Here is a 72,089-nt window from a genome sequence, read left to right on the forward strand (position 1 = left end):
ATTCGACTTCATCGAGGTCATCCTCCATGATGACTCTGAGTGAAGGGACATTGACTTCAATTGGTAAGATAGTCTTCATCCCATATACCAGCGAGTATGGAGTTTCCCCAGCGGATGTGCGAACCGAGGTTCTGTAACCGTGCAGAGCAAAGGGCAATATCCCATGTCAGTCCTTGTATGTCTTGACCATTTTCTGGACGATTCTCTTGATATTCTTATTAGCTGCTTCCACGATGTCGTTCATCTTTGGCCGGTATGGTGAAGAGTTGTGGTGCTCGATCTTAAGTTCTTCGCGCAACTCCTTCATCATGTTGTTGTTGAGATTACTAGAATTGTCAGTGATGATCTTGCTAGGTATCCCATAGCGGTAAGTTATCTCTTTCTTGATGAACCAGGTAACCACTTGTCAAGTGACATTGGCATACGAAGCAACTTTGACCCATTTTGTGAAGTAGTCGATGGCGACCAGGATGAATCGATGTCCGTTGGAAGCTTTAGGTTCTATCATCCCAATCATATAAATACCCCACATAGAAAAAGGCCATGGAGAAGTCAAAACACTCAGTGGAGACAGTGGCACAAAGATCTTGTCACCATATATCTGACATTTGTGACATCTTTTAACAAAGTTGTAACAGTCAACCTCCATTGTCGTCCAGTAGTATCCAACCCCGAAGGATCTTCTTAGCCATAGTAGGACCCTTTGAATGTACACCCTCGCAGCCTTCATGTATGGATTTTATGATCGTATTAGCTTCGTGTCTATCCACACATTTGAGCAGTACAGAATCATAATTTCACTTGTATAACACATCACCGTTTAGGAAGAACTTGGAAGAGAGTCTCCTCAGAGCCTTCTTATCAGTAATGGATATACCCTTGGGATATTGTCGTTTCTCCAGAAATGTCTTTATATCATAGAACCAGGGCTTATCATCAAGATCAGCCTCGATTGCTAGACAATGTGCCAGTTCATCTAAGTGGTCAATATGGATAGTTGGTGCTTCATTCTTCCATTTGACTTTGAACATAGATGCCAACGTAGTTAGAGCATCTGCTAACTGATTTTCTTCCCTAGGAATATGATGAAAAGAGATTTCATCAAAGTAGGGTACCAGCTTTCTGATATAGTCCTTGTAAGATATCAACTTGCTATCCCGAGTCTCCTAATCACCTTTTACTTGACTTATCACCAGAGCCGAATCACCGTATACTTCAAGAATCTTGATCCTTAAGTCGATGGCCGCCTCCAAACCGTAGATGCATGCTTCATATTCTGCCATATTGTTGGTGCAGTCAAAGCATAATCTAGCAGTAAATGGAAGGTGGAAACCGGTTGGAGAAGTGATAACAACACCTATGCCATGGCCACGAGCATTGGAAGCACCATCGAACACGAGCGTCCATCACAATCCTGGTTCGGGGCCTTCCTGAAAGCTTATCTCGGAGCCTGGCATAGTGAAGTCTCTAATAAACATAATGTCTTCCTCTGGAAAGTCAAACCTCAACGAATGATAACCTTCAACAAGTAGGCGAACAAGGTAGTCAGACATAACATTCCCCTTTATCGCTTTCTGGGTCACATACTGAATATCATACTCGGTCAACAACATTTACCACCGGGCAATTCTACCGGTAACAACAGGCTTTTCGAAGATATACTTTATCAGATCCATTTTGGATATCAATAAAGTAGTATGGAAAATCATATATTGTCTCAGGCGTCGAGCAACCCAAGTCAAAGCACAATAAGTCTTCTCTAAAAGTGAGTATCTGGTCTGGCATTCAGGTAATTTCTTGCTGAGATAGTAAATAGCATGTTCCTTCTTGCTTGTGTCATCATGTTGACCCAAAACGCAACCCATGGATTCATCGAGTACAGTGAGGTACATAATGAGAGGCCTACCAGGAACCAGTGGTATTAGGATTGGTGGTTCTTGCAAGTACTTTTTTATTTTATCGAATGTCGTTGGCAATCATCGTTCCACAAAATCGATTAATTCTTTCTCAATAGTTTGAATATTGGTTTGCAGGTAGCCGTTAAGTGTGATATGAATCTGGAGATGTAGTTGAGTCGACCAAGGAAACCTCAAACTTCTTTTTATATTCGGGGAGATGACATTTCTTGGATGGCTCGAACTTTGTCGGGATCCACCTCAATACCTTCCTGACTGACTATGAAACCTAAGAGCTTACCGGATCGAATCCCAAAAGTGCACTTAGCTGGATTCAGGCGTAATTTAAACTTTCAGAGTCTGACAAACAATTTCCTCAGGTTCACCAAGTGATCTTCTTCAGTTCTGGATTTGGCAATCATGTTGTCCACGTAAACCTCAATCTCTTCATGAATCATATCATGAAAGAGGGTTACCATGGCACGCTGATATGTTGCCCCTGCGTTCTTCAAGCTGAATGGCATTACTTTGTAGTAGTAAGTTCCCCAAGGTCTGATGAAAGTTGTCTTCTCCATATCTTCTGGTGACATCTTTATCTGATTGTACCCGGAGAATCCATTCATGAAAGAAAAGACAGAAAATTGAGTTATATTATCAACCAAAAGGTCAATATGAGGCAAAGGGAAGTCATCCTTTGGACTCGCTCTATTGAGATCTCGGTAATCTACACACATTCTGACTTTACCATCTTTCTTAGGAACTTGGACGATGTTAGAAACCCACTGTGGATACTCGGAAATGGCCAAAAAGCCAGCTTCAAACTGCTTCTTAACCTCTTCATTGATCTTGAGTGCCATGTCGGGTCGGGTCCTTCTGAGCTTTTGCTTGACGGAAGGACATTCAGGCTTGAGTGGCAAGTGATGTTCATCGATGATGGTGTCTAACCCTGACATATCTTGATACGACCAAGCGAAGACGTCAACATACTCGTGCAATAATTCTACCAACTCGGTGTGTACATGCTTGGCAAGATATGCCCCAACTTTCACTTCTTTTTTATCAGTTTTAGAACCCAAATTAATGACATCCATTGGTTCTTTATATGACTAAATCTCTTTTTCTTCGTGCTCAAGGAGCCGTGCTAGTTCAGTTGGTAATTCACAATCTTCCTCACTGTCATCTTCAGCTTGGTTGATTGGAAATCCAGATTTACAGTTGATTTTTTCCATGTTGTAATCAATAGTTTTGTTTGCTCTACATATGATGAGCTTATTTTACTATGCTTTTTGAGAAAGTGGAAAACGAAGAAAGAAATCTTTTGCCATTTCTTTATTTTAGTGGAAAAGTAAAAATAAATGAAAGAAAAGGGAACACAAGTTTTGCATGCAAAAAGTACTTTTTATTTATTCACATAATACTTTTAAATATGGAGGCCCTTATAAGCTATCCTCTCATCTCGGGCGGGGACGAGGGATTGAGAAAACAAAATGCATTACATTTTTTCCGAGTATACTATGGGAATCACGGTAGCCCCAATTGGGGAGCTTGAACCCTGGAGGACATCTGTGTATGAGGCTAGGCGTCTCTGGCTTGCTTCCACTAGATTCTCCAATGACTACCATAATAGGATCGTTTTGAAAGTCGGCGATGTTGAATTTGACCAGGTTGGACTGCTTCTTCTTTGGGATTGCCTTGTATATTGTTGGGTGATAACCGATACCAAATCTGTCGCGCTTTTCTACCACGTCAACAACTTTTCCCCAACCATGAAGCGGGCCTTTCTCCAACGTCTGCTTGGCACTTCTTACTGAAGATAAAATGGTGGCCGATGACTGGTCATGATTGGCGATAGCATAACTGACTTCCTTAAATTCTAAACAGTGGAGCGGAATCTCAACAATTCCTTCATTTATCTCAACATATCTGAATGACGAGAGTTCGCTAACCAATATATCCTCTTCACCACACACAATTACCAGTTTATCATTAATCAAGAACTTCAGCCTTTGGTGCAACATAGAGGTGACTGCCCCAACGACATGAATCCACGACCTGCCCAACAAACTACTGTAAGCTGGGTTGATATCCATGACTTGGAAGGTAATGCTGAATTGGTGAGGTCCAACACAGATGGGCAAATCGACTTCCCCAATAACCTGCCTTCGGGAACCATCAAAAGCTCGGAAAATCAATGCGTTAGTCCTCATCTCGGGCTCTTTAAACTATAATTGGCTTAATGTAGATTTTAGCAATACATTAAGAGAATAACCAGTGTCAACGAGGATTCAAGATAGAAGAGAGTCTGTGCACATGACCGAAATGTGTAGTGCTTTATTATGGGCATTTTCCTCATGAGGTAGTTCTGCTTCATTAAACCATAAATACCTACTGGCAGTGATATTAGCAACCACATCGTCAAACTGATCGACAGTGATATCTTGCATCACATGAGCGACATTCAGAACCTTCAGCAATGCTTTGCGGTGAGCCTAGGAACTCAACAGCAAAGACATAATGGATATTTTGGAAGGAGTCTGGTTCAACTAGTCAACGATCTTGAAGTCACTCTTCTTGATCAATTTGAGGAATTCTTGGATTTCCTCAAAAGTGATGCTCTTCTTATGATCTTCAACTTGCTCGTTCTCAATCATCGGCCCTTTACCTTTAGACATTTCAGATTTTGCAGCTTTGTTGTCAATAACATTCGTCGACGCTGGAATAGTTGTCATGTTCGGAGTGGCACGTACAGTTGCCCCTGCCTGCAGATTAGGAGTAGGAATGACCTTCTCATTATGCGGGATAACTGTGGGTGATGGAGACACCCTAGGAGTGTATTTTGGAGCGAATACACGGCCACTGCGAGTCATGCCTCCTGATCCAGCGATATTGACGATCTCAATGTCAGGAATACGAATTCTTTTCCTCCCAAATACACTATTGTCTCATAATTCCAAGGTACTGCCTTGGTGTTCTGATACGGAAACAGTCTGGGAACACGGAAATGAATTGGTTGAATCCTCTTGGGATGAGCTTCGACCTTCTTCTTCCTATATATGATAGTTATTAGTTCAATTACTGCAACTTATTCTACTGCCTTGGGCTTTGAGAACTGTATCAAACCCTGATCCATCAGCTCCTGTACACAACCCCTTAACTCGTCGCAATTTTCTGGATCATACTCACATACTGCACAATCATCATGTATACCTTCTAGAAACACAAACTTCTCAAGTCTTTTCAATACAACTGACAACGGGGTCTTTACATCGTCGGGTTTTAGTACGGATTTAGTTGCTTCCTCTTCGACTACGGCGTTAACTGCTGAACCACCATGATTTGGCAGGGAATTCATCTTCACATTGGGGTTTTCCTCAGAGAAGGACAATATTTCTTGATCGATTAACTCTTGAATCCTCTTCTGGAGAGCTCAACAGTCGTCTATGGAGTGTCCTATATACCCTGCGTGGAAGGCGCATGAGGCATTAGGATTATGATTACGATGAAATGGAGGAGAGACTGCTGGGAGTTCCCTTGGTACAATAGGCCCTATGTGGATCAAATATGGCACCAGTTCTGCGTACGGTACCGAGATCTTGTCAATTTGGGGACGACTACCAAAATTGTTCCTATTATTCTGACCTCGACCTTGTCTTTTGTTGTCACGGTTATACTGCTGGTTCTGATTTTTCTGAGCAGGTGCTGATTGTTGATTACCTTTCTACGGTTGATACTGACATGGAGATTGTTGATACTAAGTTGCAGCGACATACAGATACAGATAGTACGACATATGGGCCATCGGAAACTGATATTGGGGTGGGCACTTGCCGTCACAACATTTTCTTCCCCCTCCTTCTTCTTCGTGAAGCCCCCATGCGGCCTCTTGTTTGTTGTCTGCGGAGCGGTTGTATCTGTGATCTTCCCTGATTTTAGTCCATTCTCTATACGTTCACTGATAGTTACCATATCTGCAAAGTTTAGACGAACTTCCAATCATCTTCTCATAATACAGCCCTTGGAGCGTACCCATGAAGATATCTACCAGTTCATTATCAGACAGTGTTGGTCGGACCCTGGACGACATTTCGTGCCAATGCTGAGTATACTCTTTAAATGTTTCATTGGATCTCTGCGTTTGATTCTGTAACTGAATCCTTGTCGGAGCCATGTCAAGATTATATTTATACTGTTTCAGAAAAACCTCACACAGGTCCCTCCATGACCGAATCTTAGTACGTTCCAAGCTCATATACCAGTCTAGAGAAGCCCCAGACAGGCTATCTTTAAAGCAATGGATCAGCAAGTCATCATTGTCGATATACGACGCCATCTTTCTGCATTACATGGTGATATGACTATGAGGACATCTTAGACCTTTGTATTTCGGGAGGTTTGACACCTTGAACTTTTACGGAGTCACCACATTCGGGACCAAGCAAAGATCTCGAGCATCGATACCAAAGGCCGAGAAACCCTCAATAACCCTTATCCTGTCGTCCAACAGCTGATAATCCGCATGTCTGGCCGGATCAACAGTGGGGAGAGAGACCTGACTGGCTGGTCAAGAGGTTTTAGGAGTTATCACCTGAGAGGGCACATTCTGCGAGGCGAACAACATCTGTAGTGGGTACGAGAAACCATGAGGCACTGTTTGAGCGGCATGCACCATGTGAGAATACTGCTCTCCAGCCTAAGCATTAGGAGCCTGAGGTGCCCCTGTCTACACATACTGGAGTGCAGGATTGGTGGGTGTATAAGTCAACACGGATACAGAAGTTGCCTCGGGGTAACTGAATGGAGCAACTTGATTGGTGCTCGCAAGTTGAGCATGAATCTGAAAATGGTGGCGCGGGCCTCGGTATTCACCTTCAGTGTCAGGAGTTTCATTGGGAACCTGACCTTGGTTGTCCTCGGGGTTGGCAACATCAATCAGAGGAGTTTGGACAGTAGGTACACCCCAAGGGAAAATGGGGTTTCCAGTAGCAGCAGGGGCAGTGAGAGTCAGGTGAGGGAAGAAAGCACCCCCATTGGCAAAATAAGCATCAAAGTTTAGGGGCATTCCCCACGGGTAAGCAACAACAAGCCTATTCATGTCAGTATGGACCAATTGGTGGTTCCCATCAGTTGGTACAACAGTCTCCACTGGAGTTTCGCCGGTAGCACCGACAGCAGTAGCAGGATTGGTCACCCCAGTAGCACGGGCAACATTGTCATCAGCAGGATTAGCAGAGGCAGGGGTTCTCTGAGTCTGGAAGAGTTCTAAGATGGCATTCATGTTCCCGTGAAATAGGTCAATTCTGCCCTGGACTTGGGCGAGAAATTCACGGACAACAACGTTGTCAGCTTCAAAATCAGCCATGATCTTGGATTTGTTTGCTCGGGTGAAATAGTGATGATAAGTCATCATTTTTACTCTGAAAAGATAAAGGTGGTAAGCATTTTATTTTCTGGAAGCTCATTACAGATAAACGCGTGGATGCATGCATGTATGCAAAAAAAACATTGATATGTGCATATTTATTTATGTTATATTCATTTTTGTAAAGGAAGAAATTTCCAAGGAATCCTTGAGTTTGTTTATCAACATAAGCAAATACAAAGCAGAGAGAGAGAGAGAGAGAGAGAGAGAGAGAGAGAGAGAGAGAGAGAGAGAGAGAGAGAGAGAGAGAGAGAGAGAGAGAGAGAGTTTATGAAGTCAATAGCCAAGAAACTCTTTTATTCATATATCAAGAAAGTGGAATACAAGTACACATCAATAAGTTGCCCATTGGGCTACAATAGTCTCAATGTCAACCCTATCACATATCAACCTAGGAACGAGAGTGAAATACAGATCAACCCCAAAGGGAATTATTCAGAAACATCTCGACAACAGCTTCTTGTAACAAATCTGAGAAGTTTATGTGGCTTGTTCAGCGAACGGGGTCAAGCAAGCACTCCTTTCTCCCAATACCATGTTTTCTTTGGGGAAGTCAGGTGGTAGATCGTGATCAGGTTTACCTGAAATGCTTCTCACAAATGCTTCCTTCTGGTTGAGGAGTTCTTCAAGATGTCCATTGTGTTTCTTCAGACGATCATTCTCTTGTTCAAGTAGGTTGGTGCCTTCCAGGTCCTTGTGTGATTGCTCTTTTAACTCGCGAATCTCCTCAAGCCTTTGGTTTAGCTCATACTGATTATGACGAAGAGTGACCTCTAACTGCTTGATACGGCTTTGCTCATCTTTCAGTCCTTTCTTGCAAGCTTCCAACTGGTCTCGGAGCTTCTTGGTTTGTTCTCTGTAATTAAGCTCTGCTTTGCAAGCCTGGTATTGAGTCTCGGCTAATTTTTTCTTCTTTGCTGTCAAACTAGCATAAGTTCCTTTGAGCGTATCACCCACCTTTATTCTTTTGAATACCTCGGTTTGCACTTTGTCATTTGCTTGACACACCCTGTCTCTTTTCTGATTCAAGTTGAACTTCAAAGTTTCTTTCTCCAAGGAGTCATAACTATCTGAGGTCGTGCAATAAAAAATTATGTAGGGTCAAATTTAGCTCTATGTTAAGCAATCGTAATTGAACTTATGTAGAAGTCATAACTACCTAAGGTCGGGCAATAAAAAATTAGGTGCTAATGCATGTTAGAGATTTGGTATAATGAACCAAATTCCTAAAACATACCACACACTAAAATAAAGGATCAAAAGGATGGACATATCTCATCCATACTTGTATTGGTTCATCTAACACAAGGTTATTGATGAACCAATTAGCCTTAGGTTATTGAGATTTCATTGGTCAATGAAAGGGATGGGAAAGAATGGGAATAAGATGAAGAGGGAGAGGAAATGAGAGAAACACAAATTGTTCATGGGAGGAATTTTATCAAATTAAAATCATTCATTCATTTTGGGGGATGAAATGTACATTTCATCAATCGCCTAAATTCAATGATTTTAATCTAACAAAAGTTAAATCCACCTTGACCAAGGCCCAAACAAATAGTCAAACATCACAAGACCATAAAAATGGCTCAACATATTTTTTACACAATTAATCAATTAAAAATTAAATTAAAAATACATAAATATTCAATTTAATTTGGTCAAAACCTAAAATCTCTTCAAAACACTAAATAAATGGCCAAGAGATTTATCCTAGGTCAAACAAGGTCAAAGGACCTTAGACAAAAAAAATCATGATTTTTGAAAGGTCATAAGTATTTTTAAACAATTAAAAATATGCACAAAAACATTTAATTCATGAAAAATATCAAAGTTAATCCAAAAATAATTTTAATTCAGAAAATGAAAGAGAAAAATATTTAAGGATTTCTGGTGAAAGTCTCATATTTGTTGGATTAAAAATGAAATTATTATGAATTAAATAAAATAAAGCAATTAAATGAAAAATCAGAAAATACAAAAAAAAAGGCCATCAGATCTTCCTCATTAATTGAGGTGGAAGATCTAATGGCCACACGCGTTATCCATGGTGGACTCAAGTCAAAGCACCACACGCGTGGTAATCAAAATCAATGGCCAAGATTAGAAGCTATGGACCAGATGAGATGGTTGGAACCTTGCCAACACACCACCGGAGCCCTAACTCTGGTCATCTTCTTCGGTGAGGACCATCAGACTGGTCCAACCAAAATTTCATGAAAAATGGAAAATGAGTACACTAATTTGAAGAAAAAATACTCAGGAGCATGAATCTGACCTCCATTTCTTCCAATTCCAAGTATATTAAAAGATACATGGATTTGAAAATTGTGGTTCATGATCTGAGTTGCTTCGATTTGACCTCAAAGCAACTCAATCTTGTTGCCTACATTGGTAGGACTTCAGCAAACCAAATATCACAAAGAATGATAAAGAATTAAGAGAGAATCGAAGAGATGAAGTTTCTGAATTTTCACCTTCGAGTTGCTTCAAATTCACTTGATCTTGATCTGGATTTGCTTGCTTCATCTTCCTTTTTCTTGCAGTGATCAATTGAGATGAAAAGGGCAATGAATTCTTGGAGTTTGAATTTCAAAACAGAAGGTGAAATTAAAACTTGATTTCAATTGAAATCTTCAAGAACTCTATGAAGTGGAGGGTTTGGATTGTTCTGGCAAAGCTTGGGCAAGGTGTTGATGAAGTTCTGAGCTCATTGCACTTGTATTTATAGGGTTATCACATGTTTTCCACACACTTCCATTTGAAATCCAAAATTAGAAACTTTACACCATAAGCTTGCATGGGCGTGTACAAAGCCCAAAGAATGATTTGAAAAGGTCCAAAATCGTGCACAAGTCATGCGGAAAGCAATGCATTAAGCCATGCAATGTTGAAATGAGTTTGATCATGAGAATCTTCCAAATGGTATCATGCATTACACCCATGCACAAGTCCTTTAATATTGATCCAAATGAGATGATCTTGGACTTTTTGGAAATTTGGGATCAAGGGGAACAACTTTCATGTTGAACACTTTTCCATTTGAAGCTTGTATCATTATGAATTTTGAGGTCGAAGTTCAGAAAATCAAACATAAATGAAAATGTTCTAAGTACCAAGTCAAATATTCACTTCTTCCACCTTGAATAAATTTTGTTATGGACTTCAAATGGAAAACGTTACTTCATCAAAGTTGTAACTCTTTCAAATCTATTCAATTTGGTCATAAATTTGACCTCATTTGGATTTGGCATGAAGAAGTTATGCATTTTAGAATTTGAGGAAAATCACTTGTTCAATGGTAATGACCCAAAATGACCTATAATTTTTCCTCTTGGGACATGCATTTAAATGTTGAATTTTAACTTCCTCCAAACATGAAAGTTGAATTAGACATCTTGAATTTGATCATGGAATTTGAATGGCTTTCATATCATAAAAAATGAGCAAGTTATGGTCTTGGGAAGTTGACCTCTTAACTAGGGTTTAGACAAAATGACATGTAATCTTTCATCATAAAAAATGACTTTCCAAGCAAAACTAGCTCTAGAATTCAACATAAAAGTTGTTTGTAAGGTTATTATAAGTAACTTTTATCTTGTAATCATTTTCATATGACAAATATTTTAGGAGATAGGGTCTAGGGAACCCCAGTTTTGACTAGTTACTTTCTCTGGTCAACCACCATGAACCATCTTGCTAGCTTGACATTCTCTTGATTTTTGGGACTCGTGGAGGATCATATATGTGTAAGATGGTGTAATATGAAGTATCCCTTGACATATTTTATCAAATGTTGAAGAAAGTTGTTGAAGAAGTCATACAAGATACCCAGATGAATTAGGGTTTCCAAGGCAAACAAGCTTCAAACTCTTGATGATTTCTTGATCAAAATGATATGTGAAGACCACGGGGATCCATATATGATGGTTAGAGTCAATGTAAACCATCTCTTGATTGGTCTCCTTGCATTGAGGGTCTTAACCCATATATATGAGCTTGATGGAGCATAGGTGAACTCACACACTACCTACAAAAGCAACAAACTATACATGGACATATTTTTGGTATTTTGGTTAGTAAATAATGAAAAACAAAGTATGATACAATCAAATATGCTTGGTGATCTCACCCAATGCAAACCCAATGAATGGGGGGAATGAGGATGCCAAGGTGTGATCCTAATGCTAATGCATATGATGAGATAGCATGAGGGATCTTAGGGTCAAAATTGGGGTCTTACAGTTGCCCATATTTAAGGAAATTCTAACTGAGGATGTGAAAGTTAAAATCTTTGTATCGACTCAGTAGAATGGACTTAAATAACAACATATAGAAACAAATTTTGGTCCCTAAGAGACCCTATGATGCATATGATATGAAAATGCTAAAAATAATCTTTGTGCGGAAAATATTGCCACAAAGGAAAAGAACACGGAGAGACTGAAAGTCCACATGAGCATAATGCATTCCGTAAGGAAAACTCACTAGGGAGACAAAGACTCTAGGGAATAAAAGTTGTGCGTATGCCAGGCTACGACTTAAAAACTACTGGAGACACGAGGAGAATTTCCATGAAAATAAATCAATGGAAGGACTCGGTTGGGGAACCAGGAAAAGTCTGCAGGGGAAATTGGTAAATCAAAACAAAGCTGGAATACCTGAACCAAATAGGGGATTGGCGATTTCATTGAGGAAATACGCACTCAAACTCAACTGGGGAAGAATAAACTTCAACACAGGAGTACCATAAGTACATTATCTGTTACTAGTTACTGGGTAGGAAGATAATATATTCTGACAAAGAGGCATTTGTTACCTATTAGGGTAAACATATCAAGGATGACTCGCTGAGGAAAAAGGAAGTGTATTCGTTACCAGTTATTGGGTAAGAATAACCCACTGGGGAAATATCAAATAGGATTTACAACTACCGGTTACTGGGCAGAAGACCAAAGAGAGAGAATATATGTCACTGGTTAAAGTGAACATATCAAGGATAGACTCAAAGGAAGAATATCTGTCATCGGTCAGGATGAACATATCAAGGATAAACCACCTGGGTAAATGGGAAGAATATCTGTTACCGGTTAGGTTAAACATATCAAGGATAGACTGCTTGACAAAGTAGGAATTATATCTATCAGATACTAGATAAAATACCAAAGAGAGAGAAATTCGTCATCGATTAGGATGAACATATCAAGGATAAACCTAAGGGGGGAAATAGGATTTATATCTACCAGTTACTAGATAGAATACCCAAAAGGAGAAAAATACATCATCGGTTAGGATGAACATGTCAAGGATTAATTCTCTGGGGAATGACAATAGGGATTACAACTACATTTTTTACTGGGTAGAAAACCAAAAAGGGAGAATACCTGTCACCGATTAGGATGAACATATCAAGGATACACTGCCCAGGGAAATGTAAAATGAATCCGCTGGAGAAAATATAGGAAGTAGATTACTATTACCGGATATTGGGTAAAAGTAAAGTACTCACAAATCGAAAAGAATATTACCAGTTACTGGGTAATAGACTCTCGGGGACCAAAAATATCCATCTAGGTAAGAGCTAGAAATAAATGGTCAAACAAAGACTCAACCCGATGAGGATGTAACTCAAGGGGAGTGGTTCCATCCAGATAATTAACTGGGGAGGGAACTGAAATAATAATCATCCACGAGGAAATAACTCAGTGGGGAATGAGAAAGGTTAAATTATTTTTGCTTAAGGGGCTGAGACTCTACATTTGAAAGAGGACAGATGCACCAAATCTGCATGGAGAAATAATGTCACCATAGCAGGAGATCAGAAATAAGGAATCAAATGCAATAGCAAATGCAAAATGTAATATTTGATGTTGTGCTTTATGTATGTATATGATTGATGATTATGCTGACAAAACTATCGTAAAGGATACATATTCCACAGATTTGAATCATCGCTACAACGCTCGGCTAATCTCGACAAGATGGATAAACATGTTGGGGATGGATGCAAATCAACTAGCTCTGAATATCTCAACCCTGGCTGGAGAAAGAGAGAAGATCTGTCGAGGATCTGAACTGTCAACTCTGTGAGGAATTTTAGGTCAACATCATATTAGATGAGACAACCTCGTATGGGACCAAATGAAATATTACTCAATACTGCTGGAAATCAAAGATCTTCGATATCTGAAGATGGACTCAGCGGGGGAACACAGGAGTCAAAACTCTGCACGGGGTCTAAGCAAATTGTTGAGGATGTGAGCCTACAGCTCAGCTGGGGAAGTGATTACAAACTCATATGGGGAAATTGACTTGTTGTTGATATTCCTTACTGAAATCGATTTGCCTTTAAAGTAACTGCTTTTATTATTTAAGAAAAGTGACTTTTACTTATTAGTTCAATTTTAAAATTATCATCATAAAATTCAATTCTATTTAGCTGAAAAGTAAATCAGAGTAGGAACAATTAGATAAAAAGCTCAACTTTATTTAATATAATGGTAGTCTGTAAATGACAAGACTCCATAGATCTTTTACAAAAGTTGAAAATGGTCATTTACATGGAAAAAGGCTACATTGAACACAATGATCACTAATCCTTCCACCAACTTCAATATCCGATACGCTCTTGGCTTCGGTTGAGAATGATGAATCAGAACTGACTGACTTGCTCAAAACTGCTCCCATGACCAGGGATCAACCGAATGTAGTTACTTGCCATAATCCCTAATTTTTGCATAGATTTCCCTAGGGTGGGGTACTCAATCTATCGGGATGAATTTTCTATTTTATGTCTCTAACTTTTTCCTGGACCGCCCTTTCGGGTTTTCAATCCACCAAGACGCTCATTTTTGCCTAAGCCGCCCTTTCGGGTTTTCAACTTAGCGAGTTGTTCTTTTCTTTTTAGGCGAAGTATTTCTTGACAGCATCGGCATTCATAGGACGAGTGAACTCTTAACCATCCATAGTTGTAAGAATCAAAGCACCGCCTGAAAAGGCTCTCTTCACAACATATGGGCCTTCATAATTAGGAGTCCATTTGCCTCTAGCATCGGGTTTGAAAGATAGAATCTTCTTGAGCACAAGGTCACCTTCTCTGAACACGCGAGGCTTGACCTTCTTATCAAAAGCTTTCTTCATTCTCTGCTGATATAACTGACCATGACACATGGCAGTCAAACTCCTCTCTTCAATTAAATTCAGCTTGTCATATCTAGTCTGGCACCATTCAGCTTTTGTCAACTTGGCTTCCATCAGCACACGCAGTGACGGGATCTCAACCTCCACGGGGAGCACAACTTCCATACCATAAACAAGTGAGAAAGGGGTTTCCCTTATTGAAGTGCTAATGGATGTACGGTATCCATGCAAATCAAATGGGAGCATTTCATCCAATCTTTGTACGTCCCAACCATTTTCTGAATGATCTTCTTGATGTTCTTGTTTGCAGCTTCAATAGCCACATTCATCTTAGGTCTGTAGGGAAAAGAATTATGATATGCAATCTTGAAGTCTTTGCAAAGAGCTTCCACCATACTGTTATTCAAGTTTGATCCATTGTTAGTGATGATCTTACTTGGCACACCATAACGACATATAATCTGATTCTTGATAAACCTCACAATAACTTGCTTGGTTACATTCGCATAGGATGTCGCTTCAACCCATTTTGGGAAGTAGTCAATGGCCACCAAAATGAAACGATGTCCATTCAAAGCTTTAGGCTCAATCATGCCAATCATATCAATTCCCCACATGGAGAAGGGCCATTTAGAGGAAATGACATTCAACAGTGTCGGAGGAACATGAATTTTATCTCCATAAATTTGACACTTGTGGCATTTCTTCACAAACTTTCAAGAATCAGATCCCATTGTCAGTCAATAGTAACCTACTTTCAACATCTTCTTAGCCATAACATGTCCATTGGAATTAGTACCAAAGGAACCTTCATGGACTTCAGTCATCAACAAGTGTGCTTTGTGTCTATCCATGTATTTGAGCAGAACCATATCGAAGTTTCTCTTGTAAAGCACATCACCATTCAGGTAGAAATTATTAGCTAATCTTCTCAAAGTCTTCTTATCTTTCAAAGATGCCCCAGGCGGGTAAATCCGACTTTAGAGAAAACACTTGATATCAAAATACCACGACTTTTCATCTTTGACCTTTTCAACAACAAACACATGAGCTGGCCTATCAAGACACATCACAGTCAGATTGGGAACTTCATTCCAAAATTTTACCATAATCATTGAAGCCAACGTTGCAAGAGCATCTGCCATTAGGTTTTCATCTCGAGGGATATGATGAAACTCAACCTTTTGTAAAGAAAATTGAAATCCTCCTCGCATAATCTTTATATGGTATCAAACCGGGTTGATTCGTCTCCCATTCACCTTTGATTTGATTCACAACCAAAGTCGAATCTCCATAGACGTCCAAATATTTGATTCTGAGATCAATGGCTTCTTCAAGCCCCATAATGCAAGCTTCATACTTAGCCATATTGTTCGTACATTTGAAAGTTAATCTAGCTGTAAATGGAAAATGAGTGTCTTGAGGAGTAATAATCACTGTCTCAATGTCATTCCTATACTGATTAACAGCTCCATCAAATACCATGCCCAAATGGGAACCAGGTTCTGGCCCTTCTTCAAGCAATGGTTCATCACAATCTTTCATTTTCAAGTACAAGATCTCTTCATTAGGAAAATCATATTGTATTGACTGATAATCTTCAATCAGTTGTTGAGCCAAATGGTCAACCAAGATACTACCTTTAATCGCTTTTTGAGATCGGTATTCAATATCATACTCGGATAACAACATCTGCCAACGGGCAATCCTCCCAGTTAAAGCAGGCTTCTCGAAAATATACTTGATTGGATCCATTTTAGATATCAACCAAGGAGTATGATTCAACATATATTGGCGCAGACGCTTAGCAGCCCAAGCCAATGCGCAACAGGTCTTTTCAAGCATAGAATACTGAGTCTCATAGTCGATGAACTTCTTACTGAGGTAATAGATTGCATATTCTCTCTTTCCATATTCGTCTTGCTGACCAAGAACACAACACATACTTTTGTCAAGCACAGTCAAATACATGATCAAAGGTCTTCCTTCAACAGGTGGAGACAAAACCGGAGGCTCAAGCATATACTCTTTGATATTGTTAAAAGCTTCCTAGCAATCCTTGGTCCAATCACAAGACTGATCTTTCCGAAGAAGCTTGAATATAGGCGCACACGTGGCAGTCATATGCGATATGAATCTTGAGATATAATTCAAGCGGCCGAAGAAACCTCTGACTTGCTTCTCATTTTTGGGCGCAGGCATTTCTTGTATTTCTTTAACCTTGGCAGGATCAACTTCAATACCCTTCTCACTGATAATGAAGCCCAACAACTTACCAGAACGAACACCAAAAGTACACTTATTGGGATTCAAGTGGAGTTTGTACTTCCTTAAACGTTGGAATGATTTCAACAAATGCTCAACATGTTCTTCTTCATTACTTGACTTAGCGATCATGTCATCAACATAGACTTCAATCTTTTTATGCATCATATCATGAAAAAGAGTGGTCATAGCTCTCTAGTATGTTGCGCCAGCATTATTTAAACCGAAAGGCATAAATCTATAACAGAATGTTCCCCGGGGTGTAATGAATATGGTCTTCTCCATATCTTCGAGTGCCATCTTGATCTATTTATAACCGGAAAATTCGTCCATAAACGAAAAGACTTCGAATTTATTTGTATTGTCTACCAACATATCAATGTGTGGTAGGGGAAAATCATCTTTCGAACTGACCTTTTCCATCCTTTTTTGAAATAGGCACAATATTGGCCACCCACTACAGATATTCAGAGGTAACAAGAAAACCAACATCAATCTGCTTCTACACTTCCTCTTTGATCTTCACTGCCATATCAGGATGAGTTCTACTCAACTTCTGCTTGACCGACGGGCATTCTGGCTTCAACAACAATCTATGCTCCATAATCTCAGAATCTAAACCAGGAATGTCTTGATAGGACCAACCAAACAAATCTGAATACCTTTGAAGAAGATCAATCAACCCTTTCTTAGCTTATGGACACAATTGAGACCCAATCTTGACTTCCTTCACATCATCTTCGGAACCCAAGTTGACTAGCTCGATCTGCTCTTCGAACGGCTGAATGGCCTTTTCCTCATGCTCAAGTAGACAAGATAATTCATCAGATACTTCTTCATCATCAGTCTCTTCCTCGGCCTCAAACATAGGGAAATCAAAATTTGGAGAAGGAGTAGGATCATTGTATTCAATGGGTTTGAGAACCAACCTGCATAATGATTTGATATTTTGATTTTAGAGAAGTGAATTGTGACCTAATATTATGTAGATGGGAGATTATTATTTATTTATTTATGTTTTTTGTGATTACCACTTTCAGAAAAGCAAAAAGTAAAAGTAAAACATCATAGACGTGGATGAATAAAATTGTATTTCAATGATGATAATTGAAATGCCTAACAATGTTCACTTCTCCCTTAGGCATAGGAGAAGGATTTTTCTTTAAAAATGAAAACAAATTACTTAGAGTGGTGAACAACAATAAGAATATCAACGACAACCCAATTGTTGCAAGTCTGGCCATACGTCACAAAGTTGCGTATGCTTTATCTTCATTGTCATCATCCTCGATCACTGTAGCTGAGTGTTTATCATTCCCATGAATGAACCCTCCACTGCGGAAACTTGGTTGTACATCTTCAGCTTTGACGTTGAATGGCCCTAGTTGAAATCCCAATCCGGCCTTATTCTTGTTCTCAGTAATTTCTATCATGCGACCCCATTGATCAGTGCTGCCAGTTTCAATAGCTTTCTGAGCATCCTTCAAAGAAGACATGGGCGCCCCAATTTTCTTCACTTCAGCAGTAGACAAGGCTTGGAACGGAGTTCCAACCTCCTTCTCAGCTTCAACATAAGAAAAGGATGACATATGGCTCACTAAAAGCGCCTTCTCTCCACCAACAACGACAAGCTTGTCGTTCTTCACAAATTTAAGCTTATGGTGTAGAGTAGATGTCACAGCTCCTGCTTCATGAATCCATGGCCTTCCCAATAAACAATTATAGGTCGGGTGGATATATATTACCTGGAAAGTAATCTGGAATTCACTCGGACCTATCTTAACCAGAAGGTCCACTTCACCGATGACAATTTTTTGAGAACCGTCAAACGTTTTGACAATCACACCACTGTATTTCATTGGGGCGCCTTGATAAGAAAGTCTGGAAAGAGTTGATTTCGGGAGTACATTCAGAGATAAACCTGTATCGACCAACACATTGAACAATGCATCCTCCTTGCAATTCATAGAAATATGTAGTGCCAGATTGTGATTTCTGCCTTCCTCAGGAAGCTCTTCATCACAAAAACTCAAATTATTGCAAGAAGTGATGTTGGCAACAATGTGGTCAAATTGATCCACAGTAACGTCGTGCTCAACATTGTTGGTGTAAGCCCTAGAGGCCAATACATTTTGGTACTTGTATCGAATAATAAAAGGCATTCTCTTTATTATGGTTGATTAATAAAGTCCCTGGAATAGATAGTCCATTTAATGTATTAAGTGTGACTTAATCATGAGAACACATTAAGCATAAGGACACTATTCCTAAAGTATCCGTAGTCGAGCTTTAGTGTGAAGTGGGATAACATTAAAGCATTAAGACTATTATGTTTGTAGACTGATGATCACATCTCATGGATCATGGATAAAGAGTTATCAAGTCTTAAACATAGGTATGAATATTAGGAGTAATATTTATACCGGATTGACCCGCTATGAGAATACTATATAGAAAGTTATGCAAGGTGTAATAAGTTATTCTCATGGTGATAATAGTGTATTCCACTCTTCGACCTGAAACCACTATGGATCCTAGATGTAGAGTCGAGTGCTTTATTGCTGATCCAACATTGTCCGTAACTGGATAACCATAAAGACAGTTGATGGGTACTCCACAAAGCATGCTGAGGGACATGAGTGACCTAGATGGAATTTGCCCATCCTGCATAACAGGATAAATGTCTATGGGCCCAATATTGAACTGGACAAGGATGACACGGTCTATGCCTTGTGTTCAATATAGACATAAGGGCAAAAGGGTAATTATACACATAAGTATTATCACAGAAGGAATTGTCAGATCACATGACATTTTCGTGTCTTGGGTAGCAGTGATGTGTTTCTAGATACCGCTCACTATTTATTATGTTAAATGCGTGATTTAATATAATTGCCAACGTCACGAAAACCTACAGGGTCACACACAAAGGACGGATTGATGAGAGATAGAGTAACTAAGGAATACCGTAAGGTACGGTGCCCTTAAGTGAGTTATAGAGCATCGTAAGGTACGATGTACTTGAGTAGAATACGAAATATGGTAAGATACCATGAGCTTAAGTGATTTTGGGCATATTATAAGATATGGGCCAAAATACACTTAAGTGGGCTTTTAGCTTGAAGCCCACACAAGTGGTTCTATAAATAGAACCCTTGTGCAGAAGCAAAAATTTGCGGTTGCATTATTTTCGTTTTCTCTCACTCTCTCTCTCTCACTCAAAGCCTTCATTCGTACCAGCTAGCACTGAGATTGAAGGAACCCGTTCGTGTGGACTGAGTAGAGACGTTGTCATCGTTCAACGTTCGTGATCGCTTCGTGGATCTGCATCAAAGGTTTTGATCGTCATAAGAGATCTGCACCAAAGGTTTCAATCGTCATAAGAGGTAAATATTCTATCACTGATCATGACCATTCGTAAGGATCTCTAAAGGAGAAAATTTTAATTTCCGCTGCGTTTTGGACCGCAATTCTCCTTCAAACATATGATTGCTATAGTCCTTTCTGCAATGCCTCTCTATGTGCCTCAGAATTCATCAACAAGGACATCACTGAGATCTTTGACGGGGTTTGGAGCAGCTGCTCCACGACATTAAACTCACTCCTCTTTATCAACTTCAAAACTTCATCATCATCATTAGTCTTCAGCTTACCGGATTCACCAGACTGACATACTGAAGCACTAACTGGATTTACCACTGGCATATCCACCTTCTTACTGATTGAAACATCCTCTACCTCCTTCAGAAAGACCGGACAAAAGACACAACCACTACGGGTCACCTTTGTGATATCAGCTATATTCACCACAGAATCTGCTACGGCTAACAGAATTTCTTGACCATTCTCCACCATTGTGGCATTATACTGATAAGGCACAACTTTATCGGATGCATATGGGACAGGGCCCGCTAACCGTATTACTAACGAAGATACCGATTTATTAACGTTGTTGTTGCTGCTACTATCAAACTGAATTACTACCCGCTCAGGGGTCTTGAATACATGAACAATCACATTCACATCATCTATCTCCCTTGACTGACAAATTTGGATAAGCCCTTCATCCATCAACCTCTGAATATCCCTCTTGACAATAACACATCCTCGAGGGTTCACACTATATATTGCACAACCATCATGGTCATGCTCACAATCACTGACCAAACAGATATCTTTATGAATTGCCACCAAAGATTGCTTGATATGGCGAGCATCATAAACCTTATACTCTCTAGGACAACCATCTACCATATTGACAGAAGCATTACCATGGGCGGGCAATGGATTGGCTTTCATATTAGGCGCACGGTCCTCAAAGGACATTATCCCACTCTTCACAAGCTTTTGTACTTCGTACTTCAATGGGTAGTAATTCTCACTGTCATGGACAGGGGCTTCCCAGTGAGAGGCATATCGAAGTTCAGGTTTGAACCACCATGGAAGTGGTTCGGGGATTTGAGGTGGATTTCTGGGTTGAAGTAGGTTCTTGAGAACCAAAGATGGATATAATTTGGCGTAAGACATAGGAATAGGGTCAAAAAATATCTTCTTCCTCTTGAAACTTTGTTGTTGATTATTGTTGTTGTTGTAGTTGGTTCTTTGTTGCGGTTGTTGTTGACGTTGTTGTTGTTGTTGAATCGGAACAAATTGATTGTTGGAATTGTTAGAAAACACGGGAATCACTGAAGAAACTTTATGTTGATGCTGACGCGATTGAGAAATCCTTCTGACATGAGGCCTCCTCTGCCTCGCCACAGATACTGAATTAGTGTCCCCCTCCTTCCTCTTGGAGAAACTACCACCATATTTCTTACTGGATGATGCTTCTTCCTTAGACAGATGTCCTTCACGGACTCTTTCCTCTAACCTCATCCCCATGTTTACCATTTCGGTAAAGTCACTAGGGGCACTGGCAATCATACGTTCGTAATAAAACGAACTCATGGTCTTAAGGAAAATCTTCATTATCTCTTTCTCTTCCAATGGAGGATTAATCTGGGCAGCAAGTTCCCTCCATCTTTGGGCATACTCTTCAAACGTATCCTTCTCTTCTTGAGACATAGACCTCAGCTGGTCTCTAACAGACGTCATATCAATGTTGTATTTGTACTGCTTAACAAAGGCTTCACCCAAATCATTGAACGTACAGACACTTGCACTGTCCAACCCCATATACCATCTTAGAGAGGCATCAATCAAACTGTCTTGAAAGTAGTGAATCACCAACTGATCATTATCAATTTGAGTTGACATCTTCCTGGAATACATAACAAGGTGGCTTAGTGGATAAGTATTTCCCTTACATCTTCCTGGCATACATAACAAGGTGGCTTAGTGAACTTTATAGGGATATTGACATTCGGCACTAGGCAGGGCTCAGTAGCACTCTTACGAAACTGGTTATTTCCTCTCAAGGTTTTCAACTCCTTTCACAGCTCAAGGAATTGATCCTTCATTTCATCCATCTTTTCATATACGTATGGGCCCTCAGATGGCTCAGAACGGTAGATGGTGTCCTCAACACGAGGCAAAGTATGAATAACTGGAGAAGGCACAGACATGATCGGGCTAGATGTCGGCATAGAGACAAAGGTGGGTGCAAACCCTTCATGCATGAAATTTTCTAGCATTCCCCATGGGAATCCAGCATGCATAGACGGGCCAGATTGGCTGGCAGCAACGGGAACAGTTGAGGCAACAACCTCAGAAATGACAGTCCTCTGGGGAGGAGTTGTAGGAGTTGGTGAAGACTAATTATGCGCAACAACATCAGACTCCAGCATGGCAGTCAACCGTGCAATCTCATCCTTTAGCTCTCTATTCTCTTGTTCCAAATGCTCCATGATCTTGGTTTTATTGGCGCAAGTGTTGTATCAGTGAGTCAACTTAGCTGAAGTGCAGAAGAATAACCGATAAGACATCTGGTAGAAGAAAACCTGTTATGCAAGTGATGCATGTGTTGGTGTAAGCCCTAGAGGCCAATACTTTTGGTACTTGTATCGAATTATTTATTAATAATAAAAGGCTTTTTCTTTATTATGTTTGTTTAATAAATTCCCTAGAATAGATAGTCCGTTTAATGTATCAAGTGTGACTTAATCATGAGATCCCATTAAACATAAGGACATTATTCTTAAAGTATCTGTAGTCGAGCTTTGTTGTGAAGTAGGATAACATTAAATCATTAAGACTATTATGTATATAGACCGATGATCACATGGATCATGGATAAGGAGTTATCAAGTCTTACACATAGGTATGAGTCTTAGGAGTAATATTTATACTGGATTGACCCACTATGAGAATACCATATAGAATGTTATGCAAAGTATCATAAGTTATTCTCATGGTGATAGTGGTGTATACCACCTTTCGACCTGAAACCACTACGGACCCTAGATGTAGAGTCAAGTGCTTTATTGCTGATCAAACATTGTCCGTAACTGAATGACCATAAAGACAGTTGATGGGTACTCCACGAAGCATGATGAAGGACATGAGTGACCTAGATGGAATTTGCCCATCCTGCATAACAGGATAAATACCTACATGCCCAATATTGAAATGAACAAGATGACACGGTCTAGGCCTTGTATTCAATATAGACATAGAGGCAAAAGGGTAATTGTACACATAAGTATTATCACAAAAGACTTTTTCAGATCACATGACATTTTCGTGTCTTGGGTAACAATGATGTGTTGCTAGATACCGCTCACTGTTTATTATGTTAAATATGTGATTTGATATAATTGCTAATGTCGCGAAAACCTACAGGGTCACACACAAAAGGATAGATTTATGAGAGGTAGAGTAAATAAGGAACGCCGTAAGGTACGATGTGTAAGACCCCAATTTTGACCCTAAGATCCCTCATGCATTCCATCATAAGCATTAGCATTGGGATCATATCTTGGCATTCTCCTTACCCCCTTTGGCATTGGGTTTGCTTTGGGAGAGATCACCAAGCACTTTGTAATTATATCATGCTTGTATTTCATCATTTCACTAACCAAAATACCAAAAATATGTCTTTGTAGTTGTCTAACTCTTTTGTAGGTGAGGGACATGATTTCCTTGATTCATTGATCACATCTAGGGTTTGAGACCCTCATGAACAAAGAGCACAATCAAGAATTGATTCAAGAATGGTTATAAGCATCATGTACGAGTCCCAATTGTTTCTACATGTTATATTGATCAAGTTTTCTTCAAGAGTTTGAGGATGATTTGCCTTGGAAACCCTAGTTTGACTGGGTATCTTAAGTAACTTCTCCAACAAGCTATCTCACCAATTGATCAAATCTATCAAGGGACACTTAAAAAATTCATCATCTCATGCATATATGATCTACCATGAGCCAATAAAGTCAAGAGAATTAGAAATTGGCAAGTTGGTTGATGGTGGTTGGCCAGATGAATTCATTTGATCGAAACAGGGTCTCCCTAGACCCTATCTCCTACAATTTTCACCATATTGTAACACCTCAAAATTTGCCCTCCTCTCTTGGGACTAGCATTAACATATTGCATACATTTTTAGGTCATTAGGCATTGCATATTGCATATCATGTGGTTACATTGTGCAAGCTATCTTCCCAAGTCTTGATCAGAAGATGAGGAAGTCAAAAGTGCAGGCCTAGGGTTTATTGACTGATCATGGGCCATCTGAGGATCGGACTGTGAATTAGGGTTACATGATTCTCAATGGATGTTGGTCTTCATCTTGATTTAATTGATACATCATCATCATCATGGTTGGATGTCATCAGAAGATTGAGGCTGATTCCTTGAGATTAGGGTTTTGACCACTGGTCAACCCTAATCAGTTGCATTGGGCCAATCAGGGCTGGATCAGGAGATGAGGTTCATGTTGGCTATGAGGATCATGTTGTGATTAAATGGTGATTATTGAGGCTAGGGTATCACCCTTGAGCCATTTCAGTTGAAGACTGGGGTTCAAATTGATCTGTGCATTGCCAAATTCATCTGTCAGATGAAAAGTCAACTGTGGTCAACTGTACATGATCTGATGGATTTGGAGGTGAAAACAAGTTGGATACACTTCATTCATGTTGGAACAAGTGTTGAATGACATCTCAAAGCTTAAGAAGGAAGAAAATCAAGTCAGGACAAAAACTGCCAAAAATGGAAAGTGACTTGTAGCTGAAGTTTCCAAAAATGGAAAGTTTTTGACCTCAAAAACAGAAGTCCAAGGAAGCTTCAAATGAAAAATTGTTCAACATGACAGATGTAGATCTTGTTCTCACCTTTCCAAAAAGTCCAAGAACTTGAAAATCCAATGTGTGGTTTGCAAGATATGGCTCAGTGAATTTCAGAAAAGACCCGTAATCAGGAGGCCATAACTACCACATACTTTGTCCAAATTGCAAGTTCTTTATATGCACAAACTCCATTTGACATGTACTTTGAGGGTGCATCATTGGATTTTCCCAAAAATGGCCAAGGCAAAAAGTCACTTTTCAACTGGACAGCTGAATTGGACCAGGGGCAAAATCGTCCAAATGTCAAAATAATTGGAATTTTTGAATGGGACTTTTTCCAACACCTCAGGAATGGCATTTGGAGTGTGTTTGAATATTCATTTCATGCATAGGCCTTTTAAATTGAGATTTGGCTTGAAAAGTGAAATGGTGAAAATTGGTCATTTTGCATACACATAGTGAATTTGAGAATGGAGCAACCAATCAGCATGGGACAAGTTCCTACAGCTCATACATGATATTTAGGGGTTGTGTGAGGTGTCAAAACAGGTGTCAATGAGCTGGCTATGGAATTGACAATTTTGCCCTTATTTGCACAATTACCATTTTCACTTAACATGCCATTTAACTAATCAAGTGGATTAAGCATGGATTAGGCTCACATATATAATCAAAATCACTTGCTAATCATAACAGAATGCACAATTACCAAGTTCAGATCTCAAAACTCTCCAAATTCTCAAGATTGCTCAAGAACACCAACACCTTCAAATCCAAGTTTCTTCACCAAACCTTGACCAATTTACACGATTCCTTTTGCATTCATCTTCTCTAATCATTATCTTGGACTGTTTTGGAAAGTTGGAGCATGAAGTGCATCGAATCGCAGCTGTCCAATATCACTCCATCCATGGTGAAATCGAAGTTTGAGCAATAGGAGCGAAATTGAAGGGAGCTGAGCTTCGCATCACCTTGCCACGAGCCTGCACTGCCACTGTTTCACCAAATTGCGCCTTGATTCCATCGGATTCGCTGCTGCCATAGCAGGTTGGTCAAAATTCGACCTCGAGCTTTCATTTAACTATTGTGTGCGTGTGGTAGAGTGTATCACGTAGATCATCATGCTGGTTTCGGAATTGAAAATGATCAATCGTAGGCGGAGAAATCTTAACTCGAAGTTTAGATCTAGAACCCTAAGTTCAACGATTCGCACGATTTAGGAAGTTTTAGTTTGATTAGAGTTGAGATTCATGTTCTACGTGTTGTAACGGTTCCAACGACTATAAGTTTGTTAGTTTTGGTTAGGATTCGTGAATTTGGTGTTCTTGAGCTCCATTGAAATTTCTGGAAATGTTGTGTGATGAAGACGATGAACAAGGCTGTTTGATCCAAATTTCCATTTGAAAATTCAAAAATGCTGTTTCCCTCCCGCGCTCAAAATAATTACAGTTATGCCACTGTGCAGTTTTAATTAATTCATTTAATTTCTAAAAAAATATTTAACACTTTAAAAAATTCATAAAAAATAGTAAAAAATTCCTAAAAATATGGAGATTTTTTCCTTGACTTTGTTGACTTGTGTAGGATTTTTTTGACCTATTGGTCAAAGTTGTGCTTGGCAAATATTTTATTTGACTTAGACTTGTTTCACATGTGTCCATTTTTGATACATTTTGGCAATTTGATCATGAAATACTCATATCATAAAATAAATGGCTGAAAATTTTTGTGGTGGTTCTTGACTCATTGAGGATTATTTATATGTAAATTTCATGAATTTTTGATACCTGGTTAGAGAGCAGCAAATTCTGGAACTTAGGTGTGACAATGTGTGTCACACCTCTTGATGTCAACTTGTTGAATTTAATTGGATGACCTATACATGTTGGAATTGGCTGAAATTTTGCATGATGACTTGTTGACATGTTAGGATGCTTGATGAATTTTTGTAGAATTTTTCACTGCCTTTTCAATTTAATCTTGATTTTTCATTTCTGGTGATTGAAATTGCAAGCTCATGTGATACATGTTGGTAGATTGATTGGGAAATCCTCATATTGTATTGTATGGCCATGAAATTTGATATGCATGAACTAGACACATTGTGTGACCTCCCTGTTTTGGTCTCATCCATTTCTTTGTTGTTTTCAATGAGATATGAATTTTTGAATTGGATGTATGCATTGATGGTGTGAATTGAAGCATGAAATTGTGTCTGTTTTTGTTGATTTTCATTGACATGGTTCCAGTTGCCCAATTAAGCTCAAATTTGACATGGTAGACCTTGATTGACCCCTGTTTAGGTGTAATTAATTTGAGAATTTTTGGATGTGTTTTGGTGTGGATTTGAATGCAATAGTTCTGTTTGCATGTTTGGTGCTTCATTTGAACTAGTTTGCCTTATTTTGTGCATAGCATGAGCATAATGAATGATATAGACATGAGACCAATGATGTTTGCTCTTGTTTGACTTTAATTTGATTTTGGTTTGTAAATGCCTTGCTGTTTAAGGATTTTTTCTTGTTTTGGACCCTAGGCTTGGCCTAGTGGTCTAGTTGCTAATGTTTGATTGATTTTTCAGGAGCAAAGGTATAATGCACATGGAGAATGATCCAAATCAATTTTGATTGATGTTGTTGATGTTTGTATACTAACATAGCATTGTTTTGTAGGTTGTGAAGCATAGGCTTGAGCTTTGGCTTGCTTTGTTTGTGCATAACTTGTATAGTTTGATTGATTGAACTTGCTGTTTAGTTTTGTCTGTATGAGTACTAACTGTGTTGGATTGTTTCCAGGTACTTTAGTTGCTCAGTTCCTTGTGAACTTTTGCTTTGCGTTGCTTAAGCAACTTGCATTGAGGTAAGTCCTCTTGACTTCATGTAGTCTGGAGACCCGGCTGTTACCGGGCCGGGCAAATAAATGTCTGAAGTCCTCCTTAAGAGGCAATGATTGTGTTTGTTTATTTTTAAGCCCAAGCAGGTGAAAGTCCTTTAAATAAGGCAATTGGTGGAAGGTAGGGGTATGCAGTCTACCCCCCACTATTCAGTTGAGTCTTCTCCTTGCTCCCATTACATGGTTGTAGCATTGAGATCAAAAGCCCAAGATCTGTGCAGTGCACATTGAGTCAGAGTCATCGAGTATAAAAGGGTTCCCCTATTCTGGACCCATGCTCATTTGTCAGCTCTCCCTGGTTAGGGATAAGAGCTGTGAGGTCTGATCCTCACTTCATCCTTTCATCTGCTTCACCTTAGCCTCGTAATGGCAAGGTTAAGAGCAAACACAGCCTGTACAGACGATTGCTTAGGCAGTCAAACCTGATTGATTGAGCCCCTTGTTTGGCTATAGCGCGTGTTATGTGATTATTTGATTGACATGTTTGTTTGAGATGCCTGTTCTCATTTGATGATATATGATTGTATGCTTGTGTGCTAGCTTCTTTCCTGGTTAGGATAGTTTGCTTATGCAAGTAGGATAGAAAACCGAACTTAGGTGAACGATGCATGACAACATTAGGCTCGAGTCTCAGCTCCCTAGTTGTGTATTTTTCCCCGGTTTCTGGTTAGCAATTTAGTCCCTTTCAGGGGAACTACATCGCCCTGATCCTCGTTCCAGACGAGGTATGTAGGCAGGTGGTCGTGCGAGACCACTCCGGGCAACCTTTTTCTTTTTGCGTGTGTTTACTTGTTATCTGACTGTGTGTTTTGGCTCGGATGCCGACGTAAGTCCAATAATTGGCTGTCGGGCTCCACGTTTGCCGTTTTGTGCGTGTTTTGGTTCGGATGCCGACGTAATTCCATCAATTGGTTGTCGGGCTCCATGTTTGCCACCCTTTCTTGTTTGTATGTTTTGTGTTGTTTGGCGTGCGTAAGCCGAACTACAGTGGCTCTGATTCTTGTTCCAGACAAGATATGTAGGCATAAGGTGCGATACCTTATCGAGCCCGTTTCTCCTAACCCCACCTGCGTTCCCTGTGTGTGTGTGTGATGTATGTTTAGCAACCTTTTCTTTTCTTAGAACGTGGATCCCGTCGAGTACGACGGACGTGAGGGGTGCTAATACCTTCCCCTTTGCGTAACCGACTCCCTTACCCTTTCTCTCTGGTCGTGAGACCATGTTCTTTCCAGGTTTCTCTGAGCGTTTCCTTTCCCTATCTTGGGATAAATAACGTTTAGTGGCGGCTCTGTGTGTTTTTATTTTGAGTCTCGCCGGTTGATTTTTCGCAGGATGCGACAGCTGGCGACTCTGCTGGGGAAATAGCGATGTAGACCTATGCTGGTCCATCATCCCTAAGCGAGTCCTTCCTAGCGTTTTAGGATTAGTTTAGGTTGCTTGTTGTGTTCTATTTATTGCATTTATTATTCTAACCTGTGTATATATTTGCATTAATGTCTGCATGCATCATACTATCATATTGTTGCCGTCCTCTGTACAGGTGGTTCCTCTGTTTTGGGGTGGGAGTCAGTTGAGGTAAAAGGCCCAATACCCAGGCTATGAGTGAAATCTAGGAAACCTAGGAATAGAGTGATTCATGGGAAGCGGGTGGTATGGCGCCACTTAGCGGAACATTGATATCACGAGCAGTTCAGACCCTGGTGGGATATTATCGTTACATACTTCGGGTGTGTATATGATGGTATTCTGCGAAAGGTTATTTATGCTGCGTTTCTTTCGACTTTACCCTGGCCTAGATGACACCCGTGAGTGGGGAGGGAATGATCATTTTAACAGGTACAGATGGTGACTGTTGGTGATTGATGGTGACTCAGATGGTGACTAATGGTTCCGTGGATCCGAGTCATATTTATAAGTCGGATTTATGGCCGTTTATTTTTGAGACGCCGGAGTGCTGTCCGTGGCATTTATCAGTGGGAATCCGTTTATTTCGGATTCCCCGCGCCGAGATATTTTATCAGTGGGGATCCGTTTATTTCGGATTCCCTGGGCCGATTCAGATGGTGATGGTGTGTCTGATCAGAGACCAGTGGTGATGATGATGTATCTGTCTTCCGTTTATTTCGGAACCCGTGGGTCAGAATTGTGATTGTGCACTCCTCAGATGGTTATGATCTGTTCAGAGACCAGATTCAGTGCAAATGATCAGATGGCTTGGAGGATGGCAACGCATTGCATTCATTCATCAGCATCATTACATCTTGCATTAATTGCATCTAACACATGTTTATCCATATGCAGGGACACTTTTGATCGAGATTCTGGTTGAGAGACTTTCTGTTTAGAGATGAGGACCGGCCTGAAATACAACATTGCCTACAGTTTCTTCGATCCAGAGATTGGTGTGCTGAAGGAGATGATAGCATTGATCACTCCCGACCATGTGGGGACGTTTAGAGAGGCATATGGCGGTATCCTGAAGATGGTTTTCAGGCTCACTGACAGTGACAGAAGCGCCATCCATACCCTTCTCCAGTTTTATGACCCGGGGCTGAGATGCTTTGTATTTCCAGATTATCTGTTGGGACCTCTGATGGAGGACTATGCTGGCATCCTGAGTATTCAGATCCGTGATCAGATTCCGTTCCATGTCACCAGAGCAGAGCCTGATGTCCTTGGAATTTCACGTGCTCTTTATTTGAGTCCGGAAATGGTCAAGGAAGGATTGAAGGAAAAGGGGAAGTTACCCGGTTTTCATTTGAGTTTCTTGGAGGCTAATACCAAGGAACATGCTGCTATGGGTAACTGGAAGACGGTGTGCGCATTGATTGCTGTGAGCATTTATGGGATTGTTTTGTTTCCTAATCAGAAGAATTTTGTGGACTATAATGCTATCAGATTGTTCATGCAGAAAAACCCTATTCCTACTCTGGTCGGGGATGTTTACTATTCAGTGCATAACAGGAATGAGAAGAGGCGTGGTGGCTTGATCAGATGTTGTTCCCAGTTGCTCTTCAAATGGTTCATGGGGTATTTGCCTTCTCGAGGTGCCTTCGTTCAGATGGATCCTAGTGTCAAGTGGTCCTTCAGGTTGATGGGTCTGCGGGCTGATGATATTTCTTGGACTCATAATGGTTTGGCTGGCCGGGATCTTATATGCAGTTGTGGGAGTTTACCTAATGTGCCTTTGGTAGGAGTTCAGGGTTGCATTAATTACAACCCAATGCTTCTCAGGAGACAGATGGGGTTTGCTATAGAGGGTCCTCCTCTCGGGCAAGAGATTCAGGAGTCCTTCTATTTCCCGATTGATGGTAACCAGACTAAGCTGAGGCAGGTATTGGATGAGTGGCGTGACATTCAGAGGAAGGGTAAGGTTCCTTATGGGGAAGTTAACTGTCGGTATTTTCCACTATTCAAAGATTGGTTGCGAAAGAGGATTGAAGCTACATTTCTACCATTTCCTGGAGGTGATCCTGCGTGTCCTATGATTGAGGGTCCAAGTTCTTCTGTCAGCATGGAAGAATTCCTTGAGATGAAGAGGGCCAGAGACCAGTTACTTGCAGAGAAAGTTGAGTTGGAGAGAAGTGTTGCTCGTTTTCAGGCAGTTAATCAGGAGATCAAGGTAAAGATGGAAGAACAAGACAAGCGACATGCTTTGGAGGCCAAACGCTTCGAAATGGATACAGCCTACTATGGGGAGATCAACCAAGCTTTAGCATCATCCAACCGGGAGCACGACATCACGAGGGAGAAGCTGTTCAGAGCATCGAAGGTCATTGAGGATGAGAAGAGGAGGCAAATCCTTGCCAGGGATCAGAGAGAGGAGAGAGTCAGAAGCCTCATTGCTGAGTGGGAGACCAAGCTGAAGGTCAAGGAAGCAGAGAATCTGAAGATCAGGGCTGAGAGAGATCATTATGTTGCTGAGAGAGACCATTACTTCAGACAGATGAAGATTCATCAGAAGGAAGTTGGGAGATTGCAGCAGGAGAACACCGAGCTCAGGTTCGCCGCAGAGTTCGCGAGGATGGAAGATGAGATAGGGCCATCTATGGGACCCTCATCCAGTTAGATCTTTCATTTGTGTTGGATTACCGTCAGGCTTGTTGACGGAATTCACTTGTCTGTATTTCTTTCCTATTCTGGAGGATTGTATTTGATTTTATCTGGTTGATGTATGACTATGACACTGTTTGTGCACTCTTTGGTTATGTGATGGTTATTTTCAGTCAGTGATTAATCTTCAAGCTTTATTTGCTTTGCCGTATGCACTCACACAGGCACACACATGGTTGGGGGTATCCTGCTAAATCACATATCTCCGATCTGCACGATAAAATCAAACGCTGAATATCAGAATATTGATGCCGGATTATTATTTGTCTCAGTGATGCCAGGATCGAGAGACAAAGTGTCCTTCCTATGAATAGACACTGCATCCATGCATTGATCATAATGACTGTGCTTTATTTTGCAGGTGACTATTACTAACGTGTTTGTTTGTAACCAGGAATCATTGCTCGCGCTCGAAGAGTAGTACCCCTGCACTCAACTCGCCCTCACAGATATTACACAAGAAGAAACACTCCCAGACTCATGGAGCTTCCCAGTGCTGATATGCTGGAATTGAAGGAGAAAATGACCGAACTGATCAATATAATGCAAGGTTTTGCCATTGGTCAGAAGGCTCTCGCAGATAAGGTTGAGAAACTCGAGCGGGTTTCTGCTCAGAACAGTGGGGTCAACCTGGATGGAGTCTCCAACCAGGGGCAGGGATCTCGTGATGGTGGAAAGAGGACAACAGTTGGTCTGGTGAATAATGCTGGTGCTGCTGGTCAACCTGGGCCTAGTCAGAATATGAAAGACAACTTTGTGCCTCCGTTTTATGGGTTTGACGAAGATCAGGAGGAAGATAGAGAGGCTGACCAGTTCTCTATGCGAAATGAGCCTTTTGTGCCTTACGACATTCCTCCTCAGAATAAGGAAATCCAGCTGCTGGCTGAGAAAATCAAAGTGCTGGAGAGCTATGCCACGCCTGGGGTGGTAAATATGTCCAACATGGGGCTGGTGGAGGGGATTGTAATCCCTCAGAAATTCAAGGCGCCCGCATTCGACAAATACAATGGCAGTTCTTGCCCGGAAACTCATCTCCAGGCATTTGTCCGTAAAATCTCAGCATACACCGCGGATCAAAAACTGTGGATGTACTTTTTCCAGGACAGCCTGTCTGGAGGCTCCTTGGAATGGTACACCAAGTTGAGATCGTCCGATATCAAAAGCTGGCAAGATTTGGGAGATGCTTTCTTTAAGCAGTACCAGTTTAATGCAGATATGGCTCCGAGTCGTACCCAGCTGCAGGGTATGTCTCAGAAACATAATGAGGGCTTTAAAGAGTATGCGCAAAGGTGGAGAGAGTTGGCTGCCAGAGTTCAACCTCCGTTGGTAGATCGGGAGATGTCTGATTTGTTTATGGGGACCCTGCAGGGGCCATTTGCTGAGAGGATGGTAGGTTGTCCTGTCACCAACTTCTCCGACATTGTGGTGGCGGGGGAAAGGATAGAGAGTTGGTTAAAGCTGGGCAAAATTCAGGGTGCGTCTTCTTCTTCTTCTGGTACGAAGAAACCATTCGGCAATAATGGTGGGCAGAGAAAGAAGGAAGGAGACACCAGCGCAGTGTACACGCAGCGCGGACCCGGTAGGGAACGTTACTTCCAGCATACCGCTGCGGTAACAATTCCTGCTGAGTCTCATTCAGCACAACCGCAACAGCAACAGCAACAGAGACAACAACCCTTTCAACAGAGACCACAAAGGGCTGGTTATCAAGTCCGGGGCAGAGCGCAGGACAGACAATTCGATAGGCCCCCGGTGACCTATGCCTTTTTGTTCAAAAAGTTGATGGATTTGGGCCTTGTGCAAACTAGAACTCTGGCACCTTTGAGACCTGATCAGAGGCCAGCCAGTTATGATGAGACTGCGAAATGTGAATTCCACTCAGGTGCGCCTGGGCATAATATTGAGAACTGTAAAGCTTTTAAGCACACAGTTCAGGATTTAGTGGATTCCAAGGCTATTAATTTTGCTCCATCCCCCAATGTCAATGCAAATCCCATGCCTGCGCATGGTCAGAGGGGGGTGAATGCCATCTTTGAGGAGAGCAGAGTGGGGCTGTTTGAGGTTGGTCAGCTGAAGACGCCTTTGATTGAGGTCAAAAGGCAGTTGTTGAGGAATGGGGTCTATCCGGGCTGCGGATCTGATTGTGCTGAGTGCACTATTTCTGCAAATGGTTGTGAGCTTCTGAGGAAGCATGTCCAGGGTCTGATGGACGCAGGGAATATTGTGATTGAGAAGGCTGAAGGAAAGAGTGAAGAGGTCTCCACCATAACTATATACTATGATCCGGTGGATTTGCCAAATCTGGTGGAGGAGGCCCCAGTTACCATCACGGTACCTGGGCCAATTCCATATGACAAAGATGATGCCGTACCTTGGCATTATGGTGGGGAGGTATATTGTAATGGTGAGAGGTTGGAGGAACAATCCGCTAGTGAAACCACCGTGCTAAAGGTGGATAATGCCGGTCCCAGCGGTTTCACTCGTAGCGGTAGGTTGTTTGCTCCCGACGCATTGAGGAGGGGGGAGGAAGAAAAAGAGAAAAAAGAAAAGGCCGAGGCTTTAGCCAGGGCAAAGGGAAAGGCTGTGGTGGATAATGGTAGTACTCCTGTGATGACACCGGCGCCTGCGGGGTCGGATGATAAATTTGATGATGAAGCTGAGGAATTTCTGAGGATCATCAAGAAGTCAGAGTACAAGTTGGTTGATCACTTGCAGCAGACTCCTTCAAAAATCTCAATTCTGTCACTGCTGTTGAGTTCTGAGGGTCATAGGGAGGCTTTGTTGAAAATATTGAAGAAAGCTTATGTTCCTCAGGAGATCACAATCAACCAATTGGAGACGGTCGTATCCAACGTGCATGCTAGCCATGGGCTGGGCTTTACGGATATGGACCTGACAGTGGACGGCAGGAATCATAACCGGGCTCTACACATTGCAATGGAATGCAAAGGAGCCGTGCTTTCGCATGTGCTGGTTGATACCGGTTCCTCTTTGAATGTGTTGCCTAAGAAGGCCCTGGCAAAGCTTAATTGTGATGGGCTGATTTTGACCCCGACTGATTTAATTGTGCGGGCTTTTGATGGGTCAAAGCGAGCCGTATTCGGGGAGGTGGAGTTACCAGTAAAGATTGGCCCGGAGGTGTTTAAGTCAACCTTCTATGTTATGGACATCCAACCAGCTTACAGTTGCTTGTTGGGTCGCCCATGGATTCATGCTGCGGGAGCAGTTACGTCGACTTTGCACCAAAAGCTGAAATATGTTTGGGGAGGCCAGGTCGTTACTGTTTGCGGAGAGGAGGACATCTTTGTCAGCCACCTGTCTTCTTTCAAATATGTTGAGATGGACGGCGAAATATGGGAGACGCCTAGCCAGTCATTTGAAACTGTTAAGGTGGAGAATGCCCTGTTCGCCAAGCAAGAGGAAGAGAAACCGTCCATCGCTTCTTATAAGCAGGCTGCTGAGGTAGTCAAAAGCGGAGAGGCTCCAGGCTGGGGCAGAATAATGGAGGTCCCTGAGAAAAAAGACCGTTTTGGGGTTGGATATCAACCGGGCCGAGGCTTGGGACGAGGAAGAGGGGGTCGTATGTCGGTAACTTTCACGAGTGCCGGAATGCTGGATCCGGACCACATCTGCATGATGGGTGAAGATACTGACAGCGACTGTGACATGGACCGGTGGATAACGCCGTGCGAACCAGGGATGGAAATCCACAACTGGAAGGCCGAAGAAATCATCCGGGTCACTCTCCTCGAAGAGTAATATTTTTCTTGTTTTCTTTCTTATTTGCATGCAAACCATGCGTGTTGCCCGACACGTAATGGTCCATTGTAAGGGCCACCTCATGTTTAAATTTGCAGAATTTTGCATCATTAATAAAAGGATGTTTTTCAGTTAAAAGCGGTGTTCCCTGTTTTTCATTTATTTTTGCAGTTTAAAAATTAAAAACAAATAAAAATGGCAATGTTTTCATTTTTCCTTTTCAATTTTTCACACCGGTTCTAAAGCAATGCATGAATCAACATTCATGCAGATGCGATTCCTCTCCGGATCTCATTGATAACAATCCTGTTACACCCTTGTATGACTTCGACAATCCGATCTATCTTGCTGAAGAAGAAGACGAAGAAGATTGTGAACTACCAGGGGAATTGGCCAGGTTGTTAAAACAAGAGGAGAAGGTCATTCAGCCGCATGAGGAACAGATTGAGGTCGTGAACCTGGGTACTGATGATGTCAAGAAAGAAGTGAAAATCGGGGCTGCCTTGGAGGGAAGTGTTAAGAGCAGAATGGTGGCATTGTTGAAAGAATATGTCGACATCTTTGCCTGGTCTTATCAAGATATGCCAGGGTTGGATACCGATATCGTTGTGCACAAGCTACCGTTGAGAACAGATTGTCCTCCAGTGAAGCAGAAGTTGCGCAGAACTCGACCTGACATGGCGATGAAGATTAAAGAAGAAGTGCAGAAGCAGTGGGATGCTGGTTTCCTTGCTGTCACTAATTATCCGCCATGGGTTGCGAACATTGTGCCAGTCCCGAAGAAGGATGGGAAGGTGAGAATGTGTGTGGATTACCGAGATCTGAACAGAGCTAGTCCGAAGGATGATTTTCCACTACCACACATTGACGTGTTGGTAGATAATACTGCTCAATTCTCGGTGTTTTCCTTCATGGATGGTTTTTCTGGCTATAATCAAATCAAAATGTCGCCAGATGATATGGAGAAAACAACGTTCATTACACCGTGGGGTACCTTTTGTTACAAGGTGATGCCATTCGGTCTCAAAAACGCCGGTGCTACTTATCAGAGAGCCATGGTGACTTTGTTTCATGATATGATTCATCATGAAATTGAATGCTATGTTGATGACATGATAGCAAAGTCCCAAACAGAAGAGGGGCATTTGGTAGATCTGGCCAAGCTGTTTGACCGGTTGAGACAGTTCAGACTGAGGTTGAATCCGAACAAGTGCACGTTCGGAGTGCGGTCCGGTAAATTGCTGGGGTTCATTGTAAGTGAGAAAGGAATCGAGGTTGATCCTGCAAAAGTAAAAGCGATAAAAGAAATGCCTGAACCGAGAACGGAGAAAGAGGTTCGTGGTTTCTTGGGTAGATTGAACTACATTTCACGGTTCATATCTCACCTAACAGCCACGTGTGAACCAATCTTTAAATTGTTGAGAAAAGACCAAACGGTCAGGTGGAATGATGATTGCCAAGCGGCGTTTGAAAAAATAAAAGAGTATTTGCAGGAGCCTCCGATTCTGATGCCTCCTGTGGAGGGAAGACCGTTAATTCTGTACCTGACAGTCCTCGAGGGGTCTATGGGGTGTGTATTGGGGCAGCATGACGAGTCTGGTCGAAAAGAGCATGCCATATACTACCTTAGCAAAAAGTTTACCGACTGTGAAACAAGATATTCACTGCTCGAGAAAACTTGCTGTGCTTTGGTCTGGGCTGCTCGCCGACTAAGGCAGTACATGCTGGTTCATACCACTTTGTTGATTTCCAAGATGGATCCAATCAAGTACATTTTTGAGAAGCCAGCATTGACCGGACGAGTTGCGAGGTGGCAAATGATTTTGACTGAATATGATATTCAGTACACCTCTCAGAAAGCAATTAAGGGGAGTGTATTGTCTGATTACCTCGCCCAGCAACCTATTGATGATTATCAACCGATGAAGTTTGAATTCCCTGATGAGGACATCATGTTTCTCAAATCGAAGGATTGTGAGGAACCGATCCCGGAGGAGGGGCCTGACCCTGAATCCGAATGGATTCTGATGTTTGATGGGGCCGTTAACGTGAATGGAAGCGGTGTTGGTGCTGTTTTGGTTACGCCGAAGGGATCTCATATTCCTTTTGCTGCCCGGCTAACATTTGAATGTACCAACAACGTAGCTGAATATGAAGCTTGCATATTGGGGATTGAAGAGGCGATTGATTTGAGAATCAAGAACCTTGTCATATATGGAGATTCAGCTCTGGTGATAAATCAGGTTAACGGAAAATGGTATACGCATCAATCTCATTTGGTTCCGTATCGAGATTATACGAGGAGATTGTTGACGTTTTTCACCAAGGTGAAGATGCATCATGTGCCTAGAGAGGAGAATCCTTTGGCAGATGCTTTGGCTACTCTAGCTGCCTTGATTAAGGTGCAGAGGTGGAATCAATTCCCCAGTGTGGAAGTAGGTCGTCTGGATAGACCGGCTTATGTATTTGCTGTTGATACAGCGCCTGATGATGAAAAGCCGTGGTATTACGATATCAAGCGCTATCTTGAGACGCAAGAATATCCTGAGGGAGCGTCAAAGAAAGATAGAAAGACTCTGCGGAGGTTAGCCATGGTATTCTACCTGAATAAGGATGGGGTTTTGTATAAGAGGAATTTTGATTGGGTCTTGCTCAGATGTGTTGATGATGCAGAGGCAAGCCAATTAATGAAAGAGGTTCATGAAGGTTCGTTCGGTACCCATGCCAGTGGGAATGCAATGGTGAAGAAGCTGCTGAGAGCAGGTTATTATTGGATGACAATGGAGGCCCAATGTTTTAATTTCGTGCGGAAGTGTCATAAATGCCAGATTTATGCTGATAAGGTGCACGTGCCTCCAAATCCATTGAGCTTAATGTCGTCTCCGTGGCCGTTTGCTATGTGGGGCATTGATATGATTGGAAAGATAGAGCCTACGGCTTCGAACGGGCACCGGTTCATATTAGTGGCTATTGATTACTTCACTAAGTGGGTAGAAGCAGCCTCTTATACGAACGTGACGAAGCAGGTTGTGGCCAGATTTCTCAAGAGAGACATCATTTGCCGATATGGGGTTCCCGAGAGAATCATTACTGATAATGGTTCTAACTTGAATAATAAGATGATGGCAGAGCTGTGTCGGGAATTCAAGATTGAGCATCACAATTCTTCTCCCTATCGTCCGAAGATGAATGGGGCGGTTGAGGCAGCCAACAAGAATATAAAGAAGATTGTGCAGAAAATGGTGGTAACCTACAAGGATTGGCATGAGATGTTGCCGTTCGCATTGCATGGGTATCGAACGTCGGTACGCACATCTACTGGGGCAACTCCGTTCTCGTTGGTATATGGGATGGAGGCTGTACTACCTGTCGAGGTTCAGATTCCCTCTTTGAGAGTCCTGATGGACGTAAAATTGCAAGAGGCTGAATGGGTAAGGACCCGGTACGAAGAGTTGAGCCTGATAGAGGAAAAGAGGCTAGCAGCCATCTGTCATGGGCAGTTGTATCAGCAAAGGATGAAGCGTGCTTTTGACAAGAAGGTGCGACCTCGGGTATATCACGTGGGTGATATGGTGCTGAAAAGGATCCTTCCTCCTCAAAACGATCGAAGGGGCAAATGGACACCGAATTATGAAGGTCCATTCGTGGTCAAGAAGGTTTTCTCTGGAGGAGCCTTGTTGTTAATGACCATGGATGGTGAAGATTTTCCATCCCCTGTGAATGCGGACGCAGTTAAAAAATACTTCGTATAATGGACCCGCTGGACGAAAAGAACAAAATAGTCCAGGCAAAAATGGGCATCCCGGCGAACCAAAAACAGAAAGAAAGGTTCGGGCAAAAATTAGGGATATGAATGAAAATTGTACACCCGGCAAGTCGAAGACCTGAAAAGGCGACTTGGGCAAAAATGGGTATCCCGGTGGACTGAAAACCCGAAAGGGCGGTCCAGGCAAAAGAGGGATTAAAACGAACAACTGCGTCCAGCATGATCGTTTGCGCTTTGGTTAAAGCATCATGGAGAATACCCGGTAGGGATCAATCAGAAGCGTCTTATTCAGAAGGCAGAAAGCATGGAGAGTCTGAGGACATATGGGGAGTAACCGAGTTGGAACTCGGGGAGATCACGGGTTTCACATTGCCATTAGGATAGATTTTTCCTTGAGCGCAATTACCTCTTTTCAGGAATTGCTTCCTTTTGTATTGCTCATTTGAGCCACACTTTTTCAATCAATAAAATGCACATTCAGTCAAATAATTTTGTTTTTGTTTTTCATCACCGTTTCGATCGCAAGAACATCCAATTATTTTTGATAAAGAATCTTTGCATTTTAACACATACAGGCTCCTTCCAATGCATGTTTATAAGATTGAAAGCTTGAAATCTTATTTGGAAGGTTGAGTGACCCAAGTGTTGAAATCTTGACACGCCTGGGGCATGGTTTTATCTGACGATCTGTTTTGCAGGAACTGTTAGGTATTTTTCACTCACTTGCAGGTTGTGATGTGGAAGCTTTGACAAGGGAGATCCCCATGAGAGTCCGATCAGGGACGAACGTATGAAGAAACGACGAAGCGACGTTGCGACGTATGACGAGCCTTGATGATAATCAAGAAGACTCTTCAAAGTCGGAAGACTGGAAAGTTTGTAATTCCCCGCAGAGTTCGATCAGGGACGAAGGAGGAACGGAGAGACGACGAGAGACGCCCGACGACCATTGAAATTAATCAAGAAGACTCTTCAAAGTCGGAAAATTGAAATTTATGTATAAATCCCAGGAGTACGTCTCTCGTCGAGTGCGGAACGACTTGGAATGCAAGATGATGGAGCAGAAAAGGTCCAAACGAGTCTGGAAATTCCCCAAAAGTGAAAAGCTGATGCGAGGCTGGAAGGTAGATACCATGGTTCGACGAGTCGACGGGTGTTCTGTACCAACCTTTCTCACTTCCCCAGCTAGTCCCCGAGTGGAGCGGGTCTTTTTCAAAGAAATATATCTCCAGCAGTTCCCCGAGTGGAGCGGGTCTTTTTCAAAGAAATATATCTCCAGTAGTTCCCCGAGTGGAGCGGGTTTAAAGAAATATATCTCCAGCAGTTCCCCGAGTGGAGCGGGTTTTTTCAATGACATATCTCTCCAACAGTGTTCATTCTACCAGTGGATTGAACGAGTTTCCGTAGCAGACGAATATCTGCATCCCCAGCCGAGGGTATCCTACATGTGGATTGATTGGGTCCTCCCCAGCGGAGTAGTTGCGGTTCCCTAGCAGGGTCTGGATGGTATTCCCCCAGCAGGTTGAAGATTGCTCATTTCCCCAGCGGGAGTATCTGTGAGGGTTCCCAAAGCAGAGTTGGGATCTATATCCCCAGCAAGTCAAAGACTGTGGTATTCCCACAGAGTGCAGTGAAGGATCTGTATCCCCAGCATGTCCTCGAGAGGGTTGGGTGCAAAGGATCTGTATCCCCAGCAAGGGTTGTCTATTTCCTAGCAGCAGTGCTATCCCCGGCAGGGTGGAAATCGGAGCAGTGGCGAGTTCCTCAGCAGAGAGTCTCGTTTTCCCCAGAAAATTCCCTTGAGGGGGATATTTTTATGCATTCATCATGTAGAATAAGCATTGCATATTGCATAGAAAAATAAATAATCGCGTAGCATTTCCATAATTATGGAGCATTACGCAGAAGAAATCAAGCATGCATCATTGCAAACGTCAGCTAGTCTCAAGCCGTGGTTACTGTTTGAGAGGTATTTTGCCAGAAAATGAAAGTGTTACTCCGAGTAGTATAGCCTCATGATTGGATCACAGGTATTGTCCCAGTGGTACGACACTGGAGAAGACTCCTTCCGTCGGACGGAGATGGAAAAGGGATGCATTCAACGCAACCCAAACTGTGGTTACCGCTTGAAGATTTGGGGTTCACCAAAGGTGAAGATGTTACTCTGAGGAGATTAGCATCACAACGTCAGATCAGCAATGTTCCCCAGTAGTGCGATATTGGAGGAAATGTTCCCGTCGGACAGAGATGGGGATACAGTCAGAAGACGTTACGCGATCAGCGCGATTCAAGCCATGATTACCGCTTGAGGTTTGGTTTTGTCTGACAGCGAAGACGATGCTCCGAGGAGTTCAGCATTGTAAGTTTGGAACCACCGTTTCTTCCCAGACATCAGTAAGTGTTTGGTCGATCATTGTTTGATGTCTGTCCGCATCATTGTTTGATGTCTGTCCGCATCATTGTTTGATGTCTGTCCGCATCATTGTTTGATGTCTGTCCGCATCATTGTTTGATGTCTGTCTGCATCATTGTTTGATGTCTGTCCGCATCATTGTTTGATGTCTGTCTGCATCATTGTTTGATGTCTGTCCACATCATTGTTTGATGTCTGTCCGCATCATTGTTTGATGTCTGTCCGCATCATTGTTTGATGTCTGTCCGCATCATTGTTTGATGTCTGTCCGCATCATTGTTTGATGTCTGTCCGCATCATTGTTTGATGTCTGTCCGCATCATTGTTTGATGTCTGTCCGCATCATTGTTTGATGTCTGTCCGCATCATTGTTCGATGTCTGTCCGCATCATTGTTTGATGTCTGTCCGCATCATTGTTTGATGTCTGTCCGCATCATTGTTTGATTTCATGTCAACATCATTGTTCGGTGCCTGTAAACATCGAGTTTCCTCCCGGTCATTGGTTAATGTCTGGTCGAGCTTTTTTTGGTGTCAGTAAACATCATCGTCCGATGTTCAGTAAACGTCGAGTTTCTTCCCAGTCATCAGTCAGTGTCTGGTTGAAGGTGTACCCTCTGACGTGTTGCCCTTAGAGTGGTGATTAGTGAAGTTTCCGACTATCAGGTTGAAGCACTTATGGTATTCAGGCCAGTTTTTGGGAGTTCAGACCGAAGTGGTTTTCGGACCAGGTAGAAGAAGAGAAAATTTTCGGGGTTCAAGAAAAGCAAAAAAAAGAATGAGAATCCCGAGTGGATGTGGTGATCAGGCCATGGTTATCCCTGAGTTACCATTTATTTTGGTATCCAGGTCGACGTTTCAGAGTTTGTTTCTTCGCCGATGCTGACAGGCGTTGTTAATTATTATCCCATCAGAGTGCAAATTGTTCGTCTGTTCTTGGTATTCAATCACTCTTCATCCTGATCATCCGAAAGCCGAGGCTATTTCGTATCGACAGGTTCACAGTGGATTGAATAGGGGCAGCTGTAACACCTCAAAATTTGCCCTCCTCTCTTGGGACTAACATTAACATATTGCATACATTTTTAGGTCATTAGGCATTGCATATTGCATATCATGTGGTTACATTGTGCAAGCTATCTTCCCAAGTCTTGATCAGAAGATGAGGAAGTCAAAAGTGCAGGCCTAGGGTTTATTGACTGATCATGGGCCATCTGAGGATCGGACTGTGAATTAGGGTTACATGATTCTCAATGGATGTTGGTCTTCATCTTGATTTAATTGATACATCATCATCATCATGGTTGGATGTCATCAGAAGATTGAGGCTGATTCCTTGAGATTAGGGTTTTGACCACTGGTCAACCCTAATCAGTTGCATTGGGCCAATCAGGGCTGGATCAGGAGATGAGGTTCATGTTGGCTATGAGGATCATGTTGTGATTAAATGGTGATTATTGAGGCTAGGGTATCACCCTTGAGCCATTTCAGTTGAAGACTGGGGTTCAAATTGATCTGTGCATTGCCAAATTCATCTGTCAGATGAAAAGTCAACTGTGGTCAACTGTACATGATCTGATGGATTTGGAGGTGAAAACAAGTTGGATACACTTCATTCATGTTGGAACAAGTGTTGAATGACATCTCAAAGCTTAAGAAGGAAGAAAATCAAGTCAGGACAAAAACTGCCAAAAATGGAAAGTGACTTGTAGTTGAAGTTTCCAAAAATGGAAAGTTTTTGACCTCAAAAACAGAAGTCCAAGGAAGCTTCAAATGAAAAATTGTTCAACATGACAGATGTAGATCTTGTTCTCACCTTTCCAAAAAGTCCAAGAACTTGAAAATCCAATGTGTGGTTTGCAAGATATGGCTCAGTGAATTTCAGAAAAGACCCGTAATCAGGAGGCCATAACTACCACATACTTTGTCCAAATTGCAAGTTCTTTATATGCACAAACTCCATTTGACATGTACTTTGAGGGTGCATCATTGGATTTTCCCAAAAATGGCCAAGGCAAAAAGTCACTTTTCAACTGGACAGCTGAATTGGACCAGGGGCAAAATCGTCCAAATGTCAAAATAATTGGAATTTTTGAATGGGACTTTTTCCAACACCTCAGGAATGGCATTTGGAGTGTGTTTGAATATTCATTTCATGCATAGGCCTTTTAAATTGAGATTTGGCTTGAAAAGTGAAATGGTGAAAATTGGTCATTTTGCATACACATAGTGAATTTGAGAATGGAGCAACCAATCAGCATGGGACAAGTTCCTACAGCTCATACATGATATTTAGGGGTTGTGTGAGGTGTCAAAACAGGTGTCAATGAGCTGGCTATGGAATTGACAATTTTGCCCTTATTTGCACAATTACCATTTTCACTTAACATGCCATTTAACTAATCAAGTGGATTAAGCATGGATTAGGCTCACATATATAATCAAAATCACTTGCTAATCATAACAGAATGCACAATTACCAAGTTCAGATCTCAAAACTCTCCAAATTCTCAAGATTGCTCAAGAACACCAACACCTTCAAATCCAAGTTTCTTCACCAAACCTTGACCAATTTACACGATTCCTTTTGCATTCATCTTCTCTAATCATTATCTTGGACTGTTTTGGAAAGTTGGAGCATGAAGTGCATCGAATCGCAGCTGTCCAATATCACTCCATCCATGGTGAAATCGAAGTTTGAGCAATAGGAGCGAAATTGAAGGGAGCTGAGCTTCGCATCACCTTGCCACGAGCCTGCACTGCCACTGTTTCACCAAATTGCGCCTTGATTCCATCGGATTCGCTGCTGCCATAGCAGGTTGGTCAAAATTCGACCTCGAGCTTTCATTTAACTATTGTGTGCGTGTGGTAGAGTGTATCACGTAGATCATCATGCTGGTTTCGGAATTGAAAATGATCAATCGTAGGCGGAGAAATCTTAACTCGAAGTTTAGATCTAGAACCCTAAGTTCAACGATTCGCACGATTTAGGAAGTTTTAGTTTGATTAGAGTTGAGATTCATGTTCTACGTGTTGTAACGGTTCCAACGACTATAAGTTTGTTAGTTTTGGTTAGGATTCGTGAATTTGGTGTTCTTGAGCTCCATTGAAATTTCTGGAAATGTTGTGTGATGAAGACGATGAACAAGGCTGTTTGATCCAAATTTCCATTTGAAAATTCAAAAATGTTGTTTCCCTCCCGCGCTCAAAATAATTACAGTTATGCCACTGTGCAGTTTTAATTAATTCATTTAATTTCTAAAAAAATATTTAACACTTTAAAAAATTCATAAAAAATAGTAAAAAATTCCTAAAAATATGGAGATTTTTTCCTTGACTTTGTTGACTTGTGTAGGATTTTTTTGACCTATTGGTCAAAGTTGTGCTTGGCAAATATTTTATTTGACTTAGACTTGTTTCACATGTGTCCATTTTTGATACATTTTGGCAATTTGATCATGAAATACTCATATCATAAAATAAATGGCTGAAAATTTTTGTGGTGGTTCTTGACTCATTGAGGATTATTTATATGTAAATTTCATGAATTTTTGATACCTGGTTAGAGAGCAGCAAATTCTGGAACTTAGGTGTGACAATGTGTGTCACACCTCTTGATGTCAACTTGTTGAATTTAATTGGATGACCTATACATGTTGGAATTGGCTGAAATTTTGCATGATGACTTGTTGACATGTTAGGATGCTTGATGAATTTTTGTAGAATTTTTCACTGCCTTTTCAATTTAATCTTGATTTTTCATTTCTGGTGATTGAAATTGCAAGCTCATGTGATACATGTTGGTAGATTGATTGGGAAATCCTCATATTGTATTGTATGGCCATGAAATTTGATATGCATGAACTAGACACATTGTGTGACCTCCCTGTTTTGGTCTCATCCATTTCTTTGTTGTTTTCAATGAGATATGAATTTTTGAATTGGATGTATGCATTGATGGTGTGAATTGAAGCATGAAATTGTGTCTGTTTTTGTTGATTTTCATTGACATGGTTCCAGTTGCCCAATTAAGCTCAAATTTGACATGGTAGACCTTGATTGACCCCTGTTTAGGTGTAATTAATTTGAGAATTTTTGGATGTGTTTTGGTGTGGATTTGAATGCAATAGTTCTGTTTGCATGTTTGGTGCTTCATTTGAACTAGTTTGCCTTATTTTGTGCATAGCATGAGCATAATGAATGATATAGACATGAGACCAATGATGTTTGCTCTTGTTTGACTTTAATTTGATTTTGGTTTGTAAATGCCTTGCTGTTTAAGGATTTTTTCTTGTTTTGGACCCTAGGCTTGGCCTAGTGGTCTAGTTGCTAATGTTTGATTGATTTTTCAGGAGCAAAGGTATAATGCACATGGAGAATGATCCAAATCAATTTTGATTGATGTTGTTGATGTTTGTATACTAACATAGCATTGTTTTGTAGGTTGTGAAGCATAGGCTTGAGCTTTGGCTTGCTTTGTTTGTGCATAACTTGTATAGTTTGATTGATTGAACTTGCTGTTTAGTTTTGTCTGTATGAGTACTAACTGTGTTGGATTGTTTCCAGGTACTTTAGTTGCTCAGTTCCTTGTGAACTTTTGCTTTGCGTTGCTTAAGCAACTTGCATTGAGGTAAGTCCTCTTGACTTCATGTAGTCTGGAGACCCGGCTGTTACCGGGCCGGGCAAATAAATGTCTGAAGTCCTCCTTAAGAGGCAATGATTGTGTTTGTTTATTTTTAAGCCCAAGCAGGTGAAAGTCCTTTAAATAAGGCAATTGGTGGAAGGTAGGGGTATGCAGTCTACCCCCCACTATTCAGTTGAGTCTTCTCCTTGCTCCCATTACATGGTTGTAGCATTGAGATCAAAAGCCCAAGATCTGTGCAGTGCACATTGAGTCAGAGTCATCGAGTATAAAAGGGTTCCCCTATTCTGGACCCATGCTCATTTGTCAGCTCTCCCTGGTTAGGGATAAGAGCTGTGAGGTCTGATCCTCACTTCATCCTTTCATCTGCTTCACCTTAGCCTCGTAATGGCAAGGTTAAGAGCAAACACAGCCTGTACAGACGATTGCTTAGGCAGTCAAACCTGATTGATTGAGCCCCTTGTTTGGCTATAGCGCGTGTTATGTGATTATTTGATTGACATGTTTGTTTGAGATGCCTGTTCTCATTTGATGATATATGATTGTATGCTTGTGTGCTAGCTTCTTTCCTGGTTAGGATAGTTTGCTTATGCAAGTAGGATAGAAAACCGAACTTAGGTGAACGATGCATGACAACATTAGGCTCGAGTCTCAGCTCCCTAGTTGTGTATTTTTCCCCGGTTTCTGGTTAGCAATTTAGTCCCTTTCAGGGGAACTACATCGCCCTGATCCTCGTTCCAGACGAGGTATGTAGGCAGGTGGTCGTGCGAGACCACTCCGGGCAACCTTTTTCTTTTTGCGTGTGTTTACTTGTTATCTGACTGTGTGTTTTGGCTCGGATGCCGACGTAAGTCCAATAATTGGCTGTCGGGCTCCACGTTTGCCGTTTTGTGCGTGTTTTGGTTCGGATGCCGACGTAATTCCATCAATTGGTTGTCGGGCTCCATGTTTGCCACCCTTGCTTGTTTGTATGTTTTGTGTTGTTTGGCGTGCGTAAGCCGAACTACAGTGGCTCTGATTCTTGTTCCAGACAAGATATGTAGGCATAAGGTGCGATACCTTATCGAGCCCGTTTCTCCTAACCCCACCTGCGTTCCCTGTGTGTGTGTGTGATGTATGTTTAGCAACCTTTTCTTTTCTTAGAACGTGGATCCCGTCGAGTACGACGGACGTGAGGGGTGCTAATACCTTCCCCTTTGCGTAACCGACTCCCTTACCCTTTCTCTCTGGTCGTGAGACCATGTTCTTTCCAGGTTTCTCTGAGCGTTTTCTTTCCCTATCTTGGGATAAATAACGTTTAGTGGCGGCTCTGTGTGTTTTTATTTTGAGTCTCGCCGGTTGATTTTTCGCAGGATGCGACACATATGAAAATGATTCCAAGCGAAAACTTACTCTAAATTACATTATAAACAACTTTCATGTTGATACCTAGAGCTAGTTTTGCTTGGAAAATCATTTTCTATGTTGAAACATTATAGGTCATTTTGTCTAAACCCTAATTTGAAAGTCAACTTCCCAAGGCCATAACTTGCTCAATTTTTATGATATGAAATATTTCCAAGTTGCACAATCAAACTAAATGTGTCTAAGTCAACTTTTATGTGTAGAGTGTGAGCTAATTCAACTTCTTTGCACATGTGATATGAGGCTACATTATAGGTCACTTTTGACCTATACCATTGATCAAGTGATTTTGCCAAACTTAAAAAATGCATAACTCTATCATTTCAAATCTAAATGAAATGAAATTGGTGACCATTTTGAAGGTATTTGATAGAGCTACAACTTTGATGAATACACTTTTCTCATTTGAAGCTCCCATAAAAAGTTAAGCAAGATGGAATATTGAGACATATGGCTTGACACTTAGAAAAATTTTAATATGTCAAATTTTTCCAAACTTCCACCTCAAATATCTCCAAGTTCCAAGATCCAAATAAAAAAGTGTTCAACATAAAACTTGTTCCTCTTGATCTCACCTTTCCAAAGAGATAAAGTTCATGCATTTTGGATGCGAAATGCATAGGCTGCGCATGGCTTAAACAGACTGGCATCATGTGTCATGGATCAAACTTCAAATTCAAATTCTCAATTGCCTTGCATTCCAAGCTTGCTTCAACATATCTGAACCTCAAATTTGGACTTATGGCAATCATTTGATGGGCTTATGTGCGCCCATGCATCAGCTGACCTCACTTTGCCAATTTTAGAAACTTGAATGGAGTGTGCAATTAACACTTGAATCCTCTATAAATTGAAGCTCATTTGCTCACAATCAAAACACACACTGCGCCAACTTTGATTCCCCACAAAAAACCCTTCATATTGAGAGGATAAACCTGAGAAATTCAACTGAATTTGAGCTTGAATCTCCACTGTTTTGGAATTCAATTCTCCATGAGTCCATTGATTCTAAGCCATTCCATTCCTCTTCTGCAAGTTATTGGAGTGAAGCAAAGCACAATTCAGATCGAGATCTAGCAAGTTCAGACCTCCATTAAAGGTAAATTTCAGAAAATTTGATCTCTTCGATTCTCCTTGTTTCTTGCTCAATTCTCTTGATTATTGTGTTGGCTGAAGTCCTACCAATGTAGGCAAGGTGTTTGAGTTGTTTTGATGATGAATCAAAGCAACTCAGATCATGAACCTCATTTTTCAATTCCACATATCTCTCAATATAGTTGGAATTGGAAGAAATGGAGGTGATATTCTTGCTCAATGATGTTTTCTCTTTAAAATCATGTCCCTATTTTGCATTTTGGTGATGGTTCATCTTAACCAGACCGGTGGAGCTCACCGGGGAAGATGACCGGAGCCTTGGCTCCGGCGATGAGGTGTCTCACCTCTGGACCACTTGATCCAAGTCCCGCGTCATAATCTGGACCGCTTGATTTGATTACTCATTTTGCCACGCTGTTGACTAAGGAACACATGGAACGCGTGTTTTGGATCATCAGATCTGCCACCTCAATTAATGAGGGAGATTTGATGGTCCACGTTTTTTGTAAATTTATGATTTTCCATTTAATTCCATTATTTTCAATAATTCATAATAAATTTAATATTGATCCAAAAAATATGGGTTTTTCACTGAAAATTTTCTAATATTTTTCTCTTTCATATTCTGAATTAAAATTATTTTTTGGATCATTATTAATATTTTTCATGAATTAATTGATTTTTCACTTGTTTTTAATTGTTTAAAAATAATTTTAAGTGTCCAAAAATTATGGAATTTTTTATCCCAGGTCCTTTGACCTTGTTTGACCTATGATAAATCACATGGCCATTTATTTGGTGTTTTGATGTGGTTTTAGGATTTGGACAAAACATTTTTGAATTTAATGCATTATTTTAATATTTTTAATTGAATAAATGCCATTTTAATTGTGTTGACCATTTGGATTGACTTATTTGAGTTTCTCATTTGTTGTTGGGCCTTGGTCAAGGTTGATTTAACATTGTCAAGTTAATATTATTGGATTTAGGGGATTGATGGAATGTACATTCCATCTCCCAAAATGAATGAATAATATTAATTTGGTAAAAACCCTCCTTTGACCAATTTGTGATTTCATTCATCCCTTTCTCTCTTCATCTAATTCCCCTTCTTCATCCATTCATTTTCAATTGGCCCATGACATCTCAAAGTCCTAATGCTAGTTGATTGAAAGATTAACATGAGTATGGATGAGATTAGGCCACACCTTTGTATATTTTTTGTGTGTGATGTTTAATGAGCATAGTTCTTAATACTATGTCTCCAACATGCATTAACACCAAAAGTTTATTGCCCGACCTCAAATAGTTGAGACTTCTACATAAGTCCAATTACGATTGCTTAACATAGCGCTAAAATTGTGACATAAAGGCATAAGCATTCTAGTTAGTGAGATTGTAAGTCTCCCCTCTTCCATGGTATTGTGTGGAAACTTGGTCTTCTTTCCTTCCCTTGGAAGATGTTTTGGTTCAAGAATCCATGTTTGTGGCAAGTGGGTTGAGTGTTCTCCAAAGAATGTCTTGAAATCAAAATCAAAACAAAACTAACTTTTAACTTACTAACCATTAATCTTTACTTTCAAGCTTTTACTTTTAATACAATTTATTCTTTATTATCATTTGTCATTGTACATATCATTCTAATTGTTTATGTTTATGCAATTTTCACTTTGTCCACTTGGACCATATTATGTGATATACTTTGTTGCTTTGTTTGTTTGATTGGTCTTTGACCATTAATGCACATAATAATGACAAGAACCCTAAAAGACTTTTTGAGTGGATGGTTGTTTTGATCTCCCCAATTGGACTTAGAACTTAGGCAACATTCCTTTGCTAATGGACTTGGCGAATGCCAATTTGCCGAAGAACCAATAACTTGCAAGTTTGAATTCATTTGATACATCATTCTAGATCTCTCTAGATTCATCTGCAACATTGATCCTTGTTAAGTTGTTATGTTGGACTTGTGACTTGTGGATTTCATCTGCTACATAAGCTATTTTGAAGAAGATCATTGAAGTGGATAAGCTTGGAAGAGACCATCTTTATTTAACGCCTTTGCTCTTCAAGATTGAAATAATTGTTCATTTGTGTGTTGCTTGATTCTAAAAAGTCCAAGGGAATTCTGGGTTTCTATTGACATATTTGTCTATTGGATGACTCTCATTTGGTCAGATCTTTTCAACTTTAAACTTTTAAATTTCTTGTATCTAGGGTAGCCTCTTCATCTTTTCCCCATTTCTTTAATTTCAAAAGCTCTCCCTCCATTTTCAAAACCTTCTTTGTGTGAACTATTTTTGTTCTAAAACTTTGACCACTTTCAAAAAGGTAGAAACTTTGGCCTTATGCCATTGCATTTTCAAACTTGTTTTCTTAAATCAAACTTGTAAATGAACTTAACCATACTTGACTTAAACTTTCAAAAAACGCCAAAAAGAACTAACTCAGTCAAACCATTTTAGGTCTTTGTGCCTTTCAAACTTAATTTTTGATAAAACCAACCAACTCACTTTGAAATTTCTAGCACGAACTACGAGGTTTTGATCCCTCATTTATATGTTAGTACGTAGGCACGAGGCCGAAGGTCTTGTTAAACACAAAAATATAATTAATCAATTCTTTTCTTATCCCCCCATTCTATTTGCTTGTAAACATCACTTTGTACAAAATACATATGCACACAAAAAGGGCTCCCTAGGAGTACCTAGGACACTTTGGGTGCTAACACCTTCCCTCTGTGTAACCAACCCCCTTACCCGTGATCTCTGATTTTTATTAGTTTTTATCTGAAAACTTCTTACTATTTGGGTTTTGTTTGCATTTTTCCCCTTTTCCCTTGGAAACAATAAAATCGCGGTGGCGACTCTTGTTAATTGATCTTTAGCTTGTCAATAGCTTAATGATCATGAATTTCCCGCTACACGATGCACTTAAGTGAATTGTAGAACATCGTAAGGTACGATGTACTTAAGTAGAATACAAAATATGGTAAGGTACCACGCGCTTAAGTGATTTTGGCATATCATAAGATATGGGCCACATACACTTAAGTGGGATTTTTAGCTTGCAGCCCACACAAGTGGTTCTATAAATAGAACCCTTGTGCAGAAGCATTTGTTCATATGAAATTTCATCTCTCTCTCTCTCTCTCTCTCTCTCTCTCTCTCTCCCTCTCTCTCTCTCTCTCTCACACACACACATACACACACACACACACACACACACACACACACACACACTAAAAGCCTTCATTCGTAGAAGCTAGCACTGAGATTGAAGGAATTCGTTCGTATGGACTGAGTAGAGGCGTTGTCACCATTCAACGTTCATGATCGCTCCTTAGATCTACATCAAAGGTTTCAATCGCCACAAGAGGTAACGATTCTATCCCTGATCATGCCCATTCGTAAGGATCACTAAAGGAGAAATTTTTAATTTCTACTGCATTTTGGATCGCCATTCTCCTTCAGTGGTATCAGAGCCACTTACGAAACCATGCATCTGATAGCTGTTTATTTTATGTATTTTCTGTATTAATATGATTAAAAGATAGAATGCATCAAAGAATAAACGAGTAATTAAATTTGGCATCATGTGTGTACGATTTGAATGATTGATGTTGACTATGCTTCGGAATCCGATGTTAGTATGGTGAAGCAGCGATACATCGATCGTCCATTAGTTACACAATTGAGATCGATCAAGTTATATATATGATATAAGTAATTCTGATGCAAACTACGATATATATGATATACTGTTTCTCTTTCGTTCATTCAAACACTTGATGGTTGTTTTCCTTTGAGCGATTAATGGTCATTTGCTTCGGAATCCGATGAAAGTATGATGAAACAATAAGGTGTTGATCAATCATACTGAATTAACAATCGAGGTGTGTTTGACGGTATGAAATTGGTGCATTAGGGTTCATGACGGTACAAGGGTTATGTTGTCAAAGAGTTATGCGATTAGGGTTGTGATTGCGCAAGAGTTGTGCTTTAAAGTATCAAGTGTTGATGCGAAAATCGATGTTGATTTCAAATGAATTATTCATTAAAATTTTACGTCATGGCGTTGCCCCTGCAACCCCACAGGGGCGCTGCCCCCTTGACCCCCGTTCGCTGAAAACCGATGTTGATTTCAAATGAATTAGGGTTCATAATGATATAAGGGTTGTGATTTCGATTAGGGTTATGATTGTGCAAGAGTTGTGACAGCTGAACCCCCTGCTAACTCTGTGTAGTGTGACCAATCGCCGAAATTTAATTTGGTTTATTTAATTAACATAATTTAAATTAATAATAATAATGTGTTTATTATTATTGTCTTGTGGTGATCGGTTATGGCCTTAGTTTTCCTTTATTTTGTTTTAGGATTTTAAAATACGACCTGCGTGTCGTGCCTCTCTTTTAATCTCTTAATGTAACTTATTTTCTCATCTCACTCCCTCGTATGTAAAACGAGTTTTTTTTTATGTAATGTAATGTTATGAAGAAAGAGAATAATACAATATCAAAGGAGGACAACCTTGAAGATCTTGCTTGGAGAAGCTTAGATCGTTATTAGGTTAGCTTAGGTTCTCTCATTGGCTTGGGAGAACAATTGCGCTAGGGGCCATAACCGTTTCATTTTGTATGTATGTTTATGCATGTGAATGTACGTTGATGCATGTGAGAGATGATTTATATGATAAATAAGCCGGTGGGATCAGAATAATTGCAAATTCTCTCAAATTAAATATTAAGTTTGTGCTTTCCAAGTTTTAGCACTCATCAAGACTAGTATCAAATAAGCGAGGTGCATGTTCTATATTAGTAAGGTGTGATGAGATGATTGTAATATCCAATTGCTAAAATAATGGATCAAACTTAACTAAACAAATTATAATAAGATTATATACGTTTAGAAGCAAGAGTTGGAAATGATCCATGTGATGGATTGGAATAAGGAGTTATTCACCCAATTAAAATATTCGAGAGTTGTATTAGATACAATTGGAAGGAGTTCCTATCTAAATAACCTAGTTTTGTGTAATTCGCCTACGCGGACTTAAAACAAAGTGAAATGTGGATCTCGACCCACTAGAAAATCTTCCAACGGGATTTTCTGAATCAAATGGTGAGGGTCATTTGTTTTGAGTAAAATAGTGGGAGCATATTTAATTAAAGGCCTAATTAAATATGTTATTGATACTTATATTTTCATTATTTTCATGTAGATTACCATGACAACAAACACCTCCAACAACATTTTATGATCAATCCTTGATAAGGAAAAATTGTCTGGGACAAATTTTCTGGATTGACACCAAAATCTGAGGATTGTCCTCAAACATGATAAAAAGTTGTATGTCTTGGAGAAACATGTTCCTGAAGAGGAACCTCCTAGTTCTGCACCTAAGGCAGAAAAAGATGCTTATAAGAAGCATGTCGATGATGTCAATGAAACTGCTTGCCTCATGCTAGCTACCATGAACTCAGAGTTGCAAAAGCAGCATGAGAACATGTCAGAGTTTGATATGATCGAACACCTGAAGATGCTCTATCAAGAGCAGGCAAGGCATGAAAGGTTTGAAGTTTCAAAAGCTCCTTTTCAAGGCAAGTTAGCTGAGGGAGCCCTGTAGGTCCCCATGTGCTCAAGATGATTGGGTATGTGGAAAACCTTAAGAGCTTGGGTTTCCCCTCAGAAAGAAACTTCCGACCGATTTAATCTTGCAATCGTTGCCAGATAGATTCAGTTAATTTGTCCTTAATTTCAATATGAATGATATGGGAAAATCTCTTCCTGAACTACTAGCCATGTTAAGAACTGCTGAGCAGAATCTGAAGTCAAAAGGGAAGTCCATTCTGATGATCGGAAATGGAAAAGGACAGAACAAAAGACCCACCAAGCAGGGTGATAATGGGAAAGACACGGAAGTTGCCAAACCCAAACCCAATGCTCGTGCTTTGAAGCCTAGTGGAGGCATAGCAAAGGAAGGCACCTGCTTCCATTGTGGTAAGACCGGACACTAGAAGAGAAATTGCCCAAGGTACTTGGAAGATAATAAGAATGGAGTAGAGACTTCAACTTCTGGTATTTTTGTTATTGAAATTAATTTATAAATTTTATATACTTCTGCATCATGGGTATTAGATGCTGGATGCGGTTCTCACATTTGTACCAATGTGGAGGGGCTAAAAAGGTGTAGAGATTTGGCAAAAGGTGAAGTTGACCTACGAGTTGGCAATGGAGCAAAGGTTGTTGCTTTAGCCGTAGGAACTAATGTATTGACTTTACCTAGTGGTTTAATAATTCAGTTAGAGAACTGTTACTATGTACCTGCAATTAGCAGGAATATTGTTTTCGTTTCTTGTTTGGACATGTTTGGTTTTTCATTTACAATAAAGAATAACTTTTGCTCCATTTATTTGAATGATATATTCTATGCTACTGCACAAATGAACAATGGACTATATGTCCCGTATTTGAAATGCTTATTTATAACATTAATACTAAAAGGATGAAACCTAATGAGTTAAATCCAACTTACCTTTGGCATTGTCGATTAGGCCACATAATGAGAAACGCATTTCCAAACTCCATAAAGATGGACTCTTGGACTCTTTTGATTATGAATCATATGAGACACGTAGATCTTGTTTAATTGGAAAGATGACAAAGTCTCCATTCACAGGAAAAGATAAAAGAGCTAATGATCTTTTGGCCCTCATACATACTGATGTATGTGGACCATTGAACATACCAGCCAGAGGAGGTTTTCAGTACTTCATCACATTTACTGATGATTTCAGTAGATATGGTTATGTGTGTTTAATGAAACACAAATCAGAGTCCTTTGAAAAGTTCAAGGAATTCAAGAATGAAGTACAAAACCAAATAGGTAAGAATATTAAAACTCTTCAATCAGATCAAGGTGAATATTTAAGCCTAGAGTTTGATGACCATCTGAAAGAGTGTGGGTTTTATCCCAACTTACTCCTCCTAGAACACCCCAATGGAACGGTGTATCTGAGAGAAGAAATTGAACCTTGTTAGACATGGTCCGATCCATGATGAGTCACGTCGATCTTCCAAACTCCTTTTGGGGACATGCACTATTGACAACACCTTACACACTTAACCGTGTTCCATCCAAAAAGGTTGAGAAGACACCATATGAGATATGGAGTGGTAAGAAACCACATACGTCTTACATGAAGATCTGGGGTTACGAAGTTTATGTGAAACGACAAATTTCAACTAAGCTTGAGCCCAAATCTGACAAATGCTTATTTGTGGGATATTCTAAAGAAACAAGAGGGTATTACTTCTACAATCCTTCTGAGGGCAAAGTGTTTGTCGCTCGAACTGGAGTTTTCCTAGAAAGGGATTTTATTTCCAAAGGATTCAGTGGGAGGAAAGTAGATTTTGAAGAAATTCAAGAATCACAAAGCATTGATACACCTATGGGGGAATTAGAGCATGAAATACAAGTAGTTGTGGAAGAGCAACCTGCTCAAGTAGAACAAGACCAGCGTAGGTCAAGCAGGATACGTCACCATCCTAAGAGATATGGATATCTCATAACTGATCAAGGTGATGTATTACTCATGGATCAAGATGAGCCTGTGACCTACCAAGAGGCCATAACTGGTCCCGAGTCTGAGAAATGGCTAGAAGCCATGAAATCTGAAATGGATTCCATGTACACAAACCAGGTTTGGACCTTGGTAGAGCCTCCTGTAACACCCTAAACCCCACACATAATTTACCACATAAATTAAATATAAAATGAAACCACGTACGGTGTCACACATTCATAACACACATGACCTGCTCCGTAACACGGGTTTCAACAGTAAATTTCAATACACACATTTGTAATAAGGATGTTTACACGACATCCTACTTATCTGAATCATACCTAGGGTGTTTACACGACATCCTTCTCATCTGATCGGTATTATATATTCACAAAATAAGACATTCATAACTTGTCACTGCATGCTCACTTCCATTTTTAAGTATCATCGCAGCGGAATTATCATCATAATTATGGAAGATAAAGCAAGTAATAACATCTACTCTCAACTTCAATTAAAATAACAAAATAAGAGAGTTCTAATCAATCAACTCAACATCTTAATAATTCTCAACAACAAAATTAGTCTTATGACTTCAACATGATCAAACATAAGGAATAATGTAAGCGTTTAACCCAACCCGATGTTACATGATCAGAGCAAGGTACCACTAGTAAAAGCGATAAAATAAAGAAGTAATCTGAGAGCTACCTTCCACTTACTTCAGCAATACTACTCTTGAATATCTCCACGATGCCCATGTAAAGGCAACATTCAAACAGAAGGGGTGAGAATTCATTTCAATAATAATGATATAGAATGAAGAATATAGTACAACATCTACATAATCATGCACAAGAATATATCACATTCTTACATACAAATCATAATATACATCATACAAATCCATATCTCAATTATCATTAACATCATATGCAACAACATCTCATCCAACAACACATCAACAATAATCAATACAAATGCAACACTTATGCAATGTACTCAACACCGACTCAACATGCACACGGTACCAAAATGAACACTCAGGTTCATCTCACTCCATGATCCCCACCATATGATCGATTCCCTCTTGGAACCGGAGCACATTAAAATCGCTACCATCACCATAGATAACACTTCACTAATCCCCCATAATAGGAATTAGCTACTCGCACCCGATCCATCACCATGGGATCGAGGCTCACCAAAAATCGTTACCATCAACATATGTAACGCTTCGTTAATCCCTCATAATAAGAATTAGCTACTCGCACCCGATCCATCACCATAGAATTGAGGCTCACCAAAATTGGACTGAAGCCCGTACACCAAGAAGCATGACTCTCAAATAACATGCATTAACACAATAAGGTTCACCTAAAGGATCCCCACACGCATCTCATCATTTATGCATCACACCATTCATCATGCAACAAACAATTCATGTTACCATATGAATAATATCAACAAATAACAACAACTCCTCAACATCTTAACATCATCGACATAACAACATAATTATCACATAATGATATTACAACAATGCAACGATTCATCAACCAAACGTATAAACCAATATATTTATCAATACAGTAGGAATGTGAATATTATTTAAACATATCAACAATCACTACCATGTTTAGGTATGAGAGTTATCTTTCTAATGCTTCAAACGCCATCAAAATCGGACTTACGAAATGAAAGTTATGACCAAAATCGTCGGGATGTGTCAACAATTCATTAACCGAACGTAAGAACAAAAACTTCACCAACATAGTAGGCATAGGAATAATAATCAATCAATTCACTTATCACCATCACATTATATCTCTTAGATTCACCTTTCTAATGCTTTAAACCCCAGCCCCAAATGATTCACGAGTTGAAAGTTATGATCAAAACCGTGCACGAATGCGTTACTAAAAAGTTGTTGTTTTCTAAATTTTCTAACATAATTTTCATCTTCTTCAACCCCAAAAACTTCCATGAAATAATCTCCAAAATGATTTTATTCATGAAACAAAGTTATAGCCCTCTGTTTCAGATATCCAACACTTCAAACGACACTCGATTTGGACTTACGGATCAAAAGTTATGACCAAAACGATTTTGACCGAAAAACATTAAAAAAGGCTCGCAATTGTGACAGACAGAATGCAAAATTTTCTGCGTTTTTTATCATTGGAGGTCTTTCAGACCTCCGATTTTGATTTCGTAAAAAGCCAAACGCTCAGAAAATTACAACCCATGTAATACTATAATTATATAAAGTTAATTTACAGTTTCAACACAATTAAATAATTTAATCTCAACTTTAAGATTATGTCTAAAACCTTTGAAATTGCAACAATGGTGAATATAAGTTTAATCATCAAAACATAAAACTACACACATGTAAGACACATGAAATTCATCATATCATCATCATATAATAATCACCATAGCATCCAAATTCAAAATTATGAATCAAAACACCCAACCCTAAGGAGGTTAAGGGTTTCTCCATTCTATCATTTTATCATACCCTTTACTGTTGCAACAAGTTCTCACCCTTACCTTAGATTTTCCAACAAGATGCACACTTCAAGCTCTAACAATGGAGTTTTCTTTTAGCCCTATCTCTTGCCTCTTCTCACCACAAAATTCTATTTTACGTAAAATCCTCCAAACTCTCTTACTAACCTTTTTATCATTAACCTAATCCCCCTCAATTAGGAATTTCCACCATTGCCCTTACTTATCATATTATTTACCACCATATCCCTCTTGGCTCTAATTTTCTTTTAATAAAATAATACTAATAATATTCTTCTTTTTCTCCATACTATTTCTACTCTTCTATTTTATTCCAACCAATTAAATAAAATAGTTATAGACTAATTATTAAAAATTCTCACTATCCCCATTAAATAAGTAAAATAACTAAATTTCATTATTTAATTAAGATGCTCATATTCTAGTGGTTTTTATTTATTTATTTAATTAATTCGAATAAAATACTATTTATTTCAATCACTAATTAAAATTCTAATTAATTATCAACAACTATACCAAACTCTTACTCCCTTCATACTTCTATTTCAAGGATACCTACCCCCACAATCATACACAATTAATTTAAAACATCCATTAATCATATAAAAATCTAAATAATTCTAATTAATTAATTAAATTCGAGGTGTTACAACTCTCCCCCACTTAAGAAATTTTCTCCCTCGAAAATTACATGAGAAAAACATAGTCGAATACGACTCCCTCAGCTGCTTCTCACGCTCCCAAATCATGCTCCCACCAGCTGGTCCACCCAAAACTACCTTCACTAAGGCAACCTCTTTACCATGAATCGGTTTCACTTCCCGATACTATATCTACACAATACTTGAGGGATTACCATTTAGCTTCACAGTCTCATAAATATACAATTCATCCAGCTTCTACAAAGGATAATTGATCCTCATCAGTACAAAATGAGTCGATTTGGTCAATCTATCCATAATCACCCAAATTGAATCGCATCCCTTTGAAGTCTTCGGTAAATCTGTTACAAAATCCCTGAAATTACTATCCCATTTCCACTATAGAATATTCAATGGTTGCATCAGACCTAACGACTTCTGATGCTCGATCTTTGACTTCAGACAGGTCAAACAAGCATACACAAATTTGGCATCCTCTTTCTTCATTCTTTGCCATCAAACCATCTTCTTCAAATCTTGATACATATTAGAATCAGGATAAATACTCAATCCATTTCTGTAACCCTCCTCATGAATACTCCTATTGAATCCGGGTACATTAGAAACACAAGTTCTATCTCTGAACATCATCACACCATTTTCATCAACTCGGAAATTACATATGTTACCTTGGTTGATTAATGTGAGACGATCTATCAAACTCAAATCAGATCTCTGACCTTATCTGATCTCTTTAAGAATACCACTCGTCAACTTCAACATACCCCACTTCACACTGTTAGGAGTTTCTCCACCCACTAACTCATATCTTTGAATTGCTCAATCAGTTCTAACTCTCGAGCCATAAGCATCGACCTATGTAAAAACTTCTTACTCATTGCATCAGCTATAATATTAGCTTTACCCGAATGGTAACTCAAATTAAAATCATAACCCTTCAAAAGTTCAATTTATTTCCCCTACCTCATATTCGACTCTTCTCATCAAATAAATATTTCAAACACTTGTGATCACTGAACACTTTGAATTTTGAGCCAAATAGGTAGTGCCTCCAAATCTTCCACATGAATACCATTGTTGTCCACTCAAGACCATGCGTAGGGTAATTCCTTTCATGAAATCTCAACTGTCTCTAAGCATAAGCCACAACCTGACTATTTTGCATCAACACACCTCCTAGACCCATCTTCGAAGCATCACAATATACAACAAAACACTCACTTGGATTCATCGAAATCAAAACTGGAGCAGACATCAACTTCTTCTTGAGTTCTTGGAAACTCTTTTCACAATGTACATCCCAAACATACGCTTGACCCTTTCGAGTCAACTGAGTTAACGATAATGCTAAATTTGAAAAACCTTTAAAGAACTTCCTGTAGTAACTAGTCAATCCAAGAAAAACTTCTCATCTCAGTGGCAGACTTCAGAGTCTCCCATAGTAACACGACATCTATATTCGATAGATCCACGATTATACCACCACTAGAATCACATGACCAAGGAAACTTACTTCCTTTAACCATAACTCACATTTGGAAAAACTTTGCATACAAATGGTTCTCTTTCAATGCCTACAATACAATTCTCAGGTCACTCATAGCCTCATACTACCGTCCCTCTTCTTCACTAACGGCACCGACACACCCCACAGAGAAACACTTGGTTAAACAAACTTCTTCTGAAGAAAATCTTCTAGTTGCTTCTTCAATTCCCCAACTCTAAAGTAGACACCTTATAAGGAGTCATCGGCACCGGACTAGTACCAGGTACTAAGTCTAGAAAAATCCACTTCGCGCTCTGGAGGAAAATCACTGATGTCTTCAGGAAACACTTCAGGAAATTCACACACTCCAGGAATATCACGAACAACTCCCTGTCCTCTAGCTTCCAACGAAGCTAACATCACAAACACTTGTTCCATATCCTTCACGGATTCTCTCACTTGCTTAGCTGATACAAACGTCAACTTTTCACCTCTATCAAATTCAAACTCACGCTCTAGAGGCAAGTTACAGATATCTTTAGGAAAACACCAAGAATCACACACCATTGGCATAACACTAGTCGTCATACTTCTCTCTACTCTCCAAGAAACAACACTAACCATACCTGGTCGTTTTCCCTAAAGACTTCCCAACTTGACCGGCAGACAGGAATCTCGAATCCACAACATCTTCATTGTTAGGAACAACACATGTTTAACATCGCCTGAGCTCTTGCAATCAATGGCACACTGCACCAACTTAACAAAAAAATTGGTAAACACTTGGTTTAACTCCAACCAATTCATTATGAGAATAACATCAACTTGTTCCTACAAAATACAAACCATACACATCCTCAGGGAACACGTCAGGATACTCAACACAAAACTGGCTCATCTCTAGCCAAAACATAGCCTTCCCCCTCAAAGGGAAGGGACTAACGAGAACACCTGGCCGTATTCCCTCAAGGATCACACCATTTTTCTAACCAACACCATCCTCGAATCTGACCTCTCTTCGGATTCAGGAAAAGCACAACATTCTCAAAACAGGTTAACTAGCCAACAATGCACTCTTACATGCAACAACATAATGTCAAAGATCGATACAGTTGGAGCATCCAAGATAAGCAGACGCTTCTCCCCCATTTATTTCATTCCCAACCTGCAAAAGGCAAATAAAACAAGCATCGACAGTGTTCACACACACATGTCGCATACTAGGGAACAAACATAATTAAACAACCTGGTCGGACGGACCAACCTGCTCTGGTACCACTAACGTAACACCCTAAACCCCACACATAATTTATCACATAAATTAAATATAAAATAAAACCACGTAGGGTGTCACACATTCATAACACATATAACCTGCTCCGTAACACGGGTTTCAACAGTAAATTTCAATACACACATTTGTAATAAGGATGTTTACACGACATCCTACTTATCTGAATCATACCTAGGATGTTTACACGACATCCTTCTCATCTGATCAGTATTATATATTCATAAAATAAGACATTCATAACTTGTCACTACATGCTAACTTCCATTTTTAAGTATCATCGCATCGGAATTATCATCATAATTATGGAAGATAAAGCACGTAATAACATCTACTCTCAACTTCAATTGAAATAAAAAAATAAGAGAGTTTTAATCAATCAACTCAACATCTTAAGAATTCTCAACAACAAAATTAGTCTTATGACTTCAACATAATCAAACATAAGGAATAATGTAAGCGTTTAACCCAACCCGATGTTACATGATCAGAGCAAGGTACCACTAGTAAAAGCGACAAAATAAAGAAGTAATCTAAGAGCTACCTTCCACTTACTTCAGCAATACTACTCTTGAATATCTGCACGATGCCCATGTAAAGACAACATTCAAACAGAAGGGGTGAGAATTCATTTCAATAATAATGATATAGAATGAAGAATATAGTACAACATCTACATAATCATGCACAAGAATATATCACATTCTTACATACAAATCATAATATACATCATACAAATCCATATCTCAATTATCATTAACATCATATGCAACAACATCTCATCCAACAACACATCAACAATAATCAATACAAATGCAACACTTATGCAATGTACTCAACACCGACTCAACATGCACATGGTACCAAAATGAACACTCAGGTTCATCTCACTCCATGATCCCCACCATATGATCGATTCCCTCTTGGAACCGGAGCACATCAAAATCGCTACCATCACCATAGATAACACTTCACTAATCCCCCATAATAGGAATTAGCTACTCGCACCCGATCCATCACCATGGGATCGAGGCTCACCAAAAATCGTTACCATCAACATATGTAACGCTTCGCTAATCTCTCATAATAAGAATTAGCTACTCGCACCTGATCCATCACCATAGAATCGAGGCTCACCAAAATTGGACTGAAGCCCGTACACCAAGATACATGACTCTCAAATAACATGCATTAACATAATAAGGTCCACCTAAAGGATCTTAACACACATATCATCATTTATGCATCACACCATTCATCATGCAACAACCAATTCATGTTACCATATGAATAATATCAACAAATAACAACAATTCTTCAACATCTTAACATCATCGACTTAACAACATAATTATAACATAATGATATTACAACAATGCAATAATTCATCAACCAAACGTATAAACCAATATATTTATCAATACAGTAGGAATGTGAATATTATTAAAACATATCAACAATCACTACCATGTTTTAGGTATGAAAGTTATCTTTCTAATGCTTCAAACGCCATCGAAATCGGACTTACGAAATGAAAGTTATGACCAAAATCGTCGGGATGTGTCAACAATTCATTAACCGAACGTAAGAACAAAAACTTCACCAACACAGTAGGCATAGGAATAATAATCAATCAATTCATTTATCACCATCACATTATATCTCTTAGAGTCACCTTTCTAATAATTTAAACCCCAACCCCAAATGATTCACGAGTTGAAAGTTATGATCAAAACCGTGCACGAAGGCGTTACTAAAAAGTTGTTGTTTTCTAAATTTTCCAACATAATTTTCATCTTCTTCAACCCCAAAAACTTCCATGATATAAACTCCAAAATGATTTTATTCATGAAACAAAGTTATAGCCCTCTATTTCAGATATCCAACACTTCAAACGGCACTCGATTTGGACTTACGGATCAAAAGTTATGACCATATCGTTGAAGGCCTTTCGGACCTCCGATTTCGATTCCGTAAAAAGCCAAACGCTCAGAAAATTACAACCCATGTAATATTATAATTATATAAAGTTAATTTACAGTTTTAACACAATTAAATAATTTAATCACAACTTTAAGATTATGTCTAAAACCTTTGAAATTGCAACAATTGTGAATATAAGTTTAATCATCAAAACAGAAAACTACACACATGTAAGACACATGAAATTCATCATATCATCATCATATAATAATCACCATAGCATCCAAATTCAAAATTATGAATCAAAACACCCAACCCTAAGGAGGTTAAGGGTTTCTCCATTCTATCATTCTTTCATACCCTTTACTATTGCAACAAGTTCTCACCTTTACCTTAGATTTTCCAACAAGATGCACACTTCAAGCTCTAACAATGGAGTTTTCTTTTAGCCCTATCCCTTGCCTCTTCTCACCACAAAATTCTATTTTACGTAAAACCCTCCAAACTCTCTTACTAACCTTTTTATCATTAACCTAATCCCCCTCAATTAGGAACTTCCACCATTGCCCTCACTTATCATATTATTTACCACCATACCCCTCTTGGCTCTAATTTTCTTTGAATAAAATAATACTAATAATATTCTTCTTTTTCTCCATACTATTTCTACTCTTCTATTTTATTCCAACCAATTAAATAAAATAGTTATAGGCTAATTATTAAAAATTCTCATTATCCCCATTAAATAAGTAAAATAACTAAATTTCATTATTTAATTAAGATGCTCATATTCTAGTGATTTTTATTTATTTATTTAATTAATTCGAATAAAACACTATTTATTTCAATCACTAATTAAAATTCTAATTAATTATCAACAACTATACCAAACTCTTACTCCCTTCATACTTCTATTTCAAGGATACCTACCCCCACAATCATACACAATTAATTTAAAACATCCATTAATCATATAAAAATCTAAATAATTCTAATTAATTAATTAATTAAATTCGGGGTGTTACTGTAGGAGTTAACCCTATAGGATGCAAGTGGGTCTTTAAAAATAAGACCGACGTGGATGGTAAGGTACATACCTATAAGGCAAGACTAATTGCAAAAGGATATAAACAAATTCATGGGGTTGACTATGATGAAACCTTTGCACCAGTTACAATGCTTAAATTTGTTCGGATTTTACTTGCTATCGCTGCATATCATGATTATGGAATATGGCAGATGGATGTTAAAACTGCTTTCCTTAATGGGAATCTTCTTGAGGATGTGTACATGACACAGCCTGAAGGATTTGACATACCAGAAGAAGCCCAAAAGATATGTAAGTTACGAAGATCAATATATGGATTGAAGCAAGCTTCCAGAAGCTGGAATCTTTGTTTTGATGAAACAGTAAAACAATATGGATTCATCACAAATGAAGATGAGTCTTGTGTCTACAAGAAGGTTAGTGGGAGCATGATCGCCTTCCTGGTATTATATATAGATGACATATTAGTCATTGGAAATGATGTCCCTACCATGCAACAAGTAAAGTCTTGGTTGGGGAAATGCTTTTCTATAAAGGACCTAGGTGAAGCAACCTATATATTAGGAATCAGAGTCTGTAGAGATAGATCATAAAAACTGCTTGGCCTAAGTCAGAGTACATGCATAAACAAAGTGCTGAGACGCTTTAATATGCATGATTCCAAGAAAGGATTCATACCTATGCAACATGGCATGTGTCTGTCAAAAACACAATCCCCTTCAACTAAGGAAGAAAGGGATCGCATGAATAAGATTCCATATACATCTGCAATAGGATCTATCATGTATGACATGTTATGTACTCGACCAGATGTATCGTATGCTTTAAGTGCAACGAGTAGGTACCAATCTGATCCCGGTGATGCTCATTGGGTAGCTGTGAAGAATATCCTTAAGTATTTGAGAAGGACTAAGGACTCATTCTTGATGTATGGAGGTCAGGAAGAGCTTGCTGTAATTGGATACACCGATGCTAGCTTCCAGATAGATAAGGATGACTTTAGATTGCAATATGATTATGTGTTTTGCTTAAACGGTGGCGCTATGAGCTGGAAAAGTTCAAAGCAAGATACAGTTGCTGATTCTACAACCGAGACCGAGTATATTGTTGCCCCAAGTACAACATAAGAAGTTATTTGGATCAAAAAGTTCATTAGTGAACTTGGCATAGTTCCTAGCATTGTGGACCTCATTGATCTCTATTGCGATAACAATTGTGCTATCGCACAAGCTAAGGAGCCTAGATCTCACCAACAATCCAAACACATGCTTAGACGTTATCACCTCATTCGAGAGATAATAGATAGAGGAGATGTCAAAATATGCAGAGTACCTACACTTGACAATATTGCTGACCCATTGACAAAGCCTCTTGCGTATTAGAAGCATGATGGCCATACTAGATCTATGGGCATTAGGGGTATGCCTGATTGGCTCTAGTGCTAGTGAGAGATTGTTGGTGTAAGCCCTAGAGGCCAATACTTTTGGCACTTGTATCGAATTATTTATTAATAATAAAAGGCTTTTTATTTATTATGTTTATTTAATAAAGTCCCTAGAATAGATAGTCAGTTTAATGTATCAAGTGTGACTCAATCATGAGATCCCATTAAACATAAGGACACTATTGTTAAAGTATCTGTAGTCGAGCTTTGTTGTGAAGTGGGATAACATTAAAGCATTAAAACTATTATGTATATAGACTGATGATCACATCTCATGGATCATGGATAAGGAGTTATCAAGTCTTAAACATAAGCATGAACGTTAGGAGTAATATTTATACTGGATTGACCCGCTCTGAGAATACCATATAGAATGTTATGCAAAGTGTCATAAGTTATTCTCATGGTGATAGGGGTGTATACCACTCTTCGACCTGAAACCACTATGGACCCTAGATGTAGAGTCGGGTGCTTTATTGTTGATCAAACGTTGTCCGTAATTGAATGACCATAAAGACAATTGATGGGTACTCCACGAAGCATGTTGAGGGACATGAGTGACCTAGATGGAATTTATCCATCCTGCGTAACAAGGTAAATGTCTACGGACCAATATTGAATTGGACAAGGATGATACGGTCTATGCCTTGTGTTCAATATAGACATGGGGACAAAAGGGTAATTGTACACATAAGTATAATCACAAAAGGATTTGTCAGATCACATGACATTTTCGTGTCTTGGGTAGCAGTGATGTGTTGCTAGATACCGCTCACTGTTTATTATGTTAAATACGTGATTTAATATAATTGCTAATGTCACGAAAACCTACAGGGTCACACACAAAAGGATGGATTGATGAGAGATAGAGTAAATAAGGAACACTGTAAGGTACAGTGCACTTAAGTGAATTGTAGAACATCGTAAGATATGGTGTACTTAAGTAGAATACGAAATATGGTAAGGTACCACACGCTTAATTGATTTTGGCATATCATAAGATATGGTCCACATACACTTAAGTGGGCTTTTTAGCTTGCAGCCCACACAAGTGGTTCTATAAATAGAACCCTTGTGTAGAAGCATTTGTTCATATGAAATTTCATTTCTCTCTCTCTCTCTCTCTCTCTCTCTCTCTCTCACACACACACACACACACACACACACAAACACACACACACACACACACACACACACAAAGCCTTCATTCGTAGAAGCTAGCACTGAGATTGAAGGAATTCGTTCGTGTGGACTGAGAAGAGGCGTTGTCACCATTCAATGTTCGTGATCGCTCCTTAGATCTGCATCAAATGTTTCAATCGCCATAAGAGGTAACGATTTTATCACTGATCATGCCCATTCATAAGGAACACTAAAGGAGAAAATTTTAATTTCCGCTGCGTTTTGGATCGCCGTTCTCCTTCAGCATGAAATGCAATGTTTTTGTTTACTTTTAATTTCAAGGAACATATGAAGTTCTACTTGCAAAATAATAATTTGATTGACCATAAAATCTCTTTTTATTCATAAAATTTGGAAGGATTACACTAAGTACAATTTCAGAAACCAAGGTGTACGAGAGAAAAGGAAACTAATCATCCTAAGGATCCCCTAGTAACAGTGTCAAATGATCTGGTTGCGGGGCCGTACTTCCTTCGGATGCGTCGAATCTCAGACTCAAAAGATATCTTCATCTCAGCCTTCTCAAGGACAAACTGATCAACAATCTTCTTCCAAGCACCGGAAGGCTGAGGCATACTAGAGGAAGATGGACCCTCTGGCTCTCTTTGTCTCTTCACTGCTCAATCTCCAAGAAGTTCAATAAGCGCATCTTTATCTTTCGACTCAAGCTGCAACTCCTCGTGCTTTCAGCTCAAAGCATGGAATCGCTCTTCCCACGTGTCTTTCTCTTGCTTCATCTTGGCAAGTGCATCTTCTAACTCCTCTACATCTTAGTTAGGGAGAGTTGATGGCTCAGCCACAACCAAAGACATAGGTCTCTCACAAGCATGCGACATCTTTAACTCCGAAGCTCTTTTCTTCACCCAAGTAATGTAAGCTTCCAAAGCTACACAGTTGCATGGACCAACCTCGGATCTTCCTTTTTGATGTACATTATTCCAAGCATGTACCATCTTCTGCTTCAAATGTTGGGGATTTTTACCCTCTTGATAGAAAAGACTTTCTAACTGAGTGTTATTAGGTTTGTCTCTCAAGGGGAACCCAAGTTGACGACGAGCCAAAGCAGGGTTGTAGTTGATTCCTCCTTGTGTACCAATGAGAGGCACATTAGAGAATTCACCACAACTGTTAATAATATCCACACCACTCAATGTAGAATCATACTAAACAATATCATCATTAGTGAGAGACATAAGTCTCTGAGACCACCGTAGACATTGTTTGTTCTCCATAAAAGCAGGCGTCTGAGACAAGTGCGAAATAAATCACTTGTACAGAAGAGGAACACAACAAACGATAGTCCCACCACCCTTAGAATTCCTTAAATGCAAAGAGAAGTACATATCACCCAACAGAGTAGGTATAAGATTCCCAATCAAGAAGATCCTAATGGCATTAACATCAACAAAGCCGTCAATGTTCGGGAACAAAGTCAAACTATAGATGAGCAACACAAAGATGGCTTCAAAAGCATCCACACTACCGGCTTGAGCAAAGACAATAGTTTTCCCTATGAAGAACTCAAAAGTCAACCCAAAAATACCTCCTTTCTTCACCCAATGAGTGTCAATCTCAGACTTCTTCAGATGAAGAGCTTCGGCTATGATATGAGATCTGGGAATCTCCTCCAATCCACTAAAAGGCATCTTGTCAGAAACAGGTATTCCCAAGAGATGGGCATACTCCTCTAACATAAGCGTAATCTGATAATCGGGAAAAGTGAAGCAACGGTAGAGAGGGTCGGAGAACTTAACCAAAACACTCAATAGTCCTTCAACTACATCAATAGATAAAATAGATAAAAGCTTCCCATGACGTTGCTTGAAATCCAAGGGATCTAATACAAAAGATGATAACTTCCTTAGCTCTTTCAAATCAGGAAATCTGAAACTGTACTTCTTAGTGTTCCTTCGTCCATAATCCATGGTCTAAAAACATTTGTAAATAAGACCTCAGTTCCTTGAAATTATTTTTGTGCGATGAATGTTATGATGCGCATGAATGCATGAATGCAACAATTACAAATAAGGGATCACACATAAGGCAAATACAAACAAAGGTCAAGGGATGGATCAAGTCATTGTCAAGATCAATCATCCATTTTGGTGGATTATGGTTTTCACCTTATCAACACCCAAGTTCCATTGATATTGACAACACTTGATCGGATCAACCTAGAATCAAAGGGTTTGTTATGAGTCACGAGCATAGAGTCAGGTTAAAAACCATTCCTAAGGAGTGTAATAAGGATAAAAACCTGTAGATCGTGTTCTAAAAAGTTCCCAAAGTCTTAATTCCATCTATCGGACATTATAGGTTAGGATGACTGACTCATCGACCCATAATATTCTCAAGAGAAAATCGTCTGAGTGTAGTATCGCGTAACAACCGTTATCAGGTCTACACCTGAACAGTCTCCGCACTACATCCTAAATAGGCCAAATTGGGTTAAATCTTCTACGGTTCTCAGCTTCTCGGACCCCAATTCAGAGAAAGTAATGCCTAATCACAAATAACTTGTGTGACAGTAATTACTCCAAAAGGGTCTCCACTGAGTAGATGGGTCTCAAGCCAACTTGTTAAGGACTACTCCACACAAGTTGAACATGACTATACCATCCTCATATCTTAATTGCACTCAAGTTCGGGATAGAACTTATCTCACCACTTAGAGATCACCAAGCACAACTGATCGGGAAAATGGCAAGTGTACGATTTTTCCTTTTATAGTAATAATGGGGAAATTCTCTGAATGTCGATCTCAAGGACTGCAAGTCAATATCGAGTTTAAATTATCATTCAATTAAACAAAAAGTATTAATTTGGTTTTTAGGTGTAAAAATATACGAATAAAGGTAAAGGTAAACAAGAATGAAAATAAGGGTTTATAGAGACAAAGGAACAATGCTAGAGAATGTGTATGATTTATCCCTGTAACAACTCTGAGTCACTGTTGCATCAACAAATATCAATTACTACCAGTTCTTAAGGGTATTTACTCCCAAGTCCTTGGTGAGAAAACATTTAATCAATCTACCCTAATTTCTATGTCCATAGCCAATTAAGGTGAAGTTAAGCTTTATAATATCAAGAATACTATGGTTCATACAGGGTATCCCTAGTCCTAGGTGATATCTATTGTAGATTAACCTTACGAAAACCTTATCAATGGCGGTCCATCCCAATTGATAACCACAAATCAATCTCGATTGGTCCGAAAGAGAATGCCATAAACACATCAAAAGGTTATCGTAAAAATAATATTATAAATGCAAATGTAAACTCAAATTAGTTACAATTCTAAATTAGGGACACCCCCTAGCATTGGGGGGTTTAGCTACTCATATTGTTTAAAACAAATGCAAGATAAAAATTACACATTACAAGTAATTGGATGACTTTGATCTTCAATCGCTCCCGCTCATGAAAACCTTCAGCTCTCTGAATGCCTTGCTCTCTGTAATACTTGATTGCTTCACAATACTGTATTTTGTGTTATTCCAAGATGATTTTTCCTTAGGCAGAAGGTCCTCTTTTATAGTGAAAATTCCAAGCAGCAGTTGGACATGTCCAAAAATATCTATGAAAAGCCCGATAAACAAAAGCCCGAGAAAACTAAAATTTTGGGCTTGGGCTGACACGACCCGTGTCAGCTGACACGGGTGGCCGTGTCAGCCTACTGTCCTGGCTGACACGCCTCTGGCATGGGTGACACGGCTGGGTATGGTACCTGACACGGGTGGCCGTGTCAGGCTACTGTTTTCTACAACACGCCCTCCTTTGCCTGACACAGCCCGTGTCAGGTGACATGGGTGGCCGTGTCAGGCCTCCTGTACCGGGGTTTTCTGCTCCTTTGCTTGCCGGAATCTCACATTGTCGCGTTCTGAGTTCCCTGGTTCTTCTACCTGGATCTGTCGGACA

The sequence above is a fragment of the Lathyrus oleraceus genome, chromosome 7 (genome assembly GCF_024323335.1).
Source record: "Lathyrus oleraceus cultivar Zhongwan6 chromosome 7, CAAS_Psat_ZW6_1.0, whole genome shotgun sequence".
Lineage (NCBI taxonomy): Eukaryota > Viridiplantae > Streptophyta > Magnoliopsida > Fabales > Fabaceae > Lathyrus > Lathyrus oleraceus.